This window comes from Podarcis raffonei, chromosome 4, assembly GCF_027172205.1.
Source record: "Podarcis raffonei isolate rPodRaf1 chromosome 4, rPodRaf1.pri, whole genome shotgun sequence".
NCBI lineage: Eukaryota > Metazoa > Chordata > Lepidosauria > Squamata > Lacertidae > Podarcis > Podarcis raffonei.
In genome coordinates this window covers 82,066,545-82,138,633 of record NC_070605.1, presented here as the reverse complement: position 1 = coordinate 82,138,633, position 72,089 = coordinate 82,066,545, and the positions used below count along the sequence as shown (strand labels likewise).

The window sequence follows — 72,089 nt, the reverse complement described above, 5'->3', positions numbered from 1 at the left end:
AGCAAAGAAAGCTTCAGGTTTGACCATATTTCTAAATCTTTTTTCACTTCTGTCCAGCATTTTTTCATAATTATCTTTAAATAAATTCACATTCTTAGCAGTCATATTAACCCCCAGGTATTTTACTTTCTTCACCAATGTTAAACCTGTCTCCTTCTGAAACCTCTCTTTCTCAATCGCTGTTAGATTTTTCTCTAAAACCTTAGTTTTTAACTTATTCAACTTAAATCCTGCAACCTGACCAAATTCTTGAATCAGTTCCAGTACTCTTTTAGTACTAGATTCAGGCTCCTGTAATGTCAATACTAAGTCATCTGCAAATGCTTTCAATTTGTACTGTTTGGCTCCGACTTGTATACCTTTAACCAATTGGCCCCTTCTAATCATATTTAGGAGAACCTCCAGGACCGAAATAAAAAGCAATGGGGAAATTGGGCAACCTTGTCGTGTCCCTTTCTCTATCGTAAACTCCTCCGTCACCACATTATTGACAATTAATTTGGCCTTTTGTTCTGAATATATTGCACCTATACCATTTCCGAAACCTTGACCAACCCCCATCCCCTGCAGGTTCTTCTTCATAAAACTCCAAGAAATGTTGTCAAAGGCTTTCTCCGCGTCTACAAATATCAAAACTGCTTTAGTATTAATATTAACTTGTAGTTTTTCTAAGATATTAATTATATTTCTCGTATTGTCAGACAAATGTCTGCCCGGGAGAAAGCCTGCTTGGTCTTTATGTATCTCTTCCACTAGTACTTTTTTAAATCTTTTAGCCAAAATATCTGCAAAAATTTTGTAATCCACATTAAGCAGAGATATGGGGCGGTAATTCTTAAGTTGTGTCTTCTTAGACTCAGTTTTCGGTATAAATGTAATGTAAGCTTCCTTCCACGACTCTGGTGATTTTTCCCTTCCAAAATTCCATTACAAACTTCCTTTAATGGTTGTATTATCCAATCTTTCAAGGATCTATAATATCTTGAAGTTAAGCTGTCCGGTCCTGGAGATTTACCCAATTGCATATTCTGGATGGCACCTTCTACCTCCTGTTCAGTTATTTTGTAATTCAGCATTAACTTATTTTCTTGAGAGATTTTTTGTAGTCCATTTATTTTCAAAAATTGATCTATATCAATTTCTTTCTGTGGCCCTTGTGTATATAATTGTTTAAAATACCTCTGGAAACATTTTCTAATCTCCACTGGATTCTGTATATTCTTTCCTTCCACTTCCAAATTTGTAATAGTGTTAAGTTTTTGTATTTTTTTCATTTGCCAAGCTAGCAATTTCCCACATTTATTAGCCGATTCAAATGTCTTTTGTCTCATCTGTTTGATTTTCCACTCTATTTCCTGGTTCATCATTCTCATATATTGTACTTGATGTAGCTTTTTTCTCTCAGAATCTCTTGCGACTTTGGTTTCGCTCTCAATTTCTTCTCACCTTCTTTTATTTTCTCCAAAATTTTATCTTTTTTCTCATTTTGAGTTCTCTTCTTTATTGCATTCTGTTGTATCAGAAACCCTCTCATAACCGCTTTGCTTGCATCCCAGATTACTCTTTTCTCAACACTAGTATTCATATTTATCTCAAAATAATCTCTCAAAGTTTTTTGGGCCTTCTTGGTCACTTCTTCGCCTCTAAACAAGGTGTCATTCATCCTGCATCTGAAGGAGCCGATTGGTGTTAGTTTCATCTCCATTTTCACGGCATTATGGTCGGAGCAGGTTTTAGGACAAATTTCCACTTTTCTAGTCTTTGGAGCCAGTCCTCTAGTTATCCAACTTTGGTCAATTCTTGTCCATGTCATTTTGGCTTCAGAGAAGAAAGTTCCCTCTCTACCCAAGGGGTTCTTTGTTCTCCAAATATCAACTAAGTCCAAGTTGTCAAAAAAGGTTTTTGGTAGTCTGCCGTCCTTGGTAACTACCTGTCTCTGTGCCTTATCCATATTTGTAGATACCACTCCATTCATATCCCCCATCATGATCATATTGTAATCCAAATAGTCCAACAAGGTCTCATGCAACTTTTAAAAAAATTCTGATTTTCCCTCATTCGGTGTATAGACGCCTACTATCAAAAATTTCTCTCCTTGTAGTTGCATTTCAATTGCCACAAATCTTCCTTGATCATCTTTAAATATAAATTTCGGTGATAGGCTCTCCTTTGCATAAATTACTACTCCTCTTTTTTTTACTTTGTCTGATGAGATAAACTCTTGACCCAATCTTTTATTAATCAATACTTTCCTGTGGAGCCTTGTCACATGTGTTTCCTGTAGGCAAATCAAGTCCAATTGTTCCTTTTTTAATAGATGAAAAACACTTTTCCTTTTTTGAGGCGAGTTCAAACCATTGGTATTCCAGCTCAATAGTTGCAGGGCCATGATGTAATTATTCTGCTTTTCCTCCAACTGCACCTAGTGCTTGCTCTTGTTCTGTCGGCGGTATTACTGTTACTTTCTCTGGACAGTCCAATCCAAAAGATAGTCTTGATCTGAGGAACAAGATTATCACCCCTCTTTTATTGTCTATTCCAGGTAGCCCAACCACTGCCACTGTGTCTTTTTTCCTGGCAGATCAAGAGGAGCAGATAACTGCAAAGGTTGCAAAGTTTCTAGCTGGGGCAATCAGAATAAGGTCCACTATTTTGATTGCTGATTCAGGACCCTAAGCTGTGTTTTATATAATCAGCTTTTTATTTTGTTCTGTGTACATCGCAATGTTCTTTTGTTGCTATGGCTGATGGCTGCCGCAAATAAAGTTTCATTCATTCATTCATTTGCAAGACTCCTTCCTTTGCCTGAGGAGATTGATTTCAAACCACACAGCCAAAAGTGGGTGACCTGATTGGCAGCCCTGCCCACCTATCAATCTTGGCCCATGAAATAGGAGAGATAAGGATCCAGGCAGCTGGAGGGTGTTGTCGCCTGCACAGTAACAAACAGCATCCTCAAGTTTCAGCCACTTGCAATTTACACTTTTCTTCCTGTAAACAAAAAACAAAAACAAGAAGCGCACAGGGCATAAAACATTCAAAGGCATTTATTGATTTTTGCCATGAGGTTTTTCAAAGTTTCTGACAGTTTGCGTTAAGTTTTCTAACGCTTTGAGTTTAAAGCACCGGGTGTTTTGTTTTGAATTGAAATAAAAGAAATGGCTTTTTAAAAGAACAGAAATGGTTATTCCAGAGGGGGAGAGTGCTTACCCACAAGCAAGAAGGTACAAACTACTGCTCCATTATTACTAGTAGGATTGAATGGAGGTGCAAGGCTAGCATGAAAAACTTTGTCCCCTTATCTTCTTAAGTCCACAGATGATAGGAGAACATTCCACCTCTGCCTCCTTATCTAGCTGACAATCATTAGAACTGAAGGGAAGTTTCTTTAAATCTGCTGAGACTTCAGCAGAATACATTTCATTTTCACAGAGCACAACCACTTCTCAGTTCCTACAGTACTAAGGTACTTTCCCCACAAAACACGTTGAATTTCCTCAGAGCAAAACTACTTCTCATTTCTTATATTGCTAGGGTACTTTTCCCGCAGAATAATTTCCCGGAGCAAAACCACTTCTCAATTCCTACAGTACCAAGGTACTTTTCCCACAAAACACATTTGATTACCACAGAGCAAAACTGCTTCTCGTTTCTTATTGTTGCTAGGGTATCTTTTCCAAAGAATGCTTTTCCCAGAGCAAAATCGCTTCTCAATTCCTACAGTACTATTTTCCCCTGCACTGAGTGCTGTATCACATGGAGGCTTTTCTGAAACTTGTGCTAATTGCTAGAGAGCTACCCTACTTGCTAATCTAGCCAAACTGGTTCTTTCCAGTAGAAAAATGCAAAAGCAAAACAGTAATTAAAAGTGTCCAGATAATGTCACATTAGTTTTGCTGTGAGCATTATACCTCTGTGGGGTTGTTTTTTTCCTTGTTGAAAACAAGGAGTCTCCATTTCCAACAACTTTGCTTATAGCATCTAACCTATCTGAAAATGATTCATTCTGAAACAGGGAAATGGCCCCATGTGAGTTTCTTTTGATGTTTAAAGTGTATTGTAATTTGACAGTGTTGCACAAATTTCTTTTTACCAACCAGTATTTACTGGCATTTGCCCTCATAGTTTTATTAACCTTATTGTAATTTGGTAGGCTGTTATTTCATCTTGCAGTGTTCTTTTGAAAGCGTGGCCTATGAATATTTCGGCAGATAGTAAAGTAAAACAATAAAGGTAAAGGTAAAGGGACCCCTGACCATTAGGTCCAGTCATGGCCGACTCTGGGGTTGCGGCGCTCATCTAGCTATATTGGCCGAGGGAGCCGGCGTACAGCTTCCGGGTCATGTGGCCAGCATGACTAAGCCGCTTCTGGCGAACCAGAGCAGTGCACGGAAACGCCGTTTACCTTCCCGCCGGAGCAGTACCTATTTATCTACTTGCACTTTGACATGCTTTTGAACTGCTAGGTTGGCAGGAGCAGGGACCAAGCAACGGGAGCTCACCCCGTTGCAGGGATTCAAACCGCCGACCTTCTGATCTGCAAGTCCTAGGCTCTGCGGTTTAACCCACAGAGCCACCCGTGTGCCATGCTTGCTCACAATCTCTCACTCTGAGAAAGGACCCCATACTGAGAGTGAGGAATGTAATGCCCAGGCTGCTGCCACTTTGACAGCAGTATATGCCCAGGTGTCCCCTGACTATGATTTTTGAAAAAGATATAAGAAGAATGAAGGATGTTCCATTGTGAGCCCTGACATGTAGGCCAATCCTGGTGCTCACTTGGGCCTGTTTGACTCTAAGCCCCGGCTGTTTCCTACTCTCTGTGTGGTCATTTGAAAGACTGCTAGGTCCACAGTTCAGCACTAGCACCGTTTTCAGAGCGCTGGATAACTTTTTGCAGGAAAGTATAACAGCCACCTTGTCATGACAAGGATAAGGCAGAAAAAACAAAAACTCATTTTGCAGGGGAAGAACACTTTTTAAGATACGGGAGGATGGAATTTAGCAAAACATTAAGAGGTATAAATATTCAAAACATGCCCGATTTCAAATTTTTGTCTCTGAAAATTGCAAGCATATTGTGAGAACACCACAGGCATATAAGACCTTCCAAGGCTGCAAAGTGGAACGGCTGAATTTAAGCCAACTTTTAAATTTTGTTTTGTCTCTGTGTTGAAGGAACATGGCATAAACATCATGTTTCTACCAGATGCAATGGAGAAATGGATAAAAATGCTTGTGTAAGTACATTTTTGGCATACAGGCCCCTTGCTGCTTTATCCTAAAAATATTTACACTAAGGGGGGATTGACTAAATAAAATAACCTACTGCTGTAAAGCAGGATGACAACATGGGGAGAAAGGGGAGAGGCATTTAAGTTGAAAGAACAGACAGTGCGTTGGTATAAATGTAGTCACGTATTAACACAAACTGAACTGGCTGGCGTTCTGTAGAAGCACGCTTGGATTTTATTGTTAACGTGGCGCACTGTTACAAAAATAATCCCATTGCTGGTGACTACCTGACAAATGCCCAACACACTAAGAGCACCACAGGTTCTAGTCTCATCTGTGCTCACTTTTTGATTTCTACCAAAGTTGCTGTGCAGATCCACACCAATCGTTTAAATACATGACTTCCCCCCAAGAACCCTGGGAACTCATAGAGCAACTTTTCCCAGCATCTTCAACAAACTCCAGTTCCCAGGATTCTTTGTGGGAAGTTGAGCTTTCATAGAATTGTAAAGTTGGAAGGGTCATCTAGTCCCAAACCCTGCAATGCAGGAATAAATGTGTTTTCATGGCATGGATCTGTCCAGGGTGAATTGAGATTAAACTTTATTTGAACTTTAAGCCTAGTTTTAAAGCACCTTCAGTGCATTCAGTCCAAATGAATCTTTCTCTTCCAGGTTAAAGCTCTAGAGCTAAAACAAAAAGTCTCTACACATTTCCAGAAGAAATCTTGGCTGCGCACAGGGCTGATTCGGCTGCCATTTCGTGATGTCACAAAGAAAACTCCTCACTGCTCCTCAGCACAGTTTTATACAGTGGTGCCTTGGTTCTCGAACTGAATCCATTCCAGGAGTTCGTTCATCTCCCAAAACCATTCAAAAACCAAGGCATGACTTACAATTGGTTGCAGGAGCTTCCTGCACTCAATCGGAAGCCATGGAAGTCATGCCGGACGTTCGGCTTCCAAAAAAGTTCGCAAACTGGAAGACTTGGGGCATTCGGGAGCCAATTTGTTTGACAACTAAGCCGTTCAGGAACCAGAGTACCACTGTACTTTAAAAGATGTTGCTAAGAAGGCAGACTCCAAACAAATAAATATATAAAGGTAGATAAGATGCTTTCAGACAGGGATGGGAAACTCTCATCGTCCCTGATAATTTTCCCTGCTGGTTGGGGCTCATGTTAGTTGAAGGGCTGCAGAGTTTCAGGTCTGAAGCAACAGACTAGAGGTGAGATTCGCAGCAGCTGATTCTATGACTATCATGCAAAGCACGAAAGTGAGCTGACTCGCCTGGGGAAAACAGGCTTTGGCGTGTGCCTCTTTTCAATTCAGTCTGTATTTCAAAGTCATAATAAATAACAAAACATATTTTACTGTTGGTAGCTGCTCTGAGCCGGCTTCGGCTGGGGAGGACGGGATATAAATAAATAAACATTATTATTATTATTATTATTTATTTGAAACAAATTAATTATTATTCCCTGTCCTGCCTAGAGACTGTTCCCTCATAAGAAATGGCTCAGACTTTTGGGGTACACATTTACAGAGCAATCCTAAGCCCAGCCAGGCAGGATGAAGCAGTATTGCTAAAGCTCACACTGCCCAGGACAAAAAATGGGGGTAGGAAAAAGTAGGGCTGGACGATATACAGTATTGCCTTTCAAACTATTTTGAAGTCCATATTGTGGTATAAGTCTCATAATTTTCAACCTGGCAATAAATCCTGAATCATGATGTGTGGGTGGGTGTGCTAAATATTTGAGGGTATGGTAGGCGGGGGGGGCAGCTGCCACCCCCTAAATCAAGTATATAAATAAAAGTAGAAATCATCAGAATATTTGAAAATGCTTACTGAGGTCACTTGGGTGATGTTGTGGCGCATTCTAGCGAAGCGACTGGTGACCTGACTGAGCGATGGACAGAGGCAGACAGGATGATGACAGGTGTGTGTCCTGCTACCGCCCCCCCCCAACATAAATCCTGGCTACGCCCATGTTGAGGTAAAGATCAGATTTTCCCTAGGGAAAGCGGTGGGACAAGTGAAAGTCTGGATGAACCCTACGTGGAAACAAAGCAGTGTGTGTGTGTAATCATTTGGCAAGCGGTCTGTAGCCTTCTATTAGGAGATAAGAGATTCTTACTGTTGCTTCTTCAGATTTCTTATCAGGTAGCTGTAGTACAGTAAAAATTCTCTGGACCACTTTGCCAGATGATCCAATCTGATCTATATCTCATTCTCTATCTAGATCTCTGCAAATGTTAAGACTTGAAAGCTGTTTGGGAAACATATCCCGATCAATCTTTTTAAAGTGCAGATTTCTTTTGATGCACAAGGGGAGAAAGAAGAATATAAATACCCACGGTTGTACAACATGCAGAGATATTTATTATAAGATGCCTAATATATAGAAGTTTTGAGCTACTTGTTCTTCCTCAGGAAAATACTAAAAATAAAATGCCACCTTTATTCGCAATCTGCTTAAGTAGAAAATATGCAGCCTAAAAAAACTCTGCTGGAAAGATAGCCAAATTTCAGGCTATACGACCAAATATTTAGGAAACCATCTAACAAGCATTATCAACAGCAGGAGATATTGGCACTTACAAAATCTGTTCACAGAGAACTCCAGAAATTAAGAAAGGTTCGAACGCAAGTTTATAATAACCCTTCACAATAGAATATGTTTCACAAGTCATGTCCCATGTGATCGTCGGAGTCTTCTATCCCAAAAGAAGAAAGCTGAGGGTTTGGGTGGTGAAAAGGCAGGAGATTGTTTCAAGAAAAGAAGGAAACTGATGGAGTCTGAGAGGAGGTTGTGACTACCGAAAAGCCTTTGTTTCTCATACTCAGCTACCATACACCTGTCACCAGAGACATAGAGAGAAGGGCCTCAGAAGTAGCTCCTGATTTAGCATTTTAAAAGTCAAAGCCAGAACCTTGAACTGAGCCCAGAAACAAGTTGGCAAATGATGAAGGTGACTGTCATAATTACCCTTAATTTTTATTTAAAAAAAGCATGATGGTGTGAAATGCGATAAAAACAACACAGAAAGTCAGCAGCAGGATATTGTATATTTAGCTAAGTCTGCAATCCCAAAGACCTCATGGATCAGAAGGTTTTTCACCAATCTTCTAAAAGTCCTCCAAGAACTTGAGCCTTCCCAGGAGGTATATTAGAAAGGCACCACCACAAAGAGAAATTTGGGGCAGGGAGGAAGAGAATATAACTGGGGTTCAGACACTACTTAAGACTTTAAGTCAGCACTAGTGAAACTGAGTGCTCCCTGCAGCTTCCTCTAGTAAAACATCACATTGCCAGCCAAAGTGTTTGAACAGCTCTCAAGGATAGTCCTACACAGGGCCGGATTTAGGTTTGATGAGGCCCTAATGTACTGAAGGCAATGGGGCCCTTTATATGTCCAGCTGTCCTTTGTCAACAACAAATTGTCACTGTTTTTTATGTTGAATATATGCTATATGGTAATTTATGGACCTAATAGGTATCTAAAGCCATTTTGTTTTTTTATCTTATATTTTGGAAATGTACATCCAGGGTTTTTTTTTCCCTTTAAATTTTTTGGGGAGGCCCAAGAGAGCAGGGCCCTAAGCTACAGCTTGTTTAGCTTATACATAAATCCGGCACTGGCCCAACACAAGGCACATTGTTGTAATCAAGCTCAGAGGTTCTTAGGGCTTGAATGACAAGAGGCTAGATCCCTAGGTCAGGAACCACTAGAGTTACTAATGTCTTTCCTAGGTCCAAAGTCAAACTAGCAATATCCAGTTCGTGAGAAATAGTTTTAAGTCTTCCCCTCTGTGCTTACAGGAGCGTACTAAGTTTCATATGCTGTGGTTTGGGTCAGGGACAACCAAGAACCCCAATCACACCAGCTCCCGCAGCTTTGGTTTGCTAGTCCATCTCACACGGTGCGCGTTGCTTATGCTAGCTTGTGCCTTGGACTGAAGCAATAAAAATGTCATTGGTGTATGTTGGAAAACAAAGAGAATCCCTGATGGATGCACTGTTTGACTTTATTAGTGCAGACCTCTCGATTCATTGTTCGCCAGTCATATGTCATTTGGCTAAGGAGATATGTCTCTATTTAAGTTATAGTTCCCGGTCTTCTTTAGTACACGTTCCATGGCTAGGCCCCAAATCGATAAGCCTTTCCACCAAAAAACACTACAGCATAGAAAGAAAGGTTCAAGAGCTATAGCAACCAGGCATTCAGGGTGCTCACTGGGGGGAGGGGGAAAATCATTTATATTGAGGCAACACCATGTTTCCCTTAATTTTCTTTTTAACATACCAGGTTGCACATCTTCTGCACAATCTGTGAGCTGCTTGTTCCTTCCTTTAATAGATTCTTGCTCCTTTCAGGGTAGATCACAACTGTGCATTATCATTTTATTTTCCACTTAGAGCCTATTGATTCAGCCCAGGCTCATGCTAGAGAAACAAGCTTCATAATGAGGTAGTAAATTCTGCTTTTGTTCTCATTTGATAATTAATAGTGCCATGTCAGCAGCAGTTTAAAATGCAAGTACATCTTTCCCTTCAAGTTATAAAACATGGGTTGTAAGTCAGCCAGCTTTATGCTGGGTATGTTTTCTGAAAGGTGAATAGCTTCTGCAGAGTGCTGGTTGCAGTTACTTGAGAATACTTGGCTTGGGAATATGGGGAGACTGTGGGGTAGCCCAGTTGGCAGAGCATGAGACTCTTAATCTTAAGGTTGCGAGTTCAAGCCCCACATTGGGCAAAAGGATTCCTGCATTGGTTGGACGAGATGACCCTCGCGGTCTCTTCGAACTATGATTCTACAAAGTCAGTGTAGCTGAGGGCTGCCCCCAAAGACTGACCGTGGTTATCCAGGTCTTTCTTTCTCAACCCTACCCGGAGATGCCATTGAACTAATGACCTCTACATGCAAAGTATGTGGTTTACCACTGAATTACAGTCCTGTTGAGTTTCACAGTCCAGAATCCAAACAATATTGTAGCCATCTTATCAGTGGGCTCAGATTCTCATTATTCTAGCCAATAATCCTGCCATGTCCACAAATGCATAATTTAAGCCACATTCCCTGATACAGTTCAACCAGCTCCATGCTGCAAACTTTCACATCTCTAAGCATCTTTTGCTGAATGAAAGGATTGTGTGATCTTTGAAATCACACAGGATGTACATGAAAATACAAGGGACTTGAATGTACTGCAAGGTCCATGTAGTCTAGTGAACAGCCATACCTTGGGAGACCAGGATTCAAATTTCAGTTCAATCATAGACTTAATGAGTTTTAAACAGTGCAGTGTGTAGCAGAAGCTAAAATATGCAGGATATGCAAATGCTATAGAGGCAAACAAGTGCCTAAGTGGACGGTGAAAATACATATAAATGGAATTATAGGTATTAGCATGGAATTAGCATAGCCTGATTCCACCAAAATCAAACTCTGTGTGATGATTGCCAGAAATTTATATGATGCTGGATAGCTTCAGTGTGTCTGAGGTATCATAATGAAATGAAAATGTTCATTTATCTCCAAAAGGCAATCAGCTGAATTCATGTGGGTGCTTCCATTCTGTGCTTGGGATTCAAAGAAAATGAGACATCACCAATTTCCTCAAGTATGAACTTACTTAAGTTCTGTTTGGTTTGAAGATTCCCTAACAAGGACTGAGCCTTCAGCAGTGGCTGAAATTAGGACTAAGTCTGCATTAGATACATTCTACTCCATAAGTGTTTAGTGGGACAAATCTGGATACCATTCATTAACAGGGGAAGGCATTAAGCATCAATCAAGCAGAAGATACTGTCCACCACATTTTCTTCAAGTACCAATGTCTGCTCCTTTGTGACTAGAAACCAGCCAACCTAGAGACAAGGGTCAATGGGACCAACTTCTGAATAGGATGCAATAACAATTCTAAAGATTTCTAGAATGGTTGCTGCAAAATTCTAATAATATTCTCATTATTCCCAAGAATGAGAAGATAAGCATTGGTGAATCAATACAGGATGAAGTGGTTGAACCTGGAGTCAAGATTCTTTGTCAAGCTGCACAACAGAGAAGTCAAGGATTCCTTGAGATCTACTTGTATGACTATCGCACACAAGTGGACTGGCAGCTGAGAGCACTGGTAAACCACAGCTATGAAAACGTCTACCAACAGAAAGAGCAGCATATCTCCGAAGTGTAAGACTGTGCCCTCTGGGTTGCTTTGTGCACACACTAGATCCAGATCAGTGAGAATAAAAAAAAAGGAAAACAAGGGAGTTCATTCCTATGGTTTCAGATTTTAAAAAATGTGTTCTTGGTGATATACTTCTAAAGGAATAACCAAAGCACCTACATGGTGCAAGACTGCTTGCTTTATAAATATGGCTTAAAAGGCATGCCATCATAAGGTGGTTGCCACCATGAGAGATGTTGCAAACTTGATTACAATGATGGAATCAATAGGATGTGTGGTTCATGCCATAAGTAACCATCAACCAAATACAGCAGCAGGGAATCTCAGGTCATGGAGCCAAATATAGCTTTCCTGAGCCTCAGTTTCCTGCCCAGGCACACCCTACACCTCTCCATACCAGAGTTCTCATTGGCCCTGCTCTGTATCAACCTTGACTGCTCTTGCCTGGAGCTGGAATGTGTCCCTGAACTATGATAAAGCCTGTGGCTTGGTTGGGTGTAGCACCTGACTTTTGCACAGCTAGAATGCAGTGTACTGTACAAAAAGGAATATAAAATCCATCGCCCTGCTCAGGACACCCACAGGCCAGGCCGTGCTTGCATGCAGAACTCGGAAATTTGATCACACTCTTGCTGGCAAAGGTTCCTTCCTCCTGGCTGGGGTGTGGAACTGGGTGTCTCCAAACTCCCCAGTGGATATGGCCCAAACTGAAGTGGGGGAAGGGGGGGAACCAAATAAGATCCGTAGAAGGCATTGTTTCCATAGGAAAAAAATATTTTATTTTTTAAAGAACAAATTCAGTTTGAAACAGATGTGGAATGTGAATTTTCATAGATTTCATTTTCTGGAAAGGGGCTAACTGCAATGTAGAACAAAAGCAGATTTCAAATCTATGACACTCTAGGTTTTTTTTAAAAAAAGAGAGAGAAAAAAATTATTTATAACTCAAGCATAATACTGTGTTACTTACAAACTGGACAAAGGAATTCTTAAATAAATATTCATGGTACACAATTACAGCACAAATATGCAGCAATTTGGCAACCTTTTTTATACCTTATCTTTTTTTTTTCCTGGATACTGTGCAAAGGGGGAATGATACGGCCTTTAAACAAGCTGTAGCTAAATACATAGCAAAAGTCAGATTTTATACAAAACATCTCGCTTAGACTTTATTAAAAAACCAATGTTGCTCTATATACACAATCTGGTTAAGAAAAGATGTTTATTCTCGTTTCCATGTGTATTTTTATTTTATATTTATTTAAAAAGGTGAATAAGGCTACTGTAACACCCCAAATCCATATACAGTAAATCTTGAACTTATTTACAGCATCTTCACTCTTTAGACATGATGGTGTAAATTTCAAAAAGTTAGGTGATTCAAGGGGTAACACAAGCAAGGCATTTACAGTAACTTTTCAAAGCTGAACCAAACACCAACTAAAAGGAACAGTTGGTAAGATTGTCATTATTCTGCACAAGACACAACACAGATACACAGGGCTCTTCTTTTCTTTGTTCCTCACCCCCCTAAAACTGGTTGCAGGTTGTTGCTTCTTCTTCTCCTTCTCCACTGATTCATCCAATATTTCCCCCTCGAAAAGTTTAGTACATGATCAGAATGTAACCAACTAAACATACTCTCGATTAAAACAAAAACCAAAAAAAACAGGCCCATCTATTAACTCTCCTCCCCCCCCCCAAATCAAATCTTAATGACTTACAAGAAAAAATCTTTCATGGATGGATTCACAGAAAGGAAGGCTTTAGGAAAGAACTACATCTGTATTGTAGCTGGTTACCATGGTAACCTCCCACAGAACCATGATTCTCTTCCACCCTCCCTTCCTCTTTGCTTCTCCTTGGACCAACATCATTTTCAGGTTCAGGAAATACAGAGAGTAATCATTTCTATGACAGTACTTCTTTTTTTTTTTTTTTTTGCACGTGCTCAGTGGAGGTTTGAGAACCTTAAAATGCTGTAGTTACATGTTCTTTCCAGTCCAGAAAGTGAATCGTTGCTATGGTAACAGGACCATGTGAAAAGACATCTATTTTGCATAGCACATAAAAAAGTAGATCTCCTCCACCCTCCCCCAGGGTATAAGAGGTGGGAAGGAGGACAAGCAACCATGCTTCAAGCAGAAACTCTAAACTGAAACTCTCCGTATTTTGTGACCAGCTGAATGGACTCCATCTTGTAAGGCAAAGGGGCGGGAACAAAACAGGGACATAACACAGAAAAAGAAAGAAAAAGAAAACCCACATCAGAACATCAGGTTGTTAAATACATGATGCAGTTACGCCAATTCTGTGGTATTTTGGGGCTTGTCTCTCCTAGTCTACGAGTTATGCAAGACAGCTTAGAGGGCTTTGTTATTTTCTCAGTATTGTTCTTTTTTGGAGTGAAGCTATTTCCGCCCCCCCCTCCCCCAAGAAGGCTTGCCCAGTCATTTTGCTTTAGCGCTGACAATTTAAGATTGGATGCATTGCCACAGATGAACTTCACATCTTCTGGTGTAGAGTCTGTGCAATCTCTCTCTAGATATATATATATATAGATATATATATTAGTAATCATAACAAAATCTGCTACTTTATATTCCTTGGGTTCTATACACCTACTATAAATAAGTCATACCTTACATCTCCCTCTCGTATGTCTAAATGTATTGCATCTTTACGGACTGTAAGCAGTTTACCATATGTGCTTTAACTCTGAAAGAGAATACCCCAGATAGCAGCAGTGTCGGGAGTACAGGGCTCCCTTGCAAACGCACTGCCAGAAACAAGGCTTGATTGGAGGAAAAATAAAATCCTGATTAATATTCAGAGATGTGAATGCTTTTTTTTTTTAAGTGATGGAATTATAGCCCTCTTGACTGTTAAGCATGTGATTTTTCTATGTCAGATGTTGCTGTTTTCTTAAACAAAATTTCCCCTGTCCTGCGATTAATTAAAATGTGATAAGCATAGCAGCGGAGTCTGCTTTTTATTTTTTCAACAAAAAGAAAGGAAGGAAGGAAAGAAAGAAAGAAAGAAAGAAAGAAAAAGAAATGTCATTTGAAGCAGACCGAGATTTTGCTACAGCTAATTCAAAGCTGTACATCTTATTGCTGGCACAGTAAGTACCCCAGCAGTCCTGCCCTCATATATCACTATTGTCTTGTCTCCCAGGCACGTCCATTTACTTACACTCTTTGTCCTACTTTAAAGGGAGAGAACTATTCTCTCCCGCACATTGCTATTGGAGAACAACCTTGGCATCCTTCAAATGCAGACCCCATTCAGCTGCTTGTGTTGCTGTGTGTTCCAACTTGCTTCCTAGAACTCCAGATATCAAAAGTGCTGTGCTGCCTAAATTGTCTGGCTTGGCCCAGTTGATATTCCAGAGGCAACAACAGTCGATCAGCCCTTCCTCCTCATATTCTTGGCTCTGCTGACAAGCTAGCTTCGGGACGGAAGATTCCTTTATTAAGCAAGCCCGGTTCTACCCTCCCCTCCCCACCCATCCCAAAAGCACTAATCATTCAAGTGAGGCTGCTACCACAAACGGATGGTGTATGGAATGGCAAAAATAAAAGAATAATAATTGTATGCTTTCCAGTAGTGATGTAGGTTGAGGAGTGTGAATGAATGCTTGTGTGGAGAATGCTACCCGACTGAAGTTAAATGCATCAGGGACTGAATAAAAGCAAGAAGGATGATTAAAAAGTCTTACTTAAAAGCAGGTCTGTATGACAAATCCGCAAGCTCTTAAGAGTACACACAAAGTCACAGGGCTGCGTTTCAAGCTTGATGACTTCCGACTCCCTCCCCAAACGCCTAAAAACCATTAGCATCCGTGAGTTGCTCCATCTTCCCTGGGCTTTTCGTACGTGTCTGGATGCCAGCAGCACATGGCTTCGGAGGTGATGAACGTACAGCAATGGGGGCAGGTATCTTCTATGCAAATCCTTCCAGCTTCCAAGTAAATGCTTGTTCACCAAGGCAGGAATTCTACAGACTAGGGAAGCTGTCCATCTCAACGTGGCTCTCTTGTCACAGGGTGGGGCTTGCCGTTCCCTCCGCTGCGCCTGGTCCAGTAACCAGCGCAGGGGCTCATCACAACCCCCCACCCCACCCCACCCCCCCGCGTCACAGATAGCATTTTGACCAGAGAGAGAGAGCTTCAAAAAAGGTACCGCGCTGAGTGTTCATCAGACCTTGTAATAAATGTTTGCTGGGCTCTGAGGGGGCATTTCTTGAACGATGTACACTGGGTGTCCATAGTCGCCGCTGACCTTTTCATAGTGTGGGCAAAAGACACTATCTGCAGTCCTCAGAGGAATGATAATGTCACTGGGTTCAGACCCATTGTTGTTCCCACTGCGTTTGGGGGTGGCTAATGTACTAAGTGACAGTGTCGTCGTGTGCTGGGGAGAATGCTTCCTGTGTCTCCGCCGATACTTCAACAATAGAACCACCAGAGTTATGATGATGATGAGGAATATGATGGACCCTGAAGCTATCCCTGCGAATAAGGCCACCTCTGAACCAAGGATACTGGAATGTCCAGCCTTGCTTCCATCTGAGTTGGGACCTAGGGATAAAGTTGGAAGGAAGGGGCAGAGGGGAGAGACAGAGCGAGAGAGAGCTAAGTTCAAAACGATCATTGTCCCATCACCAGTTTGCAGCACTGAAAGACTTGACTGTTGACTGAACTTTTGACAAACCAATTACCCCGCAAGACATCTAGGAACAACCAGCCACAAGTCAGCCATTCACATTCGGCAAGACGCTTGTGTCTGTTTCTCTCACTTTTATGTTGCTCCCAAACCACACTGTGTTCTTTTCATCTATCATCACCCATCAGCAGCAAGGACTGGCACTGACAAGGCAGCCTTTGATGCACGCCATGTCTTAACAGATGTTGGTCAGCTCAAAGCAGCTAATAGGGATAAAAACGGGGGTGGGGGAGGAAATTCTCAAGACTCACTGTTCCCCTGCCACTTTCTTTTTCAAACACTAATTTGGACTAAACTTTGCCATTGTGCGCTTAACCTCTGTCTGGAGATGCATCTGTGTTGCCAGGTGGAAAGCAGGTGAAATGCTAAGAGACCCCAATAGATATTGCTTCATTTTGTTGCGTTTTGTTTTTGTTTTTAAACTACGGTTTAGTTAAAACAGGGCAGGTGGGAACAGCCTCAGACGGATGCCTCAAGACGGATGCCTCAGAGGGTCTAGCCTCATCCTGGGTCAATCAGCTCACACAGATCTGCTAGGGCAGAGATGGGCACCTGCCCTGCCCTTCTGTGTAGCATCCAGTGGAGCAGTTTAGCCCACTAGATCTACAGAGGCCAGCAGGGATGAGTGCTGGTCATAGCTGGTAGCAAGGGGGCTTTGCTGGGAACAAGATTCCCACGTACCTGCAGCTAGAATAGCGGTAACAAGGATGCAAACTGATCTGGAGCTCACACAGCAAGCATGTTTTAAATTAAATCAAATTTGGTGCTTTGTCGCTGAGAAAACATTTAATAGGTTTTCTTGCAACTTGATGCCTATTTTCAAGAGAAAATATTGCTGTGGAGGCTAAATTTGGGTAGAAAAATCCTCCCTTAGCACAAAATTGCTGATGCTTGCTCAAGTAACTGACAAGCAAAAGATTTAATGGCATGATGGCAAATAATGGTGAGCAGGTTAAGGAGTTATTAAAAAAAAAACCAATGATGACACTGAAGTCAACTGACTGAGTCAGTGTAGTCTGAGATTCTTCTCCTCACTGACTTCCCCTCACTATTCTTCCTCATTCAAGTGAAATAAAGATAAGAAACTGGTCTTACAGTGGTGGCCCATGCGGTGGTATGCGAGGCGAAAGAGATGGCAATAGCGGACAAGGGGACTTGCTACCCATATCTGCCAATGGCAAGGCAGACATGGGATGACACAGACAGAACTATGCAATCCCATGGCTGTCTGAGATGTTTGCCCAGCCATAGGTGAGGGTGGCTGATGTCATCGTGATGACCATACCCCTTGCACAATGTGTATGCAATATCCCGTACCTCTACTGCCACCTTCAGAGAAGTAAGAGCAGAAAGGCTGCTCCCCCTCCATAGATGTGCTGCTGCTGGATACATTTCACCCCGTGAACCACCTCAGTGGCTGCTACTGCTATTTTTGTCATTCTGACATTTAAGATAAATACTCGTCTTATACTCATCCAAGAATCAGCTCAGTCATTATATACTGCTTAGATGAGTTATTCAGAGTGCCAATGTGATCCGCCAGAGGATGACAGCAGTAATTATACATGTTTTAAAGCAAGCCTGATAAGTGCTAATGATAAACTCTTCATAAATACTGCCAGAAGACAATGGCTAAAATCTAGTGCTCAGTTAAGGATCCTTTAGTTGACTTCAATTAGGCTTGAGTCAAGTGTGCTTAACCATGAACTGGATTGCAACCAATGACCACCAACTCATCTCTTCTGGTAAGCTTGTTATAACTACTTTGATTCCTGCCTCTCTCTCTCCCCTTCTTTTTGAAGTCAGCAGTATTTCCAGATGGAACCATTCCATTTCTATGAAATGCAAATGAAGAGAGGCTTACTTCTGCAGAAGTCATGATCTTTGACCTCTCACACCCTGGTACGCATGCTTCCTCTCCCTATGCAAATGCTTGCTTTTATTGTTTCTTATTATTTAATAAACCCTTAATGATGGGAGATAAAATGTATGAGAAATAGCCTTTAAAATCACCTCCTTCAAAATCTAAAAGCTCTCCTGTTTACCTGCATGATCCTTTACAAAGGGACTTGTTGTAGAGCTTTTCCCGTTGGTACCAGCTTCCTGTTCCGGGCGTTTAGTTGGATCAGCATTATTTGGGGACCCACCAGAATTGGGAACTGAAACAACACAAATGATTCACTACAAACTAACAATAATGTGCTTTATAAGCTGGTTATCAATTTTCACGAGGCATGAATGGCTTTGAACAGAAGATCCTTTATGCAGGATTACAAGAAGATATGAGAATGTAATTTTCTCCTTTAAAGCAAGCAAGAGAGAAAAAGCTATAGAGTTATTTCAGAGATTTAGATTGTGAAGCTAGTGGCAGAAAATGAAGGGGATTCCTGAAATTGGCAGGAAAACCTTTGCAGATGACATTTCAGCATAGCAGGCAAGTTGATTGACTACTAAACCAACCTCTAATTAGAAAGAATAGGGTTTTTTCTGAACAATAGGTTATCTGTATATGAGAAAAGGACAATGAACAAAACCCTCTCTTCTTTAGGGAGGATTTGCCACAAGCAAATGAAGGGAGCATTAGCCCCCTTTCCTTTTCATTTGTTTTAAATAATTCTGAGCTCTGAAACTGTGCTTTAATGTTTAGAACGCAAGCAAGAATAACTGCAGCACATGTTGTTCATGGGTGACCTTTCTTTCCAAGGAGAGCTCTCCAATGAAGAGATCTTATTGCATTAACTCTCTTCCTGTAAAATCCGCCAGTAACTTAGGTGCAGAAAATAGGCTTTGCCTTCAGAATCCAAAGAAAGGCAGACTAATATAGACTCCGCTGTTTCATGCTGCTTCACCTTATTAGCAGAAGCTGAGAGACTCAATGGGGCCCAGGGGCTGATCAAAGTTGTTTGATGAAAAACACAGATGGTCTTTACCTTGTCCAACTTTCATTAGGATCTTCATGGCTTTTGTCTGACACACCCCTCCCTCCTGGTTATCCAGGCCTTCCAGTGATCCATTAGATGTTGCTGATTGAAAAAACAAAAACACAAGAGTGAAAGATTTCAGGATGCCACCAGGTGAAGTTACACAAAGCAAGAGTACCTGAAAATAGATGTTATCTGTTCAAATTCACTCCTGCTGTTCAGGTTTACCCAGAAAAAGTTGTGAAACGCTTGACAGCCAGGCAAACAGAGCAGGCTGTGTTGTATACCTAAAGCTGGAATGCATTATCGGGTTTCTAACTTATCCAGGCACTTTTCTTTCATGAACAATTGGCTGTCTTGTTATTATGCCACTGGTTGAAAGAGTAGACAGTTCTCCACACCTACACCTACACTGCCCTGAAAAACTGGGAGTTGGCTGGAAAGAAAAGGGAGTCCTGCCAGCCTCAGCAGAGCAAGTACCGTAACTTGCATTCCTCTCAAGCCAGAGAGTCCTACCGATTGAAAAAAACACAACTCAGAATTTGCAGTTGCTCATTTGTGTACTCCAGTACCAGTGCATATATCACTTGGACTAAACCCATCTGCATCTACAGTGGTACCTCGGATTAAGTACTTAATTCATTCTGGAGGTCCATTCTTAACCTGAAACTGTTCTTAACCTGAAGCACCACTTTAGCTAATGGGGCCTCCTGCTGCTGCTGCGCCGCCAGAGCACGATTTCTGTTCTCATCCTGAAGCAACGTTCTTAACCCGAGGTACTATTTCTGGTTAGCGAGTCTGTAACCTGAAGCGTATGTAACCCGAGGTACCACTGTATTTCCATTTCTGCCTTCACCTGAAGGGCAGGGAAACTGTGGCCCAGGATGCTTTAGGAACTCCCAAGTCTACGTTTTCAACAAACTGATGCACACACTCAAGCAAAAACAGACAAAATGAAGACTCAGATTTTCATTTCTGCTTCCTTAGCTTGCCTAACTCATCAGGGAGATATTCTACCTATCCATCTCCCCTTAAGGGCAAATAGAATTTGGCAAAAATCCCACTGCAGCAAATTCTCTTCCCAGAGACCAATGCACACTCCCAAATTCTAGGGGAAGTTGCTGATCAGCTGAGAGCCAAAAGGGAGGGGAAGATGTCACTGGCAAATTGCTCAAGAAAGCTGCAAGAAGAGTGGGATTGGACGGGGGGGGGGCTGGGTTAGCTCTTGGTATTTTAATTATCAAGTTGCAAGGCAGGGATACTCTGAAGACAGGAATGGGCTGAATGGAACCTGCAGTTCCCCATTTTAATTCATGGGACTTCGAGAATGGACATTATTTATCTATCGCAAGGATTTTGAAGTTGCAAACAATATTTCATGCACTGAGCAGAAATAGCTGCACAGACTATCTATCTTGATGAGTAACGCCATGACAACTTTTAATATTACTAACTGATTATAGCCCTAATAAATCTGGTATCAACATGACTGGGGGTTTCCCCCCAGTACTTTCTCCTACCCTAGTGCTCTATAGCCTTTCCAAGGCACATCTGCAACAACATCTGGTAACTTACTAAAATATTAAAGGAAAGGGAAAAGCCATGAAAGTCCTTGCAGGGGGTTTCCATGAAGAAAAAGCAATTAAGCGGCACTTCTGGTACTAAGAAGAATCTCCTTTTCATCTAATTTAGATATGGCCCCATAACTCTTTCTTTTTCTTAGAAAGATGTACCTTATATACATTCCTGAGTTCCTTCATACTCCCGGACCCCCTTTCACTAAGTGTCTTCCCAGCCCCATGTTGATATTTTTCTTTTTCTAATCTTCTCACTAGCTGCAAAAACTATGAACCTTTTCCTTCCCTTTGATCTAGTTCCTGCTTTTGTTCTACTTCGCCCTCCTTGTGGGTGTAACATAATTCCTCACTACATGAACTTCCTTCTCGCAGCTCCCTCTCATATTATCCTTGTAGCTGAGCTTGCCCAGGCATCCCGGGCTAATTCTGGCTTTCCATCTCACACAAATGTTAGCTGGCCAAATTTCACCTCTCCGTTTTCTGACTCCTTGCATGTGCATTTTTAAAGTGAGAAATTTGGCTTGGGAAAATTGTGCACATCTGCGGGGCCAAGCTCGGAAAATAATGGAGATGTATAGCTTTGTTTTGTTGAGATCTTTTTATCCCCCTCAGAGAAAAGAAAAATCAATACTAAGAACCAGTTTGGGACATAAATCAAATGCATCTTTTGCTGTGTGGTTTTTTTTATGACCTCTTTGTTTCTGTCCTTGTAATCTGTACACTGGCCAACAGCATACAGAAATACTGAAATAGAGCTTCGGTAGAGAAAATAGCAAATAAACAGTCACCATCCTGCTCTTAATACTAAGCTTCAGGAATTCAGCTAAACTGCCTTTAGCTGCCTTTTGCAGATTAAAACATAATAGAGTCAGACTGCAGTCAGTGTCTTTCTACACTGTAAAAAAAAGGGAGAGACCATCTTGTTTAACCCATGATCTAGGCAATGGCAATGCAACCTAAACAATTCACAGCTTAACCTCTGTATGACACAGCAAAGAACGCTGCAGAAGATGAAATCTCAAAACTAGTGTAACAAAAGGAATATAGGAGTTGTTATACCGCTGCGCTCCTAAAGGATCCCTGCATGCATTACTTCTTTAGAATGAAAGTTGCAATGCTGATTTCGCCTAAGTCCCTGATGAATTCTAAGTTACCGTGAGGAACATTAGGTTCATGAGGACTGTTGAACATTTGTTGGCAAATGAGGATGCAGTGAAAAGGCTTTGTGCTGACTATTAAGCAACAGAAACTCTCCTTTTGGAGTTAAGTTTTTGCTGGGTAATCGAGATATTGATAATTTGGCTTGAAATAAAAAACCAGGCACCTATACCTCCTGCATTCCTCGTTTGCCTGCTTTTTATGGTGGTGCCCTTTTGGTGTGCACTGCAGGGTTAAAAAACACCATGCAAGGGAGGCTTTTGGTGTTTTTTTCCAGTCATCAACATGTCTTGGACAGCATTTGCCTGGGATGAAACTCTACGTGTTGTTTAAAGCTCCTGATAGCTGGTGGAAAAGGAGTGTATAAACAACAAGAGAAAACGTCAAGATAGTTTGACCTTATTAAAATATAACTGTCATATTCTGAAACATTAATTCCTTTCAGCTAAATATATAGATTTTTTTTTGTTTAAGTGACTCCATCATAGCCCTAACGCAGCTGAGAGGCCATTCTCCAATGAAGGCTTAAAGGACATATCAACAAGGGCATTAAATGTCTCTGAAAGAAGAACAGAACAGCAACAAGGAGCTCTTGACTCCACTGAGCTAAAACTAAGTCCAGCGCCACCCAATGGCCCAAGCTATGACCACTAACCACATCTGTATAAATGAAACCATTACTTCACCACAGAGCAGCTGACAGTCATCACACGGTCTAATGTTGACACCATAATAAAAACCGAACTATCACAGTAACTTGTCAAATGAATTCCCCTCTCAAATTGCAGTTACTTAGGAACAGAACAGTGGTTTGTCCTCCTTTTGCTGGTATCACCCAGCAAACTAAAGAAGCTGAACTCAGGCTCCCAACACGGATGAAAAGGTCTAGCTTGCCTTTCTATGAAATTGGAGCCATTTCTAGTCCATGTAAGGAAACAGTAAGGTTTTCACTGACATAAAAACAAATACATCTCTCCATGTTTAAATCTCTCTCTCTCTCTATATATATATATATAAATCATAACGTTGGAAGGGATCCTGAGGATCATCTAGTCCAACCCTCTGAAATGCAATAATGTGCAACTGTCCCTTATGGGGATTGAACCTGCAACCTTGGCATTATCAGCACCAAGCTCCAACCAACTGACCTATCCATCCATATCTCTTACCTCAATCTCAATATTGTTTACTCAACAAACTTGTTACGCAGAAAACCACAACTGGAAGCCCATTTGAATCAGTGAATAATGAACACTAAAGAAAATAAATAATTCAGAATAATAATAAAGCTGAAGACAAAAAAGGTTGTTTTCCCATTATTGTCTCCTACACAATTTGTTTGTGACTGACTCTGCCAAGGCCAGTCTCATATCACTGTGACTGATACGGTTTCTGCTCTCGGAACATGATCTGAAGTTTCTTTTTTATACTGTTTGTATTCTAGATAGTTGGATACAGTTGTGCCGGCCTGGAGTGCTTCGTTTTCAGGCAGATAGCTGGGATATAAATTTTAAATAAATAAATACCAGTCCACTGAGGACTTTATGAACCTGCTGCTTTTGCTGGCCATGTAAGTTAGCAAAACTGGCCACATATGTACTCACTAGGCTGCGTTTTGCTTGGTGAGTTCCGATTTCTGCAGGCTGAGATATTCCCACTGCTGCTTTTATGTTGGTTTTAGTTGCAGTGCTTGTGTTGTGACCTTGGCTGTCTTGATTTAAAATTGGTTTTGGTATTTTTATCATTTAAATTTTGTGCTTGCTTTTTTATTTCTGTAAATCGCCCAGAGATATAGGCAAAACATCAGTGTCATGAATAAACTAGTGTAACATGTTTTTGTCACTGTTATGTTATTTTATCTCAATATCCCAACTTGTATAGTATACACTGAACTTACAGGAATTATATTTCTATAAAGAAAGCAGGGCGTGCATGATTATTCCTTGTTTTTGTTTTTTTAAAAATACACAATTAAAAAACACAATTAAAAATCTGAGGGCAATGCAGAGCAATTCTAAAATACAATTCTAAACATGGTTTCAAGCTCAAGGAACATTTTACTTGGCTGAAAAAGTCTGGCCTTCAAAGGGTAATCTTACATTAAAAGCAATGAAAATCCTATAAACCAAGTTTTGATTCGTCATATTTATACGCTTCAAAAACTATGCCACCCCTGCTTATAGAATGAAGTGGGCTCACTCTAAATGCAGAGGAAAAGAAATCAGTGAGACAGACAGACAAGAAAGTTTCTGGGTTATGATTTCCATACAGTCCCCATGGAGCGCAAGTAATATTACATTTTAATACATCTTCATTTGATTGTTATTACTCTGCCTCCCGGGAGGCTAAGCCACTGCCTGGATCTTGGCTGTTTTCAACCCATCAAGTTAGTAACATTGCTCTAATCAGATGGAGAATTAAGCTGCTGGATTTGTGCCTGGATACAGCCTTTCATTCACTAAGAGATTAGAAATGAAGCAAAGACACACACAAAATCAAGACACATGCCCCTCTTCCAAACAGAATGCAAAATTGCTTTTTAAAAGCAAGAGGAATGTATTGCAGTGAAACCACAGGTCCTAGGCATCAGCTGCCGATTGTATTTTTAAGCGCTGGGTGATGGTGTCCACTTCAACCACAATCCCTCCCCCTTTTAAAATTTAATATTAAATATTTTGGGCTAAGCTAGCATAACTCAAGCAATCAGTTAAGATTCGATGTTAAAAAAAAAGGAGGATCTATTTGTTTGCATTACCCTATACAAGCAGCCCTGTAAAACAACTATGTACAACTGGATAAGAAAACATACTGATGCCTTGGAATGCAATTTAATTGCTTTAAATTTTGTACTGGTCTCTGTGTGCATGCCCCTCTTCCCCTCCATTTTGTTTTCACAATAGCCTTGTGAGAGAGCTTAGGTTGACCCATCACCCACTGAGTTCCATAGCTGAGTGAGGATATGAACCCAAGTCCTTGTCCAATACTATAACTACTGCACTCTAGATATCACACAGTCCCAGATGAGTAAATGGGACGTGGTTTTCCAGGTCCACACTCCCACGCGAGTCACATGACACGCACAAGATCATGGCCTTGAAAAGTGCTTTTTTTCAGGAAGAGATTGCGGCACCCAAAAATGGTCACTGTGCAAAAACAACAACAACAAACAAACAAACAATGGAATGTCCTGCTTTTATCAGAGCTGTTGGATTTCAAATACCATCCAAAAGCATTCATGGTACTTTATCTATATATTTGGTTGGTTCAGTTCCACAAGCTGCTTCTCGGTATTGTTGTGAAGATATAAACCGATTCTTGGCAGTGGTGGGATAACAAAGCTTAAAACGTTAACCATCTCTGACCCTAAACACACACACACACACACACACACACACACACACACACACACACACAAGGGTGATGGTGGTAATGTGTCTTGGCCTAAGAACTAAGGTTTTTAAAAGAGATGACAGTGTTTTGAATGGTGCTGTCTCCTCCTATAGTCCTCTTGTATCAGATCAAACAGGTTTTTGGAAACTGTTTACACAGAGGTATAGCTTTTCTGGGGACGTGGGTGGTGCTGTGGGTTAAACCACAGAGCCTAGGACTTGCCGATCAGAAGGCTGGCGGTTCGAATCCCTGCGATGGGGTGAGCTCCCATTGCTCGGTCCCTGCTCCTGCCAACCTAGCAGTTCGAAAGCACGTCAAAGTGCAAGTAGATAAATAGGTACTGCTCTGGTGGGAAGGTAAACGGCGTTTCCGTGCGCTGCTCTGGTTTGGCAGAAGCGGCTTAGTCATGACCCACATGACCCGGAAGCTGTCTGCAGACAAACGCCAGCTCCCTCGGCCAATAAAGCGAGCTGAGTGCCGCAACCCCAGAGTCGGCCACGACTGGACCTAATGGTCAGGGGTCCCTTTATAGCTTCTCTGAGCTTAGTACATATGTGAGTAAGAGTAGCTAGGACAAAACTTATCATGCCAAGGAACCTGCTGCAAGGTCAACAAAGTCTTCTCCTGGGAGAGCCAACTCTGGCTGCTATCCTCAACCCACCTCATCTTACTGTCTTCAGCAGCATTACAACTGAGCGGCATGTCATCCAAAGAACTGTCAAGGCTCCTCTAGATAGTTAAAACCCTATTTTCAAGAATTTAGGTACTTAAAAATTAAGGTTCTTAAAAGCTAAGGCAACCTGCAAATGTGGGCTATTATCCAAATTTAAGCAAATGCTATCCTTAAAAGACAGATCAGTAAAAAAAAGAGGGGGATCCTAAGAGGGGGGAAATCACCAAAGCTTTAGATACAGTTATAGCAAAAAGAACTATTCTTGATGCAAAGCTGTGCTTGATCTAATGTGAATTCACAGGATTATTGAGTACATGGTCTTAACAAAAAATAGAAGTGTGTGTGCTTGCCATGGGATTGCATATCTATAACGTAGCTGCTGCCAGTTGCTTTTACCTTCATTAAATGCTTTCCTTGGTAAAGCATCAAGTAATTACTTCTTCTAACACATGTGTTATCTAATTTTACAAGACAGATTTAAAAATACCCAGAACCACACAGACTGAAAAACTACAAATCAAGGTGCTTGTTTCTGGAACAACTAGAAATTGCACATAAACCAGCTGTGGTGATCTGAGCACAGTGTTTTTTTAATTAAATGGTATTAAAGTTGCTTTTTTTCTTACACCAATCCTCTGATCCCAGAGCTTCGAGAGCCTGGAAGATGTAGAAGAAACTCATTTTAAGCACATTGAGTTGCTCCATTGCTGTGCTTGTTGATCCATGTCAAATCTACGTTGGGGAAGGAGCACGTTTCCTTGTTTGTTTAACTAACAAAAATAAGCAACACGACATTTTAAATTATACTGAATCCTGAATTCAAAGTGCTTTCTAACGGTATCACGAGGTGAATCAACACATAGGTCTTGCTGCTCATAAAGAAGATATTTCTGCTGCTGATTTAACATTATGCACATGCAACCAGGGAGCTGAGCTCTTTTTTCCCATGCAGAAGGTCCAGACAATTCACATGTTTCCATACTTCTGAGACCACCAGTGAGGGGATGCCAATGCCAGGGACCCCCTCCAGCTGATGCCCTACCACCACCTACAAGCCCACCCAACAATCACCTACTTCTCAATGCCCTTTGTCATGTGTGTCACATGTTTTCTTAAGACTGTAAATGTGACAAGACCAGTGATCATGAGCCCTCTTCTCCTGAATAGCCCCCTCCCACTCACCTTCACTCTGAGAACTGGGTTTACATTGCAGTCCATGCCGGGATCCTCCACACAACAGGGGGAGCCCATTTTAGACAAGCAGAACCATCCTGGCCCTCCATTACATGAAGAAATGCATGCAGTGTTCATTGGAAAAGGGTTACGGTTGCAAGCACAGGATGTCTCTCAGCTAACAGTTTTCTCCTCTTGAATCTCAAGATGCTTATTCAGTGGCACGAGGCCAGGCAGGGAGACCAGAACATGGTATCTTATTTCTAAATGCCACACATACACACACAATTTAAAGTTTTTTAAAATAATAATAATTGGAAGTCTACTTTATGAAGAGTGATAATTTACACAATCCAAATGTTCCATTACAGCTAAGAGTTTTCTGCATTGTTGTTTCAGTTAGTGTGTTCTCTCTATCAGGAATTGCTCCTGGGAATGTTTTCACAGCCTTTTGAGATGGGAAGAAAAACCAGAATTGTGTTCATAACAAGAGATAGTGCTGCAAAACTCCCACGAGAGTCAACACCAAAGTTCTCTGATCCCACAATGCACGTGGATGCAAGTAGCTTTGCTGAAAAGAAGGTCAATCCCCTTTTTAGAAGTGGAGCAGCAGAATATAATTAGAAGCAGAGTGTTCCGCCGATTCCAGTGGAAATGTACTCTTTCGTCTTTGTAAATTCAAAGCATTTTAAAAAAATAATTAATTTACTTTTAAAACCTGACCAAATCTCTGTCGATCTACCTTTTCTCCCGTACTGTCTCACCACTGCGCACAACTTGGTATTGATGCCCATATCCCCCCCTTTTTTCGCAGATATAGGACAGCGAGTATGTCACTGCTCACCAATAAGTATCACAGGCCCTAGCAATCTGCAAATACTCATGCAGACTCTGCTCATACTGCTTTCACAAATGCAAGCACGACTAAGAAGAGGGGAAAGGAGAATCACATTTCCCCAAAGGAATTTCCTTTCTTTTAAATGCTGGAAAAGATACATTATCCAGGAAAAAAACAATGAAAAAGGAATGGAGGGAAGGCACTAGGCTTAAGGGGAAAGGAATCTGGATTTCCCCTAAACTTGTATGTTTCTCACCTGGAAAGGCCTTTATTGGCACAATGAAGCATTTACTTTTGGGCAGAGCCATCCAAACCCAGCAGATACACCTCCTTATCCAAAGCTTACTGCTCACTTTAGCCAGGTTGAGTACAGCTGAAGGGCCTCAAGGTTCACAGGGGATCTGCAGGGCTTTGGATCCAGAAAACTCAACGCTGTGAGCACTATGACCTGAAACACCTCTTTTCTAGGACTCTTGTTGCCTCCTGCCACAGTGGGAGCTTACCACCCTATCAGGTACAGCTAAGGTACCCTGGTGGAGGCACCACCCAAACCAGTGGCCCATAGAGGATGCTATGCACCATTGTTACTTGATATCACCATCAAGGGCTGGTGTCTAAAATAGACAGCGTGGAAACAACACAGGACAGGAAATAGAGAATAAGATGGGCAAAGATGTTGGTTGCAGCTCGGGCTGACAATGCAAAGGTTAAGTCAAAGCCATACAGGAAAGAGTGGCATTTATCAAAACGGCATTATCAGCCTGCTCCCACAATATATCTGTTCTGAACAACTTATTTAAGTCTTCTGTGCAACTCAAACGCTGCCTTTGAATATATTTGAGTCACACTGAGACAATAAAAAGGAATCGTCAAGCTTCAATTTCTCTCTCTCTCTCTCTCTCTCTCTCTCTCTCTCTCTCTCTCTCTCTCTCTCTCTGTAGGACCAATACCACAGTTTATGTGCTGAAATCCGCTATATATGTTTTCTATAAACAAACCAATGGAAAAACCTGCCGTTTCTACATGCTGTTTCTTCATACTAGAGAGGGTTCTCTCTTTATATATTTATATACCTCAAGCTTGGAAAGAGTCCAAGAAATACTTCCCAACCCGTTCTATGATATTTTCTTAAACCTTCAGCTGAGCAAAAAATGGATAAAACGAATTCATATTTGAGTTACACCAATTGTTCTAAATGATGCATGGGTTTGCCCATGGAAAAATGGCTGCCTTAAGGGAGCCTGGGAAGATATTATCCGTCAACAGATTTGCCCTCAATGATTTCCATCTGCATCCCCTAAATCTTCTACAGTTTGTTGCTAAACCTCTCGCCTCCTTTCCCCCTCTTAGTAAAAAGGTTTGAATAAAAAGTTCCTGTGGGGAGGGGGTGTGTGGAAAAAAATATCGCAAACTCCTTGTGTGCAGTCTACTGTCACTAATTGCATGCAATGATATTAATGACCCAGTAATTGCTGTAAGAGTGGCACTGGAGTGGAAAACATCATCTTGAGGCAGGGTTCATCTCTAGGTGGTAGGACATCACCATTGACAGAGTTAATGCCTAGTGACATTTTAGAATATAACACTACAGATGAGAAAATGTGCCACTCGCACGGCTCTAATGGCTTAGATGGACATGACGTTATTTGCAGTGACCGCAAGAGAGTCCAGCAGTAACCCCAATGCAGTGACACAGTAAGGGTTTGCCCTACAGATGAACCTCATTCCTTTCAGGGGAGATATTCTCTACTATAACAATCTAGTGCAATTTTCCACATGTTTGCTTCAATAAAAGAATACCTTCATCTCCCGCTTTTACTTCTAGCAAAAACAGAAGCAAGCTTTATTGCAGAACACAAAAAGCTATTTAGATCCTCTGGCCATTGTCTATCACACACACAAAAATGATTTGGCATTTTAAGTCTCCAGGTCAGTTATGGAGCCTATCAAGAAAGATAACACAGTTATTTTTCCTTGCTTAACAATAAGCAACATCCTTGTAACATTAAATAATATAAACATATTATTTAATATTACAAGGAGGTTGCTTATTGTTTTCATGTTTTGTAAATGAAATTTCGAAAAGCAGTAAACAAGCAAGAGAGAGAAGTTTAGCACAGCTGTTGTTTTAAGGGTATGTACTGAAGAGGTTTATGCCCAGAGTTAGAAAAATATTTTTATTAAGACTGATTTCAGAGGAATCAGAATTCAGTGGTATTTTGAATTTTGACCTCACTTCCCCACTCAAGTAGAGCAAAAACTCCACCCCCAGTTTGCTTCAGAGAATAATATTAAAACAGGCTTATAAACTGGTACATGGATTACTGAATATGCATCAATACTTTATTATTAGTCTTCATAGGAAAATGAACAATTAACAAAAATCAAGTTTCTTGCGTACAAAAGGCAACACTGAGCAGCAAAGCTTACCCTGCCAAGCATCTAAGCCTTCATGACAACCCACTAGTTCATAATCTTCTGAAATTTAGTAGAATTGGCTATGAACAATGCAACCTATGTATATTGCCTATCAAGCAGATAAGCAAAGTTTTATCAGTATGCTCTGTACTGTCACATCCTTAAATATTTTAGGCAGAAATCACTGCCCCGGTAATAAATTTGGCTTCCTGCTACATAATCAAATGCTGAAAATGCACACAAAACACTTTTTGAGTTTGCAGAAAAAAGCGATAAAACATCAGCCCTCAAAAGCAACAAGGGCAACATGCAAGCGGGCACCATCTTCCACACATTGGAAGCAGCACCCAGAAAGGTGCTATGTGACAGGCTCTGTTTGCAGGACTCCCTCTGCCTTCGCCGGTGGGGAGGGGAGTATGGGAGAGCTACCTTTTTCTCCCAGGAGAAATAGACAGCTCACTCGCCCCCCATTCCCCAAGAAAGAGGTAGCTCGCCTGCCCCCCACACTGGCTGAGCAAGCCCACCAGCCCCTCCAGCACGTACACAACGAGCCGGAGGGACGGGGCAGTGAAGTGCAAGAGATGGGGACTTCTTTGAACACAAGCAGGAAAAAGATCGGCGCTGCTCAGCTGGGGAGCGTGAAGCCTGCCGCTCTCCAACTGGGGGAGCGCCCATGTTTCTCTGGTTTGCACACAAGCAGGAGAAGGATTGGGGCTCCTTCAGATGGGGGTGGGGGAGCACTTTAACGGAGCCTCCATCCTGCCACTGGCAAGTAGCAGAGGGACTCTGCAGCAGTGGCAATTTCACCAGCGATATACCGCTGAGTGAAGCAGTCATCACAGACTGCCCCTCATATCAGTCCGGGGCGATATATCGCCCAGGCCTAATTACACTTTAACAAAATATAATCGATGCATCGTTTTTATGCAGAAAATGATTCAGTACACTGCTGCAAGTTGTGTCCCTTGATATTTTGAGTTGGCAACTATTGAAGCCTTTAAAAGGTTCCTACAAAATAACATTTTTATAAAAAATGGCACTTTACTCATTTTTTTCAGTCATTTCTACCATGGTGCAGAAATAAGGGGGGGGGGAATATATCAGTGCTCATTTTGGAATAAGAATAATACTCATTATTTTTGGCACAAGATTCCAATCTCTGTTAAATTAAACATAAATGAAATACATCAAGGCAAAAATTATATCTAAAACTTGCAGGTGGAAATCTATAAATGGGTTTTGCTGTATGTGGGGTTTGCTCCGATACCAATATTCATAATAGCACCATATCATCCCATATGTACACACACACACACACACACACACACACACACACACAAAACTTCTGCTTGCCCATATCTATGTAAAGAAACATTAAGCACATTTCCAAAACGTATTATGTTGCTCATTTAAATTTATTCTTGCTCTTCTTTAATGGGCCTACTCTTTAGCAGGATGCAAATGACTCCCTTTGATTTAATGAGAGTTCTTCAAATCCCATAGCAAGAGGGAAAGGGCCTTAGGGCACTCATTTTGCAGAGTTTTACACCAGTAGTTAACTTTACACATGGGAGTAGTCCTACTTAAGTCACAGAGATGCTTTATATACATAAAATTAAACCTCTGTGTGTGTAAGCCTTTGTAACACAGTGGCTTAAGTTATTTATTTTGTTTAAAGCATTTTAGTTCATTTAATGCTAATCTACATAATGAATATATAAAAGCTCCTTAAGCAGAGAAATGGCTTTCTCCTTTGTGGCATCATTTTATCCTTGGCATTGTTAAATCATTTACAAAGCAGAGCGTGTGGGTGGGGGAATGCTATAAATAAACAGAAGCTGGAAATATTCAACTACATATGATAAAATATTAAAAACCCTTTCAAGTCTGAGCAATTCCTAAATAATAATTCTTCCTTTCTAAGCAGTCACTCCTTGTTTCCTGTCTCCTTTCATATGAAGTACACATTAGCGAGTTTGGAGAAGGGGGGTTCATTTTTCGCTCAGTGGTTTCCACCTATTAAGAAGCAAAGCCATCCTGTCCTCTTATTTGCCACACTTGGGAATGAAGCAAGGGGTACTTACATATTCCTGCTGTACTACCATTCCAGCTAGTTTTAAATGAGATGAGCAGCCAGCACTCTGCCTAGATAATGGCACCTTAATATGAACAAAGGCAATCTACAGCAGCTCCGTTCAGTTCATAGGACCTATGTGGTTTGGGAAGGCAGACCCAGCAGACTGAACCTCCATTAGCCTCACCAGCTTTGTACAGGAATCTGAATCTCTGCAAATGTTGGGGGGGGGTACCTAGTAATTTTATTTGTGAAAATTATATTTAATTCCACCACAGCTGAACAAGAGTCCCTTTAAAAGGCTTGTAATAACTGACCACCTTATATCATCTTACAGTTAAGAGGGGCTGAAGGTAATTTGTTTATTCTTTTGGAAGACGTAGGTAGGAGAAAGAGAGCAAGGAATGCAATTTGCCGACCGAAGGTGGCTTTCAAGATAAGCGTTTCCCTACTGCATGGAGGGCAGGCTATAGCCACAAATGTTCCGTTTCTGAAAGTAAACACAACTTTATTCTTTTAAAAATAAGGATGATAATGCAGCTGTGGAAAAAAAATCAGCTCAGTCTATTAAAACAAAACAAGGCACACGGAATCAACTGAGAGAGGGTGTTGTTGAGCAACTATTCTATCTTCAGAAACCAGTAATAACTTTTATTCATATATATATATACAGAGAGATATTGTTATTTATATATTGCAAAAAGAAGCGGAACTGTAGTTTCTTTGTTATGCCTCAATCCAAAAATGCTTCTTTATGGTTTTATATTACTTTACACCACCCAGACATGAAAGGGGGGTATATACATATTTTTATAAATAAAACTCAGGGACAGGATGAACCACCATTCCTAAGATTTGTCTCAAAAGAAAACTCATTTTTTCAGATAAATTTTAAAAAGAAAAGAAAACTGAGACCATGCAGAAGCTTTATCATTTGACATAGGGCACACCTCCTTCGACCACAGTAGATCTCCTGATATAGTGAACAAATGGCCAAGTGACTGTGTTTTGTTCTGAGCTTGCCTGCTTCTATTTTTGCCACAAGCCTTCCCCAGTTTTTTTGTTTTTTAACTGGCCTGCTTTCCTAATGTTCAGATGCTTAGGAAACACAAGCGGCATATGAATAAAATGTTGTCCGTTAGCTTTGTTTTGCAAAAGCGTGCTTTCTATCGCACAAATGTAATTTAGGAACTGACCAAATAACAATATATGTGTCTTATGGGGGTGGAGACATCAAGCAGGGAACCGAAGACTGTCCGCTAGGAAACAAAACAACTTTATGGCCGGTTGAAAATTCCATCCATTAAATAACTTGACTTTAACAAGAGACACAAAACACTCTTTTTAATACAGGCCAGGTTGATTACACCCCTCGGCTTGATCCAAGGCATGTTATATCGGAAGTTGCTCAGAGTTTAGTAAGGGACCAGCAGACATAAGAATTTATTCCGTCCAGGAGGATTTTCTGCTGTTGCTGCAAGTTCTGCATTGTGCATAACCTTTGTTTTTCTTTCTCCTAATCTTAGTCAGAAGACAGTTACAAAAATGGGTCACTTGAAAAAGTTGGCAAAAAAAGAAGAAGGAAAGCCATATATTCTGTTCTGCTAGCAAAGCCAATGGTTATCTTAAGAGTATGCAGACAGCAGCTCCAGATGTTAAACTGAATTAAACCATGGCGATGAAGCACTAGATCCCTCTTTCAAATGCCGTATCAGAAGCAAATATATATTATTGAGTGACTCTGTTATCGCTACTCTTACATACTATGGAACCCACATGAAATTATGTCTCCAACCCAAGAAAGGTTCATTTATTATGGTTTGGACTAGATCAACATAGTAATGAGAGAGCTAATTAAGACCAATAATTAGCTGCCCATGCGTCCTTTGTGTGGAAGGGTGGGGCATAAATTTAATAAATAAGCAAACTGGAGCCTAGTCTAGAGATGTGGTCCAAGGAACAACTTCTGTTCTAGCAACCTGTCAATAATCCCACTGCTTGACAATATCCCAAACAAATTTTGTTTTCTCACAAGCCCAAATTGATCTGTATCTATTACTTCACAATGGGGTTGGAGTACCTGTGGCCCCCCAGATTTTGCTTGACTGCAACTCTCATCACCCGTGACCACTGGTCCATGTTGGCTGGAGCCAATGGGAGTTGGAGTACAACAACATCTGGAGGACCTTCAAATTAAGATAATCAACCTGGCCTTCAATTAATTTTTGGAAGGCAATTCATTTAGTAATATTCATTCCTGGGTGTGTGACCAAGTGGAAGGCTCTGTGTTAAAGGGTATGACATGTGTTAAGTAACCCTGTAAATTCTCCTTCAGGCTTCTGTTGAGGTACTAAGACCAGCAAGATTTTTCTTAAAGCATTGAATTGGACACTCATAATCCCAGCCACATTATACAAATAGCTGATACTGATTTATCCACACAGAAAACTCTCTACACTTTTCTGTATTATTATTATTATTATTATTATTATTATTATTATTATTATTTATTTCCACAATTGTTTGCATCAAATGTGGCATAATCCAGTAAAGGCATTTATGATATGCTACATTTATGATATGCTACAGCCTTTTGCAACCTTGGGGTCCCCAGATGTTCTTTACTACAGCTCCCATCATCCCTGACCACTGGCCATGCTGGTGAGGGGTGATGGGAGTTGTAGTCCAGCAACATCTAGGGACTAAAGCAGGCCTCCCCAACCTTCGGCCCTCCAGACGTTTTGGACTACAGTTCCCATCATCCCTGACCACTGGTCCTGTTAGCTAGGGATCATGGGAGTTGTAGGCCAAAACATCTGGAGGGCCACAGGTTGGGGATGCCTGGACTAAAGGCTGGGCTGGACAAATGACTATTTTAATCTCTGCCAGAAAAATGGTATGTAAGTAGTGAGTCATTAATTTAAATAAAAGGGAACAAGAATAGGGAATCAGAACTACTCTAGTACCTCGGCTGAAAGATTTTGGCTCTCCCCAATTGTGAACTAGTGTTGGCAGTTCCATCGGGCTAACTGAACAGTTTCTATCCCAGCTAGGCGACATAAGAACTGTAACTTTATGAACTGATCCTTAAGCTCCCCCCCAACTCTTCTCCACCTCCCACCCCATTTTTCTTACATGTTGTGTCTTTTAGAGTCTAAGCGTGATGGCAAGGGCTGTCACTTATGCTCATCTTTACTATTCTGAGAGGGGTTTTTTGGATAAAGAATTGGACAATTAAAAAAAGAGAGAGCAGATTTCAAAATAACCCTCCACCTTGACTGCAATTTGTATTGTGATGGAAGAGTTGCCCAGTTTTCAGGCTGGTGGAAAGTTGAGCAGGAAATTACCTCTGCATCTTTCTTCCTTGGCCCCTGATTAGCTCAAGGTCCCAGAGGAATTCTGTGCTTCCTGTTCCCAGGTTCTCTTCCATTGGAGGGGGGACAGGCGTCACAACAAGAGAAAGGGCCTCCATGAAAACAATAATTAATGAGATAATCTATCCTAAAGTAAAGACTAATTCTGTACCGATTTAAGATGATGATGATGAAAGGTTGATTCCATGCACAAGCAACTGCGATATGCTTTCAACAGCTATTTATGTTTGGATATGGTCTTTTATCCCATGTTTGTGGGGTTTTTCTCACACCTGAATTACACCACAGGCGGAGCAGAGGCGTCAAGCCACAGAATGGGCTTGGAAACAGACTGAATTAAGGTAAATTAGTCTGAACAGGTTCTGTGAACATCTGAGCAAGTTAAGTAGTCACTCCTACTCAATAAATGTGCAGAGGATGGAACAACACACCAATTCCATTACTCATCCTCATTCCTGTCTTTCTTCTTATCTAGTGTCCACATCCTTTTTCTCCAAAGAATGAACTAGTGGTAGGGAAGCCACATTTCCCTCAGAAGCTCCCAGCATTACTTCGCTTCAGCCACATGTTTGTATCTGACGCCTACAAATAATTACTTCAGGTATTTGTCGGATAAAGAAAGCTTTTGCGTACTAATTCTCTGGTTGAAAAATGTATTCATTAAAAATACAAAAAAAAAGTTGTTGCTTTTGTCTGAGCACAGTTCATAATAGGTTTGGGGCTTTTCTTTCCTCAAGGGAAAAGGGCTGAACTTCAGTGACAGAGCGTGAGCACCGCATGAGGAAGGTCCCAGTGTCTAGATGAACCAATGATTTGACTCTGTGCAAGACAGCCTTCTATCTTTCTTCCTAAGGGGAAGCAGTACCTGCTGTTCCCCAGTCACATACCCTTCGTGGCAAGAACAATTATGGCTGACAATCCAAATATTAAAAGTCCTATAAAAAGGACCCCTGACTATTGGGTCCAGTCGTGGCAGACTCTGGGGTTGCGGCGCTCATCTTGCTTTATTGGCCGAGGGAGCCGGCGTACAGCTTCCAGGTCATGTGGCCAGCATCACTAAGCCACTTTTGGCGAACCAGAGCAGCGCACGGAAACGCCGTTTACCTTCCCGCCGGAGTGGTACCTATGTATCTACTTGCACTTTGAAGTGCTTTCGAACTGCTAGGTTCGCAGGAGCAGGGACCGAGCAACGGGAGCTCACCCCGTTGCGGGGATTCGAACCGCCGACCTTCTGATCGGCAAGTCCTAGGCTCTGTGGTTTAACCCACAACGCCACCCGCGTCCGTTAAAAGTCCTATACTTGGTGCTAATACAGGATCATAACTGGACATCTGGAGGAGTTGAGAAATGGAGGGAATTTCTACCATGTTGGTGTCCTGTTTTTGTGAAGAAAATATATGCCTCACTAAGTTTCAGCTTTGGTCACAAGTGATCTGAAACCAGACCTTTAAGGCAATCATACATAGCGTCCTGCCAGGACATTCCTATTTCAAGTAATATGTCTTCCTGAGGCATTATGATAGATCTCATACCATATCCAAGGCACCAGGCTGAAGGGACAGTGAATTCTGTAACCCCTAAAGAATGTCCTAATCCTCCCGGAAATGTAATGTCTATTATACCTTATTGCCATAATGAAATAATTATACAAAAATGAAGAAAATGAGTCCTACTTATGGATTTAGTCTGAGGGATTACTGACACAGATACGACAAAGCTGACAGTCTACCATGAAGTTCCGTTTGTGTCCATAACTCTCAAGTCATAATTAAAATGGTGCCATTTATGTCACAGTTGGCCTACTGTGGAGAATTAATCCCCCTAGCATTAGATAACTGAAATATTTCATCCTCAGAACCAGCTATTTGAGCACAGACAGACGTTTTTATGTTGCACTTTTTCATCAGGCCTACTGGCAACTGTCTCTGCTTTCGGCGCTGCACTTCTCACTCAAGCAAAATAGAAATTCCCTTGCACATTTCTGGGAAAAGTCACAGGCAACAGCAGGGAGCACTACCCACCAAGATAGCGCAGTGCATTTTTACAACATTTTACAACCCAGCAAATTGCATTTTTAAATATTCCACATTCGTTATTTCATCAACTCTCTGATTGCTGCAGGTTTTAATTACACTGAAGCTGCTGCGACTATTTTCCTGTTTCTTATTTATAAATGAATCTACTAGAAACAAGGAGAATGAATGTAACTTAGAAATAGCTACTTACTTTCATTGCTATTCCCCATGCCCAATTTTCTCTATTTTTCAGTTATTATGAATATTTGAAGTGTTCAGATTTCTAGGACCCACAGCCTCTAAGCTCAGCCTCTGCTCTGAAATGGTGGCATTAGCTACCTGCCTACCAGACCAACCTCAGGGGTTCCACTATGGCAGTTATTTGCCATGCTGCTTTCCCCAGGCAAGGGCTGGCAGAGAGGCAGCTATGCACCATTCTAATCAGGGCCGAATTTAGGTTTGATGAGGCCCTAAACCATGGGTAGGCAAACTAAGGCCCGGGGCCCAGATCTGGACCAATCGCCTTCTAAATCTGGCCCGCGGATGGTCCAGGAATCAGTGTTCTTACATGAGTAGACTGTGTCCTTTTATTTAAAATGCATCTCTGGGTTATTTGTGGGGCCTGCCTGGTGTTTTTAGATGAGTAGAATGTGTCCTTTTATTTAAAATGCATCTCTGGGTTATTTGTGGGGCATAGGAATTCGTTCATTATAATTTTTTCAAAATATAGTCCAGCCTCCCACAAGGTCTGAGGGACCCTGCTGAAAAAGTTTGCTGACCCCTGCCCTAAGCTGCTGGAGGTAATGGGGTCCTTTAGATGTCCAGCTGTCCTTTGTCAACAACAAATTGTCGCTGTTTTTTGTATTGAATATATGCTATATGGTAATTTATGGACCTAATAGGTATCTAAAGCTATTTGCACATAACAAAATATGTATTTTATCAAAGTAATTGTTGAACTGAAATACAATTAAGAAGAAGTCTATTAAAAGTGAAATACAATTAAGAAGAAATATATTAATAGTGAAATAATTTAATATTAGATAACAGGTACAACAGCTTGTAAACAGTGTTTCTGTGCACTGCTCTGGTTTGCCAGAAGCGGCTTAGTCATGCTGGCCACATGACCTGGAAGCTGTACGCCGGCTCCCTCGGCCAATAAAGCGAAGGGTCCCTTTACCTTTACTTACAACAGCTTGACCTACATTCAACTGTGCTGCACTACAGTGTGCAGCTGCATGCTACATGTTTCCATGCAACCAGTCCATGCAGAATGTAGGCATCCTATATAAAGAAATGAGCAAACCAGTGATATCTTAGGGAGCAGGCTGGCAGGCGGGGTCCATTACTTACATCATAGGAGCCTACACAACACAAACATCTGTTGCTGTATGCAGGTTTTATTTTATTTGCTTTTTTATCCTATTTTTTCCCCTTTAATATTTTGGGGGGGCCCCAAAAGAGTGGGGCCCTAAGCTATAGCTTGCTTAGCTTATATGTAAATCCGGCACTGATTCTAACCCTCCCAGACATCAACAGAGAAGGACTGTTAAGACTGCACTCAAAGATGAGGCCATAATTTGGAGCTTTGTTTAACCTTCACTATGGGTCCTGCAAGCAAAACAATAGAGTGGGGAAATGAGAGCACATTGGTGCTGTAATTCAGTGCCCACCTATCTGGTAATGTCCTACTGATAGCAGTGAATTAACCTTCAAGTAAGTGTACATTTTAATTTTTAGCTATTTCCAACTGCATCTTAAATGAATATTCGCTTTTTTAAAAAAGAAAAGGTAAGCCAGCTTGCTAGGACTTAATCCTGAAAGGCAAGGCATGCATAAAGAAAAAGAAGGCTGTAAGTCTCCAGTTTCTCTGAAGCTTTGGAGACGGAACACTTAAGATTATGCAAATAGAAACCAAACCCACTTTTTGATGTAAATGATCAATTTGTGAATTATCTACCAAGCTGATATTTTAGAAACTTCTTATTTTTTTTCCTACCCAGAAAGATTACTTCACATCTTGAGCTATTTCTCCTACCTCCACCTTCTTCTGTTTGCTTAAAATTAGGATTTACAAAACTGTAGTATATTATACTTAATTATTGCTGTTCAACATTCAATGTGCAGTGATTGACATACCGTATTTCAGAAGGGCGATACTGTAACATTAAAAAATAATAACATACATGCATAATGTGTACTCAAGGCTTTGGCTAAATGCAGCACTGCTGTTTCTGGCGGTGCCTTACCCCTACATACATTGGTTGGAACCAGATTAAGATGCCCATGTTTTCCATAAATTGCATTATGAGCATCGCTACCACAATTACACAGCTCACATCTATGAAAACCTGGAACCTTTTTTATTAAAAAAAAAAGCGCTCTAAAGCAGCAGGGAGTTGGTTAATAATAAGCTGCCATGAAAATACTTTAAAGAAAACAATATAAATCCTTTAAGCTTCTTACTTGATTGAATACAATGAATAAATTAAGAAGCAGCAAGACGGAAGGAAAAGGAAACAAAAGTCATTGTTCACTTACATATGATGTAATAATCTTTGTTTCTCTGAAATTCCAGTCCCCAGAGGTTAGGGCTGAATTCTTGAAACTTGATGGTAAACTTAACATCTTGATCAGGCTTGGCACAGTTGAGCAGAGGTGTGTTGTCCTTTTTAATAGTGCAACTATCTGCTTGGTCTTTATCAACCATATAGACCTTATAGTATTCATACTGGCCACTAGTTTTAGAGTCCACCTTCGGGCATATAATATCCAGTTTGTCTCCGATCTTTGGGTATAGTACCAGTCCTTGTCCAGGATGGAATCTAAAAAGAATCAGGGGGAAAAGAGAAAATGTCAAGATAAAAGATCTGGTCAGAAACATATTTTGAAAAGGGGGCAGAAAAGGGAACAAAATACAGCTTGAAAACTGGGGGGGGGGGAAACCACATCTAAGTTGCTAAAGGAAATGAATGGGACAGGAGCTACAGGCCACAAGACCTCTATTTCACACACAAACCCCACTTTTTAAGGCTGTGCACACCTTAGCGGCTTAAATTTCCCCCTGATGCATTTCAAGTCACATTTGCACATTGCTGTGCACACCACGAATGTCTTCACCGTGTACATTTCCTGATTAGTTGGCCCTGCCCTGCAACACCCCCCCCCCTTGAACTCCTGTTCATGACGCTGTCATCTGCACATGCTCTTGTCATCTGTGCACGCACAATGGCTGTCCCAAATGTGCACACCTCAGCGTAGCTGCAAAGTGAATGCGCCTTATGTTTTCAACTAGGAAGGAAGCCCGTTGAGAGGAAACGCATCAAACAGCAGCATTTCTGAAGAAACCACAGGGTAGACATGGATTGTGGCTAACATTATGTGCATATGGCTTCAAAACCAGCAGTGGGAGTCCACTGGAACCAGAGTAAACAGTGATGGGTACGCAGCCTAAATTAAAATAAAAGAGGTAAAAAGGAAACATCCTTTGAAATGAGAAGGAAATGTTCTTTGAAGCGGGAAACTTCAGTTGGCGGATATTAAGCATCCTGTGGTCTGATACCTGGATTGCCAGTAGTACAAGTGAAAAGGATCTAGGGGTCTTAGTACACCACAAGTTTAGCATGAGTCAACAGTGCGATGCAGCAGCAGCAGCAAAAACAAAAAAAACTTCAACAGAAGTATAGTATCCAGGTCAAAGCAAGTAATAGTCCCACTCTATTCTGCCTTGATCAGACCGCACCTGGAGTCCAGTGTCCAGTTCTAGGCACCACAAAGATGTTGACAAGCTGGAACGTGTGCAGAGCATGGTGACCAAGATGATCAAAGGCCTGGAAACCAAGTCTTATGAGGAATGGTTGAGGGAATTGGGTATGTTTAACCTGGTAAAGGGGAGACATGATAACCATATTCACATGGAGGATGGAGCAAACTTCTTTTCTTCTGTACTGGAGGCTAGGATTCAAGTTATGAGAAAGGAGATTCCACCTAAACATCAGGAAGAATTTCCTGACAGCAAGAGCTGTTGGACAGTAGAACGGACTCCCACAAGAGATAGTGGACTCTTCTTCAAAGAGGCTCTAAAGCAGAAGCTGGATGATTTAGTTGAGATTCCTTGTGTTGCAGGGGTTTGGGCTAGTCCCTTACACCTCTACAATTCCATGATGTTAGCCTTGCTCATGGAAGCAATCACCCTAGAAAGCTTGTTAAAGTTACATTTCTCCAATGTGATGTAACCCTCAAAATGGTGTAGGTGGGGTTTATGTTGCTTTTCAGTGATATCAGAGGCACTGTCTAGGGCAGATGCTGCTGCTGCTGAAGCTAAGCAGGCCTGGGTCTGGTGAGTGCCTGGATGGGAGACTGCCTGGGAAGCCATTCATGAGCTGCATGATTTAAGGAAGGTATGTGATAAATGTGCTAGATAATTAAATGTTACAGAGAGCAATTTCAACTGCAACAGAGGCACTGGCTGGCCCCTTCCTAGCCTACCATATGGACAGGCAGTGAACCAACAGTTGCTTCAGCTTCCAGGCAATGGATACACATCTGACCTCCTTTTGTCCACAATACCTCCCTCTGCTTGCTGATCCTTTAGAAGGCTTCCAACTCATCTCGTTCCCTCATTCCTTTCGTTAAAAAAAAAAAGGAAAGGAAAGCTTTGCCTTCCCTTAAAACTAGGGCAGGTCTACGTAAACCATTAAAGTGTGAACTGCCTGGTATCAAATGGTTATCTAAAATATTTCAGATTCCTTATCGAGTTGGCTACTCATCAGTCAAGTAACCGTCTTCATTTTAATGTGGTGCCTTAAACAAAATAAACGTTTCAAAATTAAAATAATTGCTTGTAATATTGATTCAACCGCAAAATGAAGACACGCTCTCGTAAGCAACAAAGGCCACTGCAATCTTTCTCCCCCACCCCCACGCCTGGATGCATGTGTTCCAATTAATGCCTGGAAGCTGCTCTTTAGAGCTATGGATACAATATCCCCCTAATACCTACAGCTGAAAGCCTCCTTTCCCTCTTCCTAAATCTTTCCTGTCAGCCATATTGCTGCAGAGATCTTCCTTAATAGAAAATGTCTCTGAAGACTGAAAGGAATGGCTTCCTAATGAATGGTGCTATCCAACAGCTAGAATTAAAACGCAGAGAAATCTTTCTCCCTCATATACACAAACATACAAACATTGGTGCTTGCTCCATTATGAAAGAGGTTTCTGTTATCTTGCACTTGATTAAATATGCCTACCAATAACTTGCCCCAGCCTTCCCTGACCCTCCCATGCTCGCCGATGGGAGTTGTGGCCTACAATATATGGATGGCACCAGGTTGGGAAAGACTGCCTTAGCATACCCTCCAACATTTCTCTGATGAAAGCAAGTATGTCCTAAGGAAAAGCGGGACATTCCTGGATCAAATCAGAAACCAGGGCGGCTTCTGTAAATCCGGGACTGTCCCTGGAAAACAGGGACACTTGGACTGTGCCTTAGCATGCACATAAAAAGGTGCATGCAAGAAGATGGTGACGATGGTTCAGAGACTCTTAATTGTGAGTTTGTGAGCTAGAAATGGATCTCCGCTTGCCTAAAAACTGTTAAAAGGTTGCAGAGATCACTGTTTTGTTTTATTTTTGCATCTTCACCCAAAAACAATCTGTCTGTGCAATCTTGTGCATGCTTCCTTGGAATTAAGTCCCACCAAGTTAAAAGGGGCTTGCTCTCTCTCTCTCTCTCTCTCTTTTCAGATGATCTTTATTGAATTTTTAGTTACATACTGTACATACACATACATTATGTTTCACATTTGTTCTTGCTCTCCCGAGCGGACTTCCCTCCTTCCTTCTTCCGGCTTTCTTATGTCGTCTTTAACTTAAAAGATCAAAAGGGGCTTGCTCTCAGGTAAGAGGGCTTACAATTGCCGCTGGAATGGCGGAGTCATCCAAAAAGTCATTCAAAAAGAACACAGCCTGATAGTCAATAAATATATTGTAAATGTATTCTTTAAAAGATACATGAAGAAAATTGTGTGGGTGTTTATTGTTTCCTTAAGTCACTTGTTCTGCAGCCATTTTACTTCAAAAACTACATATTAATTTACAAGGCACAGGTTTATAGAGGCAAAAAGAGGCTGTCCATATATTTATGAGGAAGTTTAGAAATAAGAAAGCTATGTAAACTCCAATTTAATAGGGCAGAAAGTTTAGGTACTCTGTGAAGGTAGAAAGGCTTGGCTGTTAATAATTTTAGTGATTTTTTTGTTGACAGGCTTTTACAACGGGTCTTATGGATGTATCTTTCTGAGTGTAGCTCCCACAAGACCTCAAATATATTGTATTTTTAATTGATCTGTCCCATTCATTCACTTATCTTTAGTATTCCTTTTCTCTCTCTTGCTTTTCAGGTAGCCTTGAGCTGTTTTGGAAAGGCAGAGTGTAAGCGTTTTACAATAAGCCATCAGTAAATATTTTAAATGATTTTACTGTCTTAACTGGAATAACCACAACTTCTGATTCACCTTAAAGCAAGGCTTAATTGATTTATGGACTGTGGCATTAAGTATTCTGTGACGTTTTGCATTCATGAAGCACAGGCTGCTGGTGTACTTGTGCCACCATCTGTGTGGGACATACAGTCTTTAGAGATTTTACATATCCACAATCCAGTCAGATTCCCTGACAACACTTTGAAAAAGGTGAAGGTGGTAGTGCTTTAGCTACCGTATTTTTCACTCTATAAGACGCACCAGACCACAAGACCCACCTAGTTTTTGGAGGAGGAAAACAAGAAAAAAATATTCTGAATCTCAGAAGGCAGAACAGCAAGAGGGATCGCTGCACAGTGAAGGCGGCAATCCCTCTTGCTGTTCTGGCTTCTGGGATAGCTGCGCAGCCTGCATTCGCTCCATAAGACACACACACATTTCCCCTTACTTTTTAGGAGGGAAAAAGTGAGTCTTATAGAGCAAAAAATACGGTAACTTAAAAAACTTTGGTTCAAACAGAACTGTAACTAATACACAAGAGCAAAAGTCTCCCCAAACCCACACCTGATGCCAAACCAATGATGGCAAGGCCACGTCCTCTAAAGAGTTCAGTTGAAAGCTGCACAGGAAGGGTAGGTTCATTATGTCTGCAGCTGTTGGGTTATCTTCCAGAGCAAAGGTATGAGATGCAAAGCACCAAATCCAAATGCAAAACCCTAGAGCTCTAATGCAAAACCTCCAGCCGTTTCACTGTTCATTCTCACCGCAAATTTACATTCAAACAAGAACCCCGTTGAAATTAAACAGGGTACAAACAAGCAAATGGTGCGCTGTTAATCACGTGTACATAGATGCAAGATAAGGGGAGACAGAGAACATATTACTTTTAGGGCTGGCATACAGAACCAGATGGAGCTGATGAACAAAATTGGTTTTAATCTCCCTTTGTCTGCCTTATTTGCCCTTCTCGTGGCTCCTGCAACAGAAAATATGGAGCTGCATATGGCTGCTAGGAACCATTCCAGCAGCCAAGAGGTACAGACTGATGGCACCCTTTGCCAACGCATAGCCAGTTTCTATACCAAAGCACTGGGGCAAGCGATTTGAACATGAAATACACAAGCTTCAGAAACAGATGTCAAGTTGTTTTCATTCCTTTTTTAAAAAAAAGAAAAAAGAAAAGCCTCCTTGTTGTTGTTTTTACTCCCCAAATGTGAGTCTGAATGGTGACATTTCAAACATAAGATGCTCGCTCATTATAAATGAAATGAAGTGATGCTTAGAATATGAAAAGAGGACACCAGGCTCCTATGCATGTGTACAAAATATATTCAGTCCATGATTCCAAATGCATTTCAAACGTGCAAAAGCTGTTCTTCAGGGGAAGAGGTACAGTGGTACCTCGGGTTATATACGCTTCAGGTTACATACGCTTCAGGTTACAGACTCCGCTAACCCAGAAATAGTACCTCGGGTTAAGAACTTTGCTTCGGGATGAGAACAGAAATTGCGCAGCAGCAGCACAGCAGCAGCGGGAGGCCCCATTAGCTAAAGTGGTGCTTCAGGTTAAGAACAGTTTCAGGTTAAGAACAGACCTCCAGAATGAATTAAGTACTTAACCTGAGGTACCACTGTATTTATTTTAAGAAAATCTTTGAAAACCTGAAAAACCTGTTTGCCAGAAATTATTTAACGGAGGAATCCATCTGGTGGAAGAACACCAGGCACCTTGGTCACACAGATGACATAACGTATGAAATAGGAAGTCCATGTGGGATCCATTTCATATGCTATACAGTGGTACCGTGGGTTAAGTACTTAATTCGTTCCGGAGGTCCATTCTTAACCTGAAACTGTTCTTAACCTGAAGCACTACTTTAGCTAATGGGGCCTCCTGCTGCCGCCATGCCGCCAGAGCACGATTTCTGTTCTCATCCTGAAGCAACGTTCTTAACCCAAGGTACTATTTCTGGGTTAACGGAGTCTGTAACCTGAAGTGTTTGTAACCTGAGGTACCACTGTATTACCTGTGTGGTAAAAGAGTGTGGGAAGGCTGTTCCTCTACCGTGTCAGGATGCCAAGTAATATACATATTATGACAAACATGAAATAGCAGGAAACAACTCATATGTATCATTTGCCACAGGAGTATGAAGACTTCCAAGACACTACAGATGCTGCATCTGTACATGCCTCAACTCTTCTGTAATCTCTCTTCCCAAATGACTTTTTTTAAAAAATCCCCAACAGTTTAGGTGTACTCTGCCTCTCCTAATGTTTTCTAGTTCCCATGGTTACTGAACTTCCTTCTTTATGCATTTTTATGAAATACTTCATTGCCAAGGCAATCCCAGATAGATAGGGCTGGGCGATATCTGGTTTTCAGCATTGTGATATATCGCCAGCTAAACATCACGATACACTGGTATGTCACAATGTCTGAAATAAGGATGGAGGTATGGAGAGGCATTGGCTGGCTTCATGGTTTTTCCTGCATTGTAATTTTTTTCCCCATAACACACACACAAACAAAATACCATGATTTGGACTTCAAATCTGTTTTGGACGATATATCACCCAGCCCTAATCCCAGAGCAGGTTACATTAAAATAAATATAAAATAAGCATTAATACAAAATAAAACAGACAAAGCTAAAATTAGCCAGATTAACGACGATTCAGCAGGCTCCTTCAAATGCCTGGGCTGCTTTGCCACACACAGTATATACACAAAGTATCAAATGTGGTGACAAATGTGCAACAAAACAACAACACCACAAACTGGCTTATAAGTATAAAACCAAATTTACTAGAATAATAACTAGAATAAACGTTTATTGCACATGTAACTTGTTAAGATACAGTTGTACATTTATCCACTCCATGTTTACAGTATGTCCAGGCTTTGTTTTGCACATGGCACCTTAGTATGTTTGTTGCTTGAATGGTTACAAGTCTATCTCTATTCTAGTTATTTGTGGTGTTGTTGTTTTGTTGCATTATTGCCACACACAGTGCCTGCCCCCCCCCCACAATAAGCCAGGTGGACCCTGAATCAGCTACAAAACTACCGCCCAACCTCAACCACCAGCCTACTTCACTCTGAGAGTATTTTCACACACGTGACTAGAAGTGTGTTTTCACTTGAGAATACAGAGCAGTCTTTATACTGGCTACAAAGGCACATCCTATTTCAAGATGCCTTCTTGATCCCACATTAACACATTCGCGTGGGTATACAAGCGAGGCCAGCAGAGCTCAAGGATACTTTTATCATCATATGTGAAAAATATTACCATGTCACTCTCCTAGTCCTCCTACAACAGTTCTGTGCAGCAGTACTTTGCGCTGAAGGGTCTTCATAAGCCCATTTTGCTAGGCGGATATTGACAACCGAACTTAACACTATGCAGGGTCTTCCACCATCAAGACACTTAAATGAACTGGGCCTAATAGTTTACATCCAAGAGATTACAACTGATAGTGTTTAGTAAACCGCCTCTTGTTTACTTGCTAAATGTAAGAAAGGAAAAACATTTCTTTAAACGCACATTGCAGGACAATGTATTGTAAAAACATGAGGAGAGGCTAAAGCTTCATGCAATACTTTTAACACATGAATTTGAGCCTAGAGACTGGCAGCAATGCAGCACGCTTAATAATCTTCCCATTGCAACAGTATCATTTGCTGAGAGCTTTTCCCAAATGAAAAACTATATACAGAATCTTGTCCCGCCTACACTACTCTCATATAGCCAAGACTGTTTTACGTTGGGTATCTAAGATTTAAAAGAATGTGAATTGGGAGGTATGCAGTTCACACATCGTTTATTGGGGGGGGGGCAGGGACAGCCTGTTTTAGCTGGAAATGACGAGTTATAAATGGTACTTTTACAAATGACCTCCTTACATAGTAACATCACAACTATTTTCATTTTATTATTTATTATTTTTGCAATATTGTGCTGAGCAATTACTGGAATGCTGTAAGTACTTGTCACACTAGAGAGCTTTGTTCCATTTTCTAAATCAATTTCAGCTCCCACAAAGAACCAGCTAATGCGCAGCAGTGTCTTTTTTCCCCCTTTTTTTTTTGGTCTACTAAATGAAAAAAAAATGCTTTATGGATATGATGAATATTCTATTTTAGAATTGCATTATCACTCTGGTAACTTTTTTTTTAGCCACATGAATCTTGTCAACTGCAGTGGACTCATGCCAGCATCAGAAAACCACCAGGAGGAAGCTGCATTCCCCAGAATTCACTGCTGAACATCACACTATAATATTGTATTTGCCTGCTCTGCAGGTGGGGATAGGGAATCATAGCTACATATGCATACAGTATACTTTCCCCCCCTTACATGCACAGATATGTATACATATACATACATAGTACAGTGGTACCTCGGGTTAAGTACTTAATTCATTCCGGATGTCTGTTCTTAACCTGAAACTGTTCTTAACCTGAAGCACCACTTTAGCTAATGGGGCCTCCCGCTGCTGCCGCACCGCCGGAGCACGATTTCTATTCTCATCCTGAAGCAAAGTTCTTAACCCAAGGTACTATTTCTGGGTTAGCAGAGTCTGTAACCTGAAGCGTATGTAACCCGAGGTACCACTGTACACCTTTAGTAAAATCATGGGCATATCCTTATAGAGATGAAATGGCCCCACAGAATGAGCAGATGGAAAAAGTAATTGGTAAATGGAGGGCAATTAGATGCTCATTCCTGCCACTTCTTGATGAATCATGCATGCACCTCTGGCCAAGAGCCCAACACTTGACTCCTTGACCCCACTCCACATTTTACTTCTCCACATCTCATGTCAGCCCCAACTCTCAACGTTCTTCCCCTCTTTTGTGGAGGGGCGGGGGGACATAGTTTCCATAGAAATACAGTGCTGGAAGTACAGCACACATAAGAGAAACTGTTAACTGATTGAAGCTCTTTGCAAAAGCACTTTGTCAGACATGTGTATGTACGGGAGAGTTCTGGCCGTTTGCAAAAAGAGGGGAAAAAATAAAAGGGCAAAGCAACTTCAGACAGGAGCTGAAGTACCATTCCCCACCAGTGCATTTATTGTTAAAATTGGTAAGTCTTTTGCAAACACACATCCACTACACTTAAAAACCACTAAATGCAGAAAAGTGTCCCCTAAAATAACTAACCAATGAATAACTGAGATAACAAATTGAGAGTAAAATGAGTATCTGCAATAAAAAAAAGGAGATCCCCACTCTTCAAAAAGATAGCATTTTCTGGATAGCACTTTACTGCCCCCTTTTGCACTTGTAACATTAGAACAGGTTTGAGCATGAATGCACTGTTCTAAATACCAGCAAGATAACAAGAGGGCAACAGAGCTGTAGGTTCACACAGGAATAGGCTGTCAAACGCTGTGTTTTGAAGCATTATAGTAATTGCCAAAGATGCAAACCGTAGGGATGGTGAGTCAATTCATTTTTAAGCAGCTACAGAACAAGTCAGTGACTAGGGGGTTAAACAGAAATCACCTGCCTTTGTATAGGCACATCCACACTTGGGGGTCTTTCCTGTTATTTCAGGCAAACCTACTTTTGGACATTTCCAAGGCAAAACAGTAGAGGCTGGTTTGTTATAGTTACGGAAAGAAAGGCATAGCAAGGAGGCAATGTGCTGGGAGGCCACAAGGCTGCATTTGCAGAGTCTGAAGGGTAGAGTATTAAATGCATATAGCTATTTCTCTCCCCCGCCCCGCCCCCAGCCAGGTCTTTATATAGTGGCAAACAAACAAAAAAATATTTTTATGCAAGTGCACAATGAATGAGAAACCCAAATTCTGAAAGCCTACACAGCACCAAACCAGTTCAACAGTTCTGAACTGTAACTTCACTGTCAGGTCTGTATGTGTGACCATGCCTCTGTAAACCTCCTTTTTTTGACGACAAGACACTGAATTCATTGCCTAGTGGCTGATTATTTGAAAACTACTAATTCATACTGACAATGGGAAAGAAGGCACTCCCTCCGTAAGTAATCTCGGACTCCATTTGACAAAAGCCATGTGTGCCTTTATATTTAAACTTTAATCCATTTCCTTCTGTCATCCTAAAATTACTAAAGAAGTCACAATAATATTAAATTTAACTGCCTACAGCACTGTGCAACCGAACCTGCACTGCAATGAAAGCAGACTCTCTTTCGATATAAAGACTGACGTTCTGTTTTGTAGCCACAGAATACAGGAAGAGCTTGATGCTGCTTCAAAGCGCAGCATGTGTTTTCGCATGCACACTATTCAAAATATACTGCACAGATTGTTTTATGGCTATTCTGTCTAAATAATGGCAGCAAATTTGCCAAAACAGTGCCTAAAATAAAATAAAAATACTCTGCACCATAGCTTGCTGCAAAGATATATATATATATCTTGACTCAAGAGAATTCTTGTGGGAGCTCTGCAATCTGGGAAGCAGGAAACGCCCTTTCCTTGCAAAGATGTAAAGATTTAAGTGTGTAAGAAGAGAGAGTGGAGAGTAAGCCTAGCAAGCACTTCTTTTCAAAAGTTCTGAATCTCAGCTCTTACCAGGTTTGCAGAGAGACCAGCTGGTATCTGCCAGAGTGCACTTTTTAAAGGGCACCATAAATCACAAGCCCAAGCTGGTAGAGACAATGCAACAAGACTGTGGCAGTCTAGCAGAAGCTCAGCGTCCCTGATTCAGAAATCTCCTTTTCAAGACGTAAGAGTGTAAGGAGGCAACCCTTAAAAGTTTTGAGACTCCTTCCTCTTAACTACAATTTGTCAGCACCTGTGCTGTCTTGTTCTGAGTCACACAGCAAGAACAAAAGAGGGTGGGGACTCCCTTGTCCTTTGGCTGGAATGTTCAAGCACTGACTATGTGTCAGAAGAGATACTGGTTTTGCTGTTCCTTGAGAGAAAGAGAGCATGTGGTTTTTGCCTAGTTGAAGAAACCACAAGCTTCCTTAAAGCACACTTGTTTTCAAGCTGGGATGTGTAGCACCAGTCATTTCTAACAATGGCAGTGTCAGCAGTTGTGGCCAGTTCACACCAAAACTTACTTTCCCCTGTCCCTACACAAACTGATTATTGCAGTCGCCTCGTAATACCACACTTGTGCATAGGCCCAAAAGATACACACAGTCACAAGCCTCAAAAAAATTAAAATTGCAGGGTTCTGCCAGTACAGAAATCAAGCTTCTTTTTACCCGAAGAAGGGTACTCATCATGCAGATCTCCTGAGGTAATTGAGAATGTGCATATATAAAGTGAATGAATCAACCGCAAATCCATTTCAGGTAAATTTTAGAATTTACATGTAGAGTTCCCAAACATCTTTGTGTCACAAGTATTCCCATTCAAACTGTTTATCCATCGTCAACTTTAAAAAAAAACACACACCAAAAAACACTGTAGGGAAGATTTGTTAGGAAAGAGCCAAAAGAAAACCAAAACTAAATCCCTCATGTGTAATCTTGATCTAATCCAGTTTCCTAGTCAGGGAATTTACTACAACTTTGGCAGAAGAAATGTGAAAAGGATTGCAAGATGGAACTAAAAGGTTTTCTGTAAAAGTGAAAATAAATAAAGAACATGGTGTTTATTATCGCCCGGCATCTATACAACCATGGAACACACCAGCACCACAATTCACCTTGTATCCCGTGGTGGTGTGTTAGGCACTGACACACACCTAATATACAAGCAAGTACATCACAGTTTGGGCAGCATAGTTTGGTGGGACCCAAGATTGGTGCTTCACACACAGGAAAAACACAAACCTCCATTTGCTTTTTTGTGTGCATTTTCCCAAGTACTTTGACAAGAAACCATTCTTAGGTGTACAGTGGTATATCGGTTTAGGAACTTAATCCGTTCCGGAAGTCCGTTCTTAAACCAAAACTGTTCTCAAACCGAGGCGCGCTTTCCCTGATGAGGCCTCCTGCCACCACTGCCCTTCCACCATTCAGATTCCATTCTTAGACTGAGGTAAAGTTCTCAAACCAATACACTGTTTCGGGTTTTGCAGAGTTTGTAAACCAAATCGTTCTTAACCGGACTGTTTTTAAACCAAAGTACCACTGTACATGTAAAACAGCAGAAGTGTACATCTAAAAACACAAAGAACACGCCCACAGATGCACCCAGAATATATTTAACACCGTAGACTGCTAGAAGCCAAAAATGAACGACAAAAACATTTGAGGCCATTGGAGTACGTATACTCTCACTAAAGACTTGTCCAATATGGAATCCTTCTGATGCCCAATTATAGTGGCTCAAAAAGGACAAAGTCAGTTCATTATAGCACACAGGCCAGGCCTAATGAAAACAATGGCTTTGTGTCACAATTCCTGTGTGTGGGTGAGGGAGAACAGAATTGGGTCCACCGGAAAAACCTTCTGCTGAGCCTATTTTTACTCCTCCTGTCTTGCCAAGTGTTTATCTGGAACCATCTCTCCCAAGGGTGTGAGGCAAATTAGGCAGTGACTCAGGCACGGGAGTTGTGCATCTGGACGCAGGTGTGTGGTGCTTTGCATCTGGGTGATAAAAGCCTATGGTGTATGCCAGTGTAAGGAACAGAATTTGGCCAATAGACCTAACCTATTCCACCCACCTACCCAGTCTTTGTGAGCTAAGTTTGAAAGGAAGGGGTCACCCATGGGTGTAGCCAGAATCTTATGGGGGGGCAGAACTTTTGTTAGGGGGGCAGTTGATTGGTCAGTTAGTTAAGTATTTCTATTGCTTTAATTGGCTATACCCATGGGGTCACCCACATTTCAATCTCCTCAGATCACAATGATGTTTTCTCTATACCCAGGCCTTTGGCTGATTAATATTCTATGGCCTTTTGAATGTGTTTGTGGGAAGGGGGTTATTTTATTTGGTGTTCTCATTTTATATTTTTATACAGGTGGCAACCATTTTAAGTGGGTCCAAATGATATGCAGGCCCTTTGGGGGGCAGAATGGGACATGCTTATATTGTGTATTGTGAACCGCCCAGTGATCTTCAGAGGAAGGGCTGTACAGTCATACCTCAGAAGTCAAACAGAATCCGTTCTGGAAGTCCATTCAACTTCCAAAACATGCAACTTCCAAACTGGAAGCCGCGGAAGCCCCACCAGACGTTCGGCTTCTGAAAGAATGTTCAAAAACCGGAACACTCACTTCCGGTTTTTGATCATTCGGGAGCTGAGGTACAACTGTATACAGATTTAATAAATAATAATAATAATAATAATAATAATAATAATAATAATAATAATGGCACCAGGCACATAACTGTCAACGTTTCCCATTTTTTAAGGGAAATTTCTTTATTCCGAATAGGATTCCTTGCAAGAAAAGGGAAAAGTTGACAGCTTTGACCAGGTGACATGTTTTTGCTCATGCAGTTGACAAATGTCAACAATCAGGCAACTGTTGCTGCTTGCAATGAACTGCTCATGGTGTGAACTCAATGGAACTAACTTCCAGGTAGATGGTGCATAGGATTGTGCTGCTAAAACAAAAACAAAAACCCTTCTCTCACACAGCTTGGCTGCCTTGCCAGCCAACATGATTTTCCCTGCTCAGCTCACTAATAAAATCTAGAATTACCTTGAGAAAAGAAAAAAGGGGGGGAGAGAGATAAAGGTTAAGCTCTGTAGAATGACTAAACCAGACTGCTCCTGAAATAAAACTGAAAATTAATTAAATGTGAAGAAAACAACTGGAGTGTGGACAGAAGACGCAAAAGGACGGCAGAGCCCCTCGCAGGAGTCAAGGTGATGCTAATGCCAAATGGCAATTTTGCCCACTGAGGCATACAAATCAACCCTGCTTGGGCACCAGTTAAACAGATGGTAAGCACCAGCCAAAGCAGACCTGTAGTGAAGATACCTCACTCAATGAGAGCCAGCAGTAAAGCAATGTGCAGATTTATGTACAGGACTGCCCAGACTCCTTGAACCCCACTTGCCAAAGCAGGTAAGCTTTAATGAAGGTTTTGATGTTTGGGAGTGAACTGTGCTAGCTTGCTGCAAAACGAAGTCGATTTGTTTGCTTGCCCTTTTCCATGCCAAATGTGTGTTCAGGGCGAGGCCCAATAGCTCCTGCAGCAGCACATCACAGCTGGTGACATAATGCTGGCATTGTGAGCTGGCGCTCTGCAGAACGACTGTCCTGCTAAAGCAGCAAGAATTCCCACTGGCAAAATGGCATTTTGTGGCACACGGCTGGGTAACCGAGAAATGGACACAACTCATTCTAGGGTTCACAAACTCAGTCGCTTCCAATGCCATGAAGGATCCACACACAAAAAAACCCCCTTCTCTCAAGAGTTGTCTGTGAAATGAAGTAACTTGAAACCAAAGGACATTTCACCATGTTGGAATTTACAGAAGCAAGAGGAGACCTTTCTCCTGCCTCTGAGACCTCTGGTAAGAGCAGTGGGCTTGTGGTGAAGAGAATCACTCTGCACAATAGGAAATGGGGAGGGGGCTCTTGGTGGTTTCTGCCTTCACCCCAGCATGGTTAAGACTCATCAAAGGTAGCATGCGCAAAACATTTTGGTCAGCATGGAATTATGCATCAAAGGAAATGTCCATGCCCAAGTACATATTCACTGCATTTGTGCACATCCATTGCCTATATAGTAGTCTCCCCATTTGGCCCATTATACCATTTTGCTAAGTCATTCCTACCTAACTTCAGCAGTGGACCTACATTTTGGGGGCCCTGAATTGTTACGGGGGCCCCTTCGCAATCAGCATGAAGGTCTGGGTAACCACGGTTCAGTGGGATTGTTCCACAACAGATCACCACATTTTAAAAAATGTAACTACTACATCTCCAATCTTGATTGAACTTGCTCTACTGAATTATCTCATATAACATGAAGCACGTTTGCAAAAATACTCTTTTTTCTGTTTTTTCTAGCAAGCTGCGCACCTACAGTTTCATCCTCTGAGAGCTTCCTTGCAATGTCATTTTCTAGAGACAATGTGCATAAAGAATTTAAGTGCTCTTCAGCAGAACAGCCAACTTAACCATGACACTCCACCTTTACATCTATGCTCCTCACTCTCAAACTTTGGGATTGTTGAAATATATACATAAAAAAATTAATCAATACGAGTTGTGCTTTGAGAGGGGCTTCTGACAAAGCCTTCAGAAGTTTCTCTCAAAGTGCAACCTTGCCCTGCGCTTTGAACAAGCTTATGAGGACCCCTGTGGGCAAAAACTGCTGCCTGGTACTATTGCGATGTTGGGTGATTGGATGGATGGGCAGCTCCTCCCACTTGTCAATCTTGGCCATGAAGGGTTGGAAAGACAACAGTCTGGCCTGCCGGGATAAAAAATATTCCTCCCCTCCAGCCCTGTGCCAAATTTAGATGGGAAGCACCACAGGTAGGGAACTGACTTTTCTTGCTTATGTTGCAACATTTCACAATGCTGTTTATTTTAGTTATACACAGGCTGCCCAGTAACATCAGTTCTCAATTCAAGCTGCCTCAAGCAGAGGCGAAAGGGGGTAAAAATGTTTTAAATATATAAATCTTTTAAATATACTGTATAAGCATGCCTTGCAAAATTTGATTTGAGTCCTGTGGACAACACCCCCACTGGTGAATTCTCTCCCTATATACCTCCAGATCGGACGCGGGTAGCCTAGGACTTGCCGATCAGAAGGTCGGCGGTTCGAATCCCCACGATGGGGTGAGCTCCCATTGCTCAGTCCCTACTCCTGCCAACCTAGCAGTTTGAAAGCACGTCAAAGTGCAAGTAGATAAATAGGTACCGCTCCAGCGGGAAGGTAAACGGTGTTTCCGTGCACTGCTCTGGTTCGCCAGAAGAGGCCTAGTCATGCTGGCCACATGACCCAGAAGCTGTACACCGGCTCCCTCGGCCAATAAAGCGAGATGAGCACCACAACCCCAGAGTCGGTCACGACTGGGCCTAATGGTCAGGGGTCCCTTTGCCCTTATACCTCCAGATCACCCCACCAACAACAACAGAAAGAAAAAGAGAAACTGCATGTACACATGCTTTACTTTCCCATGAGATCTGGGTTAAAGCTTGATCTGGTATGATGAAAATGTGCCTAGAAAGACGTGGAGGAGAACACTCTTCCAATTTCCACCTTTAACTGCACACTTTTCATTAGTGGAGAGGGTGCTAAGACATTATCCAGGTGCCAGTTGAAGGCCTCATGGGCACCACGTTGGCTAACCCCATCAATAATGCTATATAAAAATAAGAATACGTACATCCCAATTTATTATTGGATTACTGTAGACTACTACCAGCATGGACTTAAGTCTCATTTTGAGGCATTGGATTTTGCTGAATACAAAACGTTCCGGACACATCTGGATGTTCTGCTCACACAACTGGCAGGAGTTTCTATATCCAGAATAGAATGGTGTGTTTTCCAATTCTCTAATTCTAATTCTAAAAGGGCACACACAAGTTTTTAATAGAAGTCAAGCTGGCTGTTATCCGTAACTTCCCCCCACAGCTTCAGAAGAAGGGTCATCAGTCCGATGCGATTTATTAACCAAGGATTAATAATGCAGCACAAACCTGACACTGATAGCTGGAAGATCCTAGAGGATGTGACCCTGGGGTTTATTCTTGTCTATTCCTCTTAATAGCTCTGCAGTTTCGCAAGTGTTGTTTAAACTCTTTGGGCACAATGAGGAGAAATAAACCCATCAAGCCTTTATATATAGTTCATTCTGGGCAAGAAGCAGCTATATGAAGGCAACTTTTTCAAACTTTAAAATATGGCTTTTTGCTGCTTCCAGGTTAAAGCCAAGTTACAGGGAACGAGGCAGAGGGCCTTCTCGGTAGTGGCACCCACCCTGTGGAACGCCCTCCCACCAGATGTCAAAGAGAAAAACTACCAGACTTTTAGAAGACACCTGAAGGCAGCCCTGTTTAGGGAAGCTTTTAATGTTTGGTGCACTACTGTATTTTAATATTTTGTTGGAAGCTACCCAGAGTGGCTGGGGAAGCCCAGACAGATGGGCGGGGTATAAATAAAATAATTATTATTATTATTATTATTATTATTATTATTATTATTATTATTAACATTAAGTAGTCAAGTCTGCCATGTGTATGTTTTGTTTACAATGTAAAGGTCCACCAAAATGAGGCAACCACGCAGGTACACTTGACTAGAAATAAAAACAAACTTCTACTGCTCCACTCACCCTGCTACTTTCTAACTGTTACCACTAGATACAGGTCAAAGATGTCCAGGTGTTGTGTTGAACTTTTACGGAAAGCAAGCAAAGGAAGAATCTGCAGCAATGTTCGCAATGTTCCCTCTGCTGTAATCTTAGTGTAGACACGCTATACAGGACATGGATACTGCACCATTTATCAAATCCACTCAAGTTCTTTTTTTAGTTAAACTGGCTACTTTGTACTACATATTAGCTATGTTATAACTCCTGTAAAGTAAATTGCAACAGCTGCGAATCAGCAGGAAACTGAATTTCAACTCCTTAAATACTGTATAAACTTTTTAGGAGCTGATCCAGCTTTTCTTCTCTTTTTTGTTTTTAACCCAACTCCTAATGTATTTCCAATTATTCTAATGGGAGCTGACTTGAGGACTTAATTACGCATGTCTTTTGAAAAATGTTGTAGCAATATGTTAATGATAATGTTTCTTTTAATGGATTGGATAACCCAAAGTACTCTCAGAGATTGGACGAAAGCAACCTGTGCAATCTGGGTCTAAACATCTGATGCAGTGAAGACCTAAGGTGGATGGGCTGGAGGGTACATTTAATCATAGCAATGCTTCATTGCATCACCCATCGCATGCTGCAGACCCTTAATCTTTCAGCAGCATCATGACCAGAGTCACTTGGATCCAAGCTTCACATTAATTTCAACGCAAGTATGGAAATGCATTTATTAGACTGCTGTATGACTCGGGTACTCAATAGTTCAGAGGGGCATGTACTACAGGGGGAAAAACCATAATCCAAAAGGCCTGAATTGTGGCCTTTCACGCAACACACAACATGTGTAAACACTTACATTTTATAAATATTTCTATAATTGGAGTCAAACCATTCCTTCTGAAACGGACAAAACATTTGGATTGCAAAGCAAAAGGTAAATTGACTGCTACAACATACTGTCTCCAAAACTGAGTTAGACCCAGATTTCCACTGACCTCAGAGGAATGCAATGGTAACATAATTCGGTATCATTAAAATGATGGCATGTCCAGCATGCAGAAGTTATTCCGTGGGCCCTTAATGTAAAACAGTCTCAATTTATGGGTTTGTTTGTTTTAAAAGAAGGGAATGGACAAACGAGAGCCACAAAAATTTGCTGCTTTTAAGAGAAAAATTAGTTACAGCAACAGATCAAGCACTAATGGCTTCCTTTGTGTGTTGTGAATATGCTTTGCAACAGAAAGAACTATCTCCCAGCTGCAAAATTTCATGTACTGCACTTGAAGACGTGTATACAGGTAAGTACAATGTTAAGATTTGCATCCACACTTGCTTTCAAGAGGGGATGACATAAAGAAGCCTGCTTGACGGCTACTGCACAGGAAGCACTTCATAAACAATTTCCTCTTCTCCTATGCAGTATTAAATGTGCACAGTTTTATCTTTGAGGTTTCTGAAATGTGACATGACAGGTAGGTTCGAAAGCTAAATGTTGGATAATGGTTAGCAAACAAATGACATTGGTTCTTGCATTATTTCTTTAATCACTTTAACCCTTGTTCCAACAGAAAGGGTAAGGCCAGAGTAATTCAGCTGCTTCTTTTGTGATTTGCCTTCCATAAATATGCACCAGTCTGCATTTGAAAAGCTGAAGGAGGCCGCAAGCTTGCTGGACATTTATCATGCCCTGTTCCCTGTGAACAAGCAAATACTTTAGTTGAATAGCCCATTAGCAATCATTGTCAAATGCAGAATGCAAGGTGCTTGGATGTGACCAGCCTGTAAAGTAGAGGGCATTGCCCCTGAGCTTTGCATAGTATCTGCAGCAGAAATGGATCTTTCGCTATAGATTTCTGAAGGTTAAGCTGGGACACTGGAGAACATCGCTGTGCATGAGACTTTAGACATTACACAAATACACTCAACCCTCACCAATGCATTTATTAAACCATATTAACTTTGAGCAGCATGTCAATTTTGGGTTTGGAAAAATGGTTATGGGTCAAAAGAATGTTTCAAAGAGGTTCTGCAAAAGAAAAATGCTGCAGGTTTGGAGGGGGGTGAAATCAGTTGGCTTTCTCTCAACATGCCAAAACTCTAAAGCGCAGTAACCCACAAAAACAACATATTACAGCTAGCAAGGAAGTGCTGACATGTGGGTTTTTGCCAGACTTACTCCATGATCTACTTTACACCAACTGCCTTTTGTTTTTCTACGTGTAGCCTTACAATTTATTTGGCTTCTTCTATCACACAGACAAGTGATAAAAGAAGGAGCTTCTCGTCTGTAATATGGTGGCTCATTATGTAATAATAGTTGACTGGCTTTTGGTTTCTTTTTACTAACTGTGAGGGCTCTAGCAAGACAGGAGTCTTATGTTATTTTATAAAGGGCAGTTAAAAGCAGATGTACTGAAGAATGCGTGCTGCAGCGAACCATTTCTTTTCTTACTTTTACAGCTACTACAAGCCCTAAGGATATATGGCAGTCAGCAGGGGTAAACTTCCTTTATGCTGGCCTAATTCCATTGAAATTAATGCAACAGAGTTTGATCCAACTGTTTCTAAAGTGAACTAGGTCCACCGTGGAATTTGAGCTTCAGGCTTCAGCCCTTCAGAAATAAATGCCACCTGGATTAAGCGCTTCAAGTTTATTTGGGGTGTCTGGAAAAATGTAAAGAAGGATTTCTCCACTTCTTTTCTCTTCTCAGGGGTTGCGAAATAAGAAACAACTTTTAAAAAAAAAATCTCCAGAAGGATCATCTGGCCAAGGGGAAAGGACAATGTGGAATGTTTATTTTAGCTTCTCCTGTGGTGTGCGAGCTGCAAGGGCCCTGTCTGAAAGATGGCTAGAATCAAAAGCCTCCTCTCTTTTCTTTTCAGATAACCTCAATGCCACCTATCCCTTCTGCTCTCTGTTCCTTGCCAGCATGTCCCTGCCTGAATATCCCAAATAGATTAAGGAAACAAACTCCCAAGTGCAGCTAATCCTACAGAATGACCGTCGCCGCTGGGCCAGGAGTTAAAAAGGAAAAACTTCTATGCCAGAACAATTGCAGTGATCCCAAGTTTTAATCAGCCCAAATCTCGAGCAATAAAAAAAGGCAGTAAATGAAATCTACCTTTACCATATTATACGCTACCAATGAGCAAGAACTGAGCAGCTTTTCTTTACTGCTTCAACCAGCCAGGCTACAAGTAGGCCTTTCATACTTCCTAATCCCAGCCCCCAAGTTTTTTTTTGCAATTCTCACATAATACCTTGCAGCCCCGAAGCAAGACCCTTAGTTTCTCCTTTCATAGACGTGTCATTTCTAACATCAAGCTAATCTATATGTTGCCATGGCATCCCCCTTTATCTGCCTTTACATCTTATGAGCTGCATGGATTTACCACATTATTTTTATCTGAAAGACAGAAAATGGTGGTTTTATTGCCATACAATCAGATTACCGCTGCTAGTTTCTCTATGCCTTTTTACCATACTTCAATCAAAGGGGATCACTTTCTTTATACCCTGCCCTTGATTTACATTACATCTGTAAAGGCCTAGTCTGGGTTGTAATCCCCTTATTAACTAGGAGCAGGGTTGATTTGCCTAAAAATAAAAGCAAATTGTGTCAGACCTTTTCACTTTGTTTTTGATTCGGAACTACAAAATGGATTACCAAAGAAATCTCCAGAGTTCACACGGCCGCTATACTACTGAATTTAAAATGAGAATTAAACAAGTTAAACAAGAGGGACCGTGTCAACGGTTTACATTTTCCATCATGGGTGAAGGGATGAATAGCGTTATGTCTTTGTGTGCACCAGCTTTGCAGAGAAACAATGGAGCCACGGGAAATTTCTTTCCAAGCAGTTCTTACACTGTCTTGGGCCATCACACCGCCCCACCCCCCGGCAGTCTACTTTACATTTGCCAGATACAAATTGGGGGGGGGGAATCTATAACTTGAAAATATGAAAACATTTTAAGTTCCAATAACATTTAAAGTTATTAAGTTCCCATGCTTTAATCAAAATGTTTAACCACTCAAGCCTTCCTAACATCATGCTAATGGCAAGTTTACATAAAGGCCATAAATGAATTGGGGGGGGGGAATGGAGTTCTGAACACTCTTCTTTCCCAGAATATCATGTCTCTTGCTTGCATCAGTAAAGTTGTAAGTAGCCAAGCTTGTTCAAGACTAGATCTGTACCCATCTACCACAAAAACCCACATAATTGTAGCATCTTTAACAGACTTCCTAAAGGTGCAACATCTCACAGAGACTTATCCTGAGGTAAACTTTCTACCAATTTCCTATTCAAGAACTGTTTCCTGAGCAGAAAGTTGTTCTGTGGCCCTTAAAATAGGGCAAAGGGTGGGGAGCGCCCTTTCCTATTATGACTTTACTTTCAAGTTCATATGATAGCAATTTACCTTTACTGAACTGGCAATGTGATTCTAGACATGTCTAATCAAAAGTAGGCACACTGAGTTTAATTGGACTTACTCCCAGGTAAGAACTTTACTTTAGAAGGCATACAGATAAGAGGCTTTGAGATGATTGCTGTAATTACAGCAATTTTGATTGCGACCGATCGTGTGTTCTAACTGACCGTAGAAAAATGACAGTCAAGAAATTTTCTAAGTGTCATGCAGATGTTTACGAGTGTCACCCAAAGTAAGATGTTAATGTCTTGCAAACATTGTAAGGAACATACAGCATTTAAAGGCTGCCATCCTATAGACATTTTACCTGGGAGTAAACCACACTGAATTGATTAAACATACCTAAATCCAGTGTAGCGTAGCAGCCTAGTGGTTAGTGTTCTCAGAACAGCACCTGGGAGACTCATGTTAAAATCCCCACAGCTACAAAGCTCAGTGGTGATCTTTGCCTGTCCCAGACCTCTCAGTCTAACCTCAAAGGGTTGTTGTGAAGATAAGATGGTGGGTAAGAACCATGTACACTGACTTGAGCTTCGAGTGAGTGAGAATGATAGAGTTGGAAGGAGCTCCTTGAAGGAAATACACAGGATTACAAGCATAGTAAATAAAATAAGTTTTGTGCTGCCTGGGACTTTGCCTTTGAGCAGTAAGTGGCTAAATCGTGGCTTGGATACGGAGGTAACCATGTTTAGAATAGATCCTTTGAAGGCATGGCTAACTTCACCGCCTTTGATTTCAGTGGGTCTACCCTACGCATGACATGTCTGGGATCCAACCCTATGTTTTAGATGAAATCTGAAAAAACAAAGTGTTTTGGTTTGGTAAGTTCAGCTTGACTGGTACAAAGCACACAAGAAATAGCTGTTAAAAGGAACAGTCTTGGCTCGCTCAGCGCTGGAAGTACTAGGCCGCTGCCAGGCAAATTTTTATGAGATTTGGCAGCCTAGTTAATGCAAAAAAATACCTAAAAGGTTTTGGGGTATGCTACTTGCATGCTCTATCAAAGAAGAGGCGTACAAGTGTTCCATTTTCAGATTTGCTAGCTCAGAAGGAAGTACCCAACCATTTGATACATAATCCAGTGTGTGAGCCAGCTCCAAGCATCTTCATATATAATATATTGCGTTTCTCCAATGTAACTCTATAATGGTTAGGATTAAGAAGCAAAGCTCCAGGATTCCCAAATAAATCCTTGTCAAGTAGGAGTGCTTCCAAACGCGCGGCAAGATAGCATTTCAGCAAGCTCTTTCTGCTCCAGTAGGCAGAGTTTTCTTGTGAAGCAAGACTGTCCATTACTTACAGTTTATCATCCTGACAAAATGCAAGGAATTGGGGATGTGGAAGCACTAACAATTCATTCTATCCTTGGCACTTTGTCCCCTCCCCGCCCCCCACTTCTCCATATTAAAACCGACAAGATTAACCCAAACACAAATTGCAGAGCACAGTTCAAGGGGCTATTCAGTCAGCAGTGAATGTGCATTTGTTTGCCTACAAAAAAAAAATAAGAATTTCACAAACAAACAATGAGAAGCAGGCTGGTTTTTGCCACTGAAAAGATGGCTTAAATTGGGCCCTCAATTGTAGGCCGTTTTATCAGTCCTTGACAGGTTAGTGTTTACTCAGGCTAACTGTGGCGGATTTTCACGTGTAATAGGTTATCAGAGATATTATTTAGCTATTTGTTTGCCTTCCCTTGGTCAAATTACATCTTGCTAAGGAAAATAGTCCCAGGGTTGGCGGATAAAGAAAAATGATTAGCTGACAGAACTACTCCATTTAAGGGGTAAGGCAACATCAATTTAGCCAATGTTATTGATAAGGAAAGCTCCATCCACTTCAAACTAAAAGGTACTGAATAAACTGCAGTTTGTGGTTTGTACTATTAAGTTGGGCAGTTGTGGTCATGTTAGCTCCACTGAGGAAATGAGAGTGGAGGAAGGGAAATATCCTATGTTGAGAAGTGTCCCTGTTGTGACCTAAAAGTCTATTTTGCTATGCTTTCCTAGAACCTGGGTTTCTCATTGTCTGAAGCCTTACAACAACAAAAGTAGCATCCAAGAAAAAATATTCCTTTCCACCTACCTATATGCTCACACCTTTTAGGCAAAGCAATATAGGCAATGTATCCTTCACTCACAAAAACATGGAATATTTAAATGAAGGAGCTATTAGGTTACAGCAGAATACTATTGAAAATACAATCTGGGTACCTTCTTGTCATCCCTTCCACACCACCTGCTAAAAATTCTGGTCACTAAAGCAACTCGCAGAGCAATCGCAGTTTAGGAGGCCATGAAGGAATTTGGATTACTTTCTTCTACAGTCTTATCACATATCCACTATGAGCCTGGCTAAAATTCTTTCTTTTATTGCTTCCCTGTATAATAGATATAGGAATCATAAACGGTTCATATTTAACTTCATTAAATGAATTAAACACTTAAACAGTTATCTTTGGAATTGGTCTTAACATTCTCCTGAGAAGGTACTGAGGTGGGAAGGAAGCTCTCCAGAAGACAACTGCATTTTATTTCCGATTTAATAAGGAAACATTAGCTATTCTTCTTCAGGCAGACAACAGTGATGAATTCTAAACTGAAATACGCTCTCCGAAAAGTGAAGATCCTGCTACCACTTAGAGCAATACGAATAATGCACTGCATTTGAAAATCTTCCTTAAGTGCAGGCCTCCACAAGGCCTATAAAAATCACAGGCCACAGCCATTTTTAAAGAGAGAGAGAGAGCGAGAGAGCACAAACCTCAGGTCACTTCTAGCATGCTTCTGCCAGTGCGCTGAGTAAGACTAATCTATTTGGGTAAACAAAGTTTAAAATCACATCAGCGGACAAACAAGTGCTGTATTTTAAGTTGGGAATAAAAGCACAAGTAATTTGACTGTAGTCTTGATAAACATTCGACCTTTTATGAGTTTACGCAACAAGGGGAAGATGTTAGATAGAATTACTGCTTTGAGGGCGAGGCCATGTACTGTAAATAGCGAGTCAGGCCATTTGAGACTGAAAAGGAAAGCTTTCTGTAAAAAGTGGGGGGGGGGGTTGCGCCGCGAAGGCAGGTTAGGCCTGGAAGCAGCCAGAAGAATAATGACCACAGTACAGCAGAATACCGATATGTATTGGAAGAGTGACCTCTGTAGGAATAAAGCGATCACTAGACTGCAGCAGCAGGCGGGAGAATATGCCATTCTCCTCTAAGGCTAAACTTAATGCTATCAGCTATGTGGGTTTCCCCACTCCCAACAAATACCCAATAATTTCAAGAAATGCATCTTCCCCTTAAGAAGAGGCACCTTCCTTGCTTAAACACAAATGTCCTATCTGACATTTTCCAGGTTTGAGAGAGAACTGGAACAACAAGCTCAAATCCATAGTGTCAACTGCAAGTAAGGACCGTTTTCTGCACACACAGACAGAGAGAGAAGGAGGGAGAGAGAGAGAAGCAATTTCTTTGTATGTCTGCCTAGGGAAGGGAAGAAAGCACCGCTGGGCAGAACACTGCACCCCGCTAAAGATGGACCAAGGCTCCTGCATTATAATGAAAACAAATGGCCCTCTTTGCTTTTCCACATTAAAAAAAAAAAGCCCTGCATGTTATCAAGGTCCAGAAGCCTGCTCGTAAATCTTCCTTTCCTTGGAAAAGGACAAGAAAAGAAATCTAAAAGGGAGCAGAAGAAAAATGGAGTCAGAATGTGATTTCCCGAATAAACTCCTTTGGCTTTCTAGGTCTAAATCCAAACTTGCAGTCATTTCACATGGAGCCTTGCAAGCAACACACACGGCGCACAACTGAAGAGCTATTTCACACTTGTGAACCGGACCATTTCCTCAACGCGTTGCTCATTTAAAGGTATTTAAACAGCCGTTTGACCGTGTTTTATAGGAGAGCCTGTCTTCTGTTCGCATCCAGCAAGCCTGCTCAGGTTTTATAGGCATGTTGTGCTCTGCTCATTTTGAATAAACTACTTCCTAAGACATCATTAAACAAGGCACCGTTATCACATCTTCTCGAAAATTAATTCTCCCGATGAGGACACCGGCCAGACTTTCACTTGTACATCTTTCTCTCTCACACACACTAACGAATGAAGAAACCTGACCCTAAAGAGGCTTCTCAAAGTTTGAATAGTCAGTTTTATCTATAGTAAAACATCTTCCAAAGCAAGAGAAATCTCTCTTCCCAGAAGCCTCACTTTATTCCAAGTATACTTAAAGTTCACTATTTGCCGTCCACCGCTGCATGCATTTCATGGATTCACATGTTCCTGAACTACAAACAGGCCATGCCTTCTCCTAGTCTTTTTACCCAGAGGTTTTGATAGGTGGCACATAGAAATACGATCTTAAATCCACTGGAATCAAGGTGGAAACTCCTCTCAAACTCCCACCTTTTGCCTTACTGCATCAATGGTTTTCTGGAGAAACTATCTCAATCCACTCCAACAGTTATGCGTAGAGACATGCTCTGACCCTGCTGGGGCCACCTCCATAATCTTTGTTCTGCATGGTTTAGTAATGGAAGGCCAGAAGTGAAAAAGCTGGGCTCATCATGACTCATCAGCCCTGTTCCCAAGGATCTAAGAGACTTCACTTCACCTAATGGTCAAGCTAACTGGGAGTTTATGTAGCAGTGGAGAGGGAACAGCTGGTTTATTCTGGCACCCTTCCTTACTTTCTCATGCTGGCTCCTCACTCCACACCACTGCAGCACTGCCCTCAAAACTGTCTAAACTTCTGCCAGCTTCCTGGGCGCCGCAGCACCGGGTCCAACGGGGTTGTTTTCTGGTTAGCTTTCCTTCCCGCAAAACCAGCGGCAGAATAAACACACAAGTGTCTTCCGCGGCGCTCCATTCATTCGCACGAAAAACCCGAGAGTAGGACCCAGAGGGCAGGCTCTGGCTCCAACCTTCGCTTGTGGATCGGGGGAATCCGGTGCGTTTAGGATCGGTGATGTGCGCGCCCGCGCACGTAGCAAAAATAGCTGAACCTTCCTCCTTTACGCACGCACGGGTACCAGAGAGAGAGAGCCTCGCCACCCGCTAACCAAGGCCCAGAGCTCCGCACTGTGCGCCCTGTAGAAGATGCAGGATCGGGCCACCTAGAAGGGCCAAGACTTTTCCTCCATTTGCTCCGAGAGCAGAACCGATCCCCAAGCGCACCCAGACCAGATCCTGCGGCCTGGCGAAAGGGCCTTGGGCGCGCGAGGGATGCCAGACGTGCCCACCCACCTGCCTGTCCTTGCGCACCGCCCCCCGTCCCCAAACCCCGGTCCGGGGAGAGATCCGGGCTCCCCGCGCACTTACTTGGAGTTGGAGGAGTTCCAGTAGATGGGCTCGAGCACCAGCGAGCTGGCCAGCACCGTCCGGCACAAAAGCACCCAGATCCCCCAGCAGCACCTCCCGAACGGGGATCCCCCCCGGCGCGCTACCATGGTCGGGGGCGCTGCCGCCGCCGCCGGGTCCTGTCCCAAAGGCTCGCCAACTCCGCGGAGGAAGACGACGACGACGAGGAGGACGACGACCAGGCAAGCGAAGGCGGCGTCCACAATTCCTCCGCCAAGAAGAAGGAGCCACAACCAGATCCCGGGCAGGGAAGGAGCTCGCCCTGCCGGCTCAGTGCGTCGGGCGCCCGGGCGCCGGCATGGAGGAGGAGGAGCCGCAATCCCCAACTGGAAGCGCCCGCCAAGGAGAGAGACGCCCGCCGCCGCCGCCGCCGCCCCAAGGACCGGAGCGAAGGCCGGCGAGAGCACGGGAGAAAAGCGCCGGAACGCCCAAGTCCCCCGTCGGCGCGTCCTTGTCCGCCTCTATAAATCCACCTGGAGAAGGAGACGCAGCAGGTCCCGCCCGGCGCATCCACGGGGCTTCATCCTCTCCTTGGCCCGGGACGAGGGCAAAACCAACCCGCAAAAATAGGCAGCCTTCCTCCCGGCGTCCGAGGCAAGCGAGAAGGCTCCGGCGGGCTCCCAGCGCCCGCGCCGAAGACTACGACGACCAGGCGAGGCGAGGCGACGCGCTGAATGCTGGCGAAGGCGCACCGAGGAAGGCGCGCTCTCGCTCGCCGCCGCAGCAGCAGCCCCTTTTCTCTTTGCTTTCCCGCTTTCCTTTCCCCTTCAACTTCCCCTCGTCCCGCGCTGTGGTCCGCTTCCTCCTCCTCCTCCTTCTCCCCGCGCGGCTACAAGCGCTCCTCGCCGCGGGCTGCCGGACTTCCCCGCCGCGGACTCCTCGTTGGCTCCAGAGGCGAGAGTGAGGCTCCGAGCGCCGCGTCCTCGCTCCTCTCTATAAACGCGGCCACCCCCCTTCCCCGGCAACGGCGGCGCTGGTTGGGCGACGCCGCTGTCACTTACGCCAAGCTCGCGCCCAGGCTCAGGCCCCGCATTCCGAAAGGGGCGGGACCTGCGCGCGGGGAGAGGGGGGGGGAGAGGGTGGCGGGAGGGAGGGAGGGAAGGGTGGCGACAGGTAATCCAGTAGCTCCAGTCAGTCACCTCATAGGGTGGGGATCGTGATAGGTCGCAAACGCTCTTTCCCAGCCGAGTATTTTTATTTTGAAAATAAAAGCACACTTAGATTTTTGTTCCTTTTGAAATAAAACAAAAACCTTTGTTTTAAAGGCTTTGGGGAAGCGGGGAGCGGAGGGAGGCTTCTTTGGGCTCCCAAACTTTGAGGGACGGACAGACCGGCGCTCCTCAGGCGTCTGGAGCGCAGCGCTCGCCGGTCCGCAATTCCACAGCGCCATAACCCTCGCGAAAGTCCCTTGAGGACTACTGGCTTGAGAAGCTCGAAGGCTTAACTCCCCTCATGAGCCGCAGCGCGCACCACCACCCCTCGCACGCATTAGAGGAGCCCGTGACAGAAACTGCTGAGGCGAGCGGGCGACCCCGCCGAAACTCGGAGACACCTGAGCGCCGCTGGTTTCTAATGGAAAAGCGGGGGCTCCTTTTGCTGAGGGGCTCCTCGTTCCCACCTCGGGGGGCTGCAAACGGGGCTTTCCCCTTCTCCCTTCGGTTCTTGCTCATCCACCCGCATATCACCCCCTCCCAAAAAAAAACCCCACACGGCCCCCGGGGGTCTGAGGGCGCTCAGGAAGAGTCTTTGGGTGGCGCGCCTTGAAAAGAGTGGAGCCCGGCTGAAAAATGGAAGCCCCCCCCCTTCCCACGACAGGGAAAGCGGGGCAGCAGCCCGCGGAGAGGGAGGCCCGACCCGGCAGCGCGGCAGGTTCCCCGGCTCCGCAAACCCGGCCGCCGCCGGGTCTGCGCTGCTAAGCGGAACCGGCCTCCCTGCACAATTCCGTGGAACCACAGCGCCCACTAGCGGCCGCGACGGTAACCGCAGCGGATTACAGCCGCGCTCGGGCGCTTCGACGGCGCGATCCTGAGCGCCGCTTTGCGCTGTAGTTGAACGGGGAGCCTTCATCTTGACTTTTTTTAAATTAAAAGGGGAGGTTTGGGGATTTGTTGTTGAAATGTCCTGCTTTCGATCACCTCCGCATCGCGGGATGCTGGCCAAAACCGAGGAGCGCGCCAGGGAAAATCCCACTTTCCCATATGTTCCGGATTAGAACTTTGCGTAGCGGGGCAGTTAGCAACCCGACATTACGTGGAATGATACGAATTGCAATGGATAGAACAATCAAGCAATTTCCCTACAATGTTTCGAAGGAGATGCGGTCTCTAATCTGGCACGATCCGATCATTTTTGGATTGCTCTCTTATAAACATTTGGAGAGATGCACCGAGCGAGGCCACAAACTGCTCTGTCAGACTTTAGAAGCTGGAAACTTTCTCCCAAGTTTGGAACATCAAAAACCAAAACAGTAAAAAAGTTATATTAAATCTGTGCATATTCCTCTCTCCTGCCCGCCCGCCCCCCCTTTCAAAATCATCCGTTTCTTCTCATTTGATTAAAACAACCCAAATATCTTAATATCTCGGGATGAAGAAACCCCTTTTTCTTTTTAAGACAATTCTGGGGCTGGGGGGGTGTATATGAGTTTTGTTGGATTTTTATTTTTGTTTAAGAGTCTTGATTCCTTTTGGAAGAAGCCGTGGGTGAAACTCCCCTTTCCCAAAGCCGTGCGACTCTGCTTTTCTGGCTCCGTTTGGTCCGAATTAGCACTCCGTCCCGAGCTTGCCTTCGCCAGTTGCCCGACAGACGCGCGTCCGAGGCGCGCCGGGGTCTCTCGCCTCGCTCCCAGTCGGTTTCTCTCGCGCAAAAGTGCCAAGCGGGGCTGAGCCAACTGTGAATTCGGTGTCCTTTGTCGGGGGAGACCCGACGCCGACCAGAGAGGAGGAGGAGGGGGGAGGAGGAGGAGGAAATCCGGATTCTCACCCAGGAGACAATCGCTGGAAAGGTGACTCAGATATCTGAAGGTGAAAGGTAGGGAGGGGGACCCAAAAAGGCGTCATTTACACACCGTTTGCTCACTTGGAGCGATTCTCTGTTCAAACTTTTGCAAAGGTAAAGATACTTTTGCATAGATAAGGTGGTTCTTTCACAAGAGCCAGGAAGCCCGTCAACGGGTTTTTGCAAGGACCCAAGATAAAGTTACGTGAACTTTGGAGATACGGGGGTTGTTTGTTTAGAAACGCGTCGGTTGAGTTGCTGTTAAAGTAAGGAAGGTGTGCATGTGTGTTTTGGGGGACACACACACACGAGAAGCCGTTTCCATATAAAGTATACATGGAAACGGCTTCTGATTGCATCCTCCGTGATGCTGAGCGTCCGGTGGAAACGAAAATAGGCTGAAAAACAGGCTAGCCCGGCGAAGAAAAGCCTGTCCAAAATTAGTGCCAGCCTCGGGCTTGGGGGGGGCAGGGAGGGTGCCTCGTGTCCCTTTTCCTCTTCCAGGCTCCGGAATCAGGGTTAACCTTGTCAAAGAAGGAGGGGGGTCCCCTTTCGAAGAAAGAGGCACATCTGGAAAGCCTAAAAATAGCCCCAAGGAGCTAAAAATACGGGACGTCACAAAAGGGATTTGGCTGCAAGAAAGGGCAGCTGTAAATAGGCATGTCTGAGAGCGGAATACCATTTTTTAAAAAAAAAAGTTAAGAAAAACAAACAAGCAACATTTTCTTACAGATGAACAATCCGATTGTCCTTTTAAAAGCAAACTCTGTAGTGATTCAGGGAAGCTCTGAAGGTTACACGTGTAAATTCTCTCGACAATTCAATCATATATGTGTGTATCTACTCAGCAGGAAGCCCCATTGTGTTTACTGGGATTTACGTCCAGGTAAGTAGGTGGAGAACTGCGGGCTTGTTTTAAAACTTTTTAAAAAAATAAATAAATAAAAGTATTTATTTTAAGAAACCGGTCTGATCTGGCTCTTCTCAACCCTGAAGAGGCTTCCACCAAAGTTCAGTGGATACTACGCCGGTGCGGTTCCCAAGCAAGCGCTGCTCCAGGCGAAAATTTGGGCAGCTGCTTCTGCGCGCACGAGGCTGGTGCGCAAAGTGGCGAGCGATACAGTCGCCCTTCTGCTTTGGGATACAATAAGTCCCTCCTCCGACCCACGACCGTGGAAACGGTTTGCGGAGGATCCGGACTGCAGCCCCGTGGAAAATCCAGCCAAAAGGACCGGTAGGGTTTCCACCAAGCGACTTACAACATCCCGAACCCAAATCCTCCTTTCCATGGAAACCGGGTTGCGCCACCCTTGCGAGCGAGCGCAGAATCACAAACTTCGGGTTGCTCCTTCGGGATTGCACGCATATCCCCTTAATAATATTTTTTTGGGGGGGCAGGGTGGGTTGACTATCTCAGGACAGATCTGAATCCACTTTCCCAGGAAACAGGAGAGGTTTTTCCCCCCTTCAACCTGGACAGCAATTCTTCCAGCGCTTCTACACCACCCCCTCCCCGCAAAAGTACAATAAAAATCCTATTGCTTCCTCGAGAAGGACACAAACAGCCTCAAAAACATTGGTCAGCCCGTTAGGAAATAAAACGGGAGGCTAAATATGGTTTTGCCCCGAATTATTGTTTCAAATGAGTGTTACTGGAGGCAACCCCCCTCCCGAGAAAAAGGAGATTTTAACTGCGATCTGCACAGCCCGTTTACTTAGACCCAAGTTATGTCTCTCTTCCCGGGACTAAAACTCAACAGCAACGCGGGGGAACAATCTGGTTCTGGGCTCCGCCGGCAGCGCAGCTTCACTCCCAAGATGATCGTCCCGCGTTGTGCTGCTGGGCTGCC

General features: G+C 42.5%; 1 protein-coding gene across 1 annotated transcript; it reads right to left on the bottom strand.

Annotated features, from left to right (window-relative positions):
* Positions 1-12,345: 12,345 nt before the first annotated feature.
* Positions 12,346-67,955, bottom strand: EFNB2 (ephrin B2). The gene is given in 6 exon segments (XM_053384439.1): positions 12,346-16,014; positions 18,205-18,318; positions 19,090-19,182; positions 40,312-40,595; positions 67,204-67,604; positions 67,606-67,955. Coding segments are annotated over 6 exon segments (1,422 nt in total). The 5' UTR covers positions 67,753-67,955; the 3' UTR covers positions 12,346-15,631.
* Between the last annotated feature and the right edge of the window lie 4,134 nt (positions 67,956-72,089).